A 72089-nucleotide genomic window follows, 5' to 3' on the forward strand; every position below is an offset into this window, starting at 1 on the left:
GATAGAGCAATCCGACCATACGCAGGTGCTTTTAAAAACTTCACTGTTCAAGAGAAATATTTTAACTATATAATGTTATAGGTACTTTGCGTTGTTCGGAAGTCAGTGCTCAATATCCTAGATAGTTAGCAGGTTTGCAATAATGTAGTAAATATCTTAAGTTAAAACCTCAGCATTGCTATTTTTTAAGGTATAGATTACATTGCCCGGAAATAAATATAGACAATATATATTTTACGTGAACAATAGCTTTAAAACTGAGAGCTTACATCATCATCATCATCATTACAATAATAATAATAATAATAATAATAATAATAATAATAATAATAATAATAAGACGAATTTTGATGGTTAGAGATAATAATTTAAACTGAAAACCTTTATGAATAACTCAATTTATTTAAGATATTTAGTATATTAAATACAATGCCTTTTTTCTCTCAAGTATCTCAATAATATAGCGAGATTTATTATTTTATTTTCATATTTTTTTTCTAATTCAATATGTGTATTTGCGTGTATATATGCCTTGGCTTCTGTGGATTTCTGTATACATGTGTATACCCATACGTAAAGGCGTGCATGTTTATATATGTATGTGCTTATGTGTCTATATTCCCCCTCTCTCTCTCTCTCTCTCTCTCTATATATATATATATATATATATATATATATATATATATGTGTGTGTGTGTGTGTGTGTGTAGGTGTGTGTGTGTGTGCAGTTGTTATTCATGGACACAAACATTTTGCGAAGTCAATCATCAATTCAGCACTCTGTATTTGGTCTATCAGACAAGATTATCTAAGTTACGTCCTATCACTGCTCGAAATTCACTGTCACTTTGACATTTTACATGTACCTATTTACAATACCAACCCGCAGGACAAAGTTAGACACCAGAGTCGTTTTTTAACGTGCAGAAAAGGTACAAAAAATATCTCGGTCGTGAAAAACTGTTCCTCCACTTACAGAAAACAAGAAATGGCAAGTGACTAGCTTTAAATTGGTCTAAAAATAAAACGCCTTTTCCTCAACTTATTTTTAATCATTTTTTTTACTATTAGCTTAGTATAATTCGTTTTAAATTTCTCGGTCGATGGAAGCGTACGAGACGTACTTTTCCTTTCATTGTACGGCCAGCAGTAACTTTTTTTACTTACAATCTTTTTCAATGAAAAATAAAACATCATTTTACGCGCTATTAAGAAGGAATAGTCGCCTCTGGAATGCTCTTGACTTTACCGATTGACTTTCAACCACTTGGATTATTACAACAGCTATTGACCGATTCACTTGCAATTCTATATCTAACTAATATTTTCTTTTTTTTTAGGGATTGCACTACATTTTTTTATCGTCAAGCTTGGAATTCATTTGGAAATTACTTTTGAGATATACACTTTTGCAATATTATCAGCTTTTATAAAAATATGACTTCTCTAATATTTTGAGGTTTGTAATTTGTGCAAACCAGCAAACGTTTAATTTGCCTCGACATATTATTTTGTTAACTATGTGTTCCACTGGGGATAAGGGACATTATTTGAAACTCCATAGAATACGGAATTGTAAGTTTTTAATGTGTATTCTTTGTCGAATAATATGTTAACTCTAGTATGCATTTTCTTATAAATAATATATATATATATATATATATATATATATACAGTAACCTGGGTATAAGAGACTTCTACTTATGTCCCTATATGTCTCTTATATCCAGATTACACTTATATCTGTGTTACAGAGGAGTTTTACACAAGCTCTAATTTGGGACCGGGATTCTTCTCTCCTTCTTTAATATATTGAAAATATTTAAGTCATTCACGAAGGCTTTCAGTTTCAAATTATTGCTCCCATGACACACTGAGTTTTTTTTCTCACCTTCCTCTAGGTTATGTGTGTATCAATCGATACTCCACCAACACAGAGTTTCTTATTTTCCCGTGTTATCTTAATGATATAATTAAACTTAGATTTATTTTATTGTATTTCCGGTTAAGACTGGAATGTTTTCTTTAATTCTACATCAATCATATACAAAATATGTTATTTTAGTATTGCATACACCTACTTTATCTTGAATATTGAACATTAACTCCTGAGAAACAAGAATATGTTTTTCTTTTATATAATTGTATAAAAATTACAGCGAAAACCTTCCTCTCCGGCAACGAGATTATTAAAAAACAACTTTTCTTTTTATAGGAGTGTTCTGTATAAAACTATCCCGGGTGGTCGGCGTTACCCGGTCTTTGGAGTTGTGTGTTGAGCAAAAAAGAAAAATGATTGTAAGAATGCAGGCTCGAACCCGTACCGCGACGGATGAAAAGAACGTGAAATAAAAACGCCCATCGCCAAACCGGAAGTGACGTAGGTTTTAATTAAGGCTAGACAATAAAAAAGAGGGAATGACTTTCGAAAATATAGGCGAAAAAAGCGAACCCTCCCTGTAGAAAAGTGCCAAGTTGAGGGTGAAGAAATGTATATTTTAGCCAACTTTTCCATATTAGTCTAAGGATCGAACTTCAAAACGATCTCGATCCCGTGAAAATCGAAAGTTTTCAGCAGAAATACAAACATACATACATACACACATTTAAACAGACAAATGAGATTTATATTATAGATAATGATAGTACACGAGTAATACTAAGTAAATCTAATGTCTTTATATAGCTTATTGAACATTTTGGCTTAACTCATACTACTTAGCAAATATAATACATTATTTTTACTATCATAGCTTCTGGACAGCACTGAGTTAATAAAAATCTAGAGAGGCTCTTTATTCCAGCCGAGGCTGCGTTTAAACACACTTTATATATCTGGAATGTTGAGTAGATTTGAATTACCATATACCACTTACTAAATGTAATATTATAATCTTACAGTTATTGCTCTCGTTTACTTGAATTTAATTGGTCTTCATATGGGATAATCAAGATCAAAGAGCACACACGTATTTTTTTTGTATTCCATTCTTTCCAACGCACACTCATCTAGTTCATCTTTTCTAAATTGAATCAGTTCCTGTTTTCTCAATCCTACGTTCTGTGACTTCATGTTTTTATCTTGCTTTACTGATCAATACCACATTATTTTTTATCTGTGCCTAAATCAAAAGCTTATTTCTTAAAAGTGCACGCCTGTGGAACTCTCTTCCGTTTGCCTGTTTCCCATATGACTACAACTTGGATGTCTATATAAACAAATCCTGATGAACCGCCCCCTTCAGTAAGATACTTTATCAAGTCTCCAATACTAACGATTACTACGATAATATCCCATTGATTACTGTACACTGAAAAACCCTTATCCCCGAGTGGCTTCTGGACCTTGATAAGTGGTGACCTCCATGTAAAAAAAAATTCATTTAAATTTCCATCAGTATGGCACCAGTGAGGGCTTTTCTTCATGCTTAAATTTTATCGCTTGATTTTGCCAGCAGCGACATCAATTTTATGTCGCTTGTAGCTGCGAATTCAAGAACATGTTAAGGTTTAGTTGAGAATAGTTTTTTTTTAAAAATATAACTCAATACAGTGTGACCTGACTATGAGACACTTCTTCTCCTGTCCCTACAGCTTTTTTTATATCCGGGTTACACTTAAATCAGGGGTTCTTATATCCGGGTTACACTGTACTTTAGCACAACTTCAAACTCTACCTTATATAAGATGTCATTATATCCTGGTATCTTATATCTGGGTTACATTGTATTTAATGAACGTTGTTTAAACGAAATTAATGCATACACTGGTTGGATTATTAGTCACTTGGAAAAATTAGAAAAAAAAACATTTTTTAAATCGTAAGTTTAAAGATAATATTATGTATGTTTGCACCTGCAAATTAAAGAACAATAAAACTTCAAATGTTCTTTCTTTCTCTTGTGTTTATCCTCACAGAGATATTCCTTATTTTCATTCCGCCTCAAACGAAAGTTAACCTACGAATAATTTCTCGAAATCTCAGTATTGCGAAAATGAAATTTAATTGAGTTGCATTGCATCCGTTTACTTTATCCTGAGTTATCTTTAAGGGTTAACACGTGCAAAGAATTTGTCCATTATGCATATCAAGCAGAATTAGTCTGTATACGGGATATTTAAAATCGAAGGAGCTCAATTGAAATTAAGACAACCTTTATTTAGTTTATCTTCTTTTCTCGTCTTTTTTCTTCTTTTTATCTCAAACGCAAACCCACCAATGTTATCACTTTTCAATTAAATAAGGCCATGTTTTTTTTTCTCTCGCTTACAATCTATGTCTTTATATTTGTTTCTTATTTGAATATCACGTTGTTTATATTTTATTTTTTAAACTTTTATTTTAATCTTTATGAGTATGACACAAGATCAACCAAACTGAGTGCTCTTTTCTATGCTTTCATTTTTCCTGCTCGATTTTGTCAGCGACTACATCCATTTTATGCAGCAGTCATTTAATATTTCAGGAATACGTAAAGTCCAGTAGAGATTTTTTTTCTAAAAATGTAACTTCAATCAATATTGAATGACGGCCATTTAAAAGGAACGGAAGCACGTGCCGGCTTCATTATGAGTAAGACTTCATGAGATATAAAAAAAAATGCACAAGTAAAAGATTGAACAAACTAGAACGGGGATAAGTAAATCGTATTTCTTTGTCAGTCCGTTGACATGAACTATATTGAATATGTCAGCCACTCTCTGGATCGTGAAATGAAAAGTTAGTTTAATATACTTTCTTGCAGAAATGAAAAGCATAAGATAGCATATCTGAACTTTATTCCATTGTGGCGCATACTTTCAAATCTAATATGGTAACTTAGTAAAAGTTAATAACTATAAAATGTGTCGCGAAGCAGATCTAGTTATTTTGGCCTTCAGGCCGGGATCAAAGTGTAGTACCTGTTCCGGCAGATACTGCAAGCAAAGACCATATGTGGGGGAAACCTCACATATAAGACCTTGGTCAATGTAGGGGCAACCCTTCATACCAATTGTCACTATCCAGCTCACCTACTCCCCGGGGAGTTGGTCCCCATTTCCCCTTCACTCCTCACTTTAAAAATCGGTCTTGTGCCGAATTTGCTCAGTTGGGGGAGCAAATACATACCTCAAAGTGTAGTACTTGTTCTGAAGATGCTGCACTTAAGATAATTTGTACCAGCCAATGGAGGGGAAACCCTCTATACTGGGACAATTATTATTTTTGGTAACCAGAGTGCCCCCTTTTTGTCCTACTTTTAGGGGAGCTGGTTTTTACCCCACATTAAAAACGGCCTTGTGCCCAATTTGCTTTGGTGGGGAAGCAAATAAATATAATAATAGTTTAGCGTACGTATCTCCGGCTCGTTTTAATAATCATGTATGCAAATATATTTTCATGAGTAACGAAAGGGGACGCCTAATCTTAATACTAACTGGTAATAATAAATATAAGATACAATAATCACGTATGCAAATTTTATTTTATGAGCAAAGAGGGGAGACTTAATATTAATAACTGATTATAAAACAATTAAATGGGACTTTATTTCAGGTTTATTGGACACACAACTAAATAATATTATGTATTTCCTAGTCATTATTATTACGTCATGCTAAGATCCTTTATCAGCATTAGACAAAGAAAAAGTTAAAAGACTCATATTCAGACCATCAATTGATTTATCACATTTATGTGTGAAGTAGCATTTGAAGATGCACCTGTTTATGATACCTTCTGCCTCTCATTTGAGTTCGTTATGCAAATTAAGAGATAGAATTTTTGTAACTGAACTCGCAGTTTTAATAAATGCTTTTTATAATCCTTATTCTTTGTTATTTGTGATTTGTTTGTTTTGTATGCGTTAATTTATACAATTATAAAACTCAGTGGACCACCTGTATATCCTTGCTTATTTGCTTGAATCTTGTATTCGACGATTGGGTTATTCCATCTTTTAAAAAATGGATGACTGATGAATTTATATATATATTTATTTATTTATATGTATGTATGTATGTATGTATGTATTTATCTATCTATCTATATATATATATATACATATATATATATATATATATATATATATACATTGGGTGGTGCAAAAATAATATTGTTTTTACGTATATACAGTTAAACATAAAAAAATGACAATATTTTTACACTAACCTAATATATATATGCGTGGCTCAGAAGTTAAGGAATGAGGGTGGGGATTTCTATGTTTTGGTTTCGATTCTTGCTGATTGCACCCAAGTCATACATGTACTTTAGTTTTGATCTCACTACTATATATTAGGTTCAATATAATAATCACCAGAGAATTATCTTTATAATAATAAATTCATAACTTGCATGAATTAAAATATTATATCTAAGCGTGTCTTACGACTGGGCAACGACAGCCTCCCTGCTAGTTATGTATATTGTGCTTCTGTGATAATATCTTATTTGAGTCAATAATTACATTTAAATTTGTACTCATGTTTGGGTCGAGTTCTTGACTTCCCCATATTTAAAAGTCTTCTACCTCGGGGAGAGAGGTAATTAATATAAAGCCGCCGCTGTTGCCGTCTTGAAATATCAGTGCATATCAGCGGGCCACATTTTCGATGCCATCGAGGTTAACGGGTGAAAAGGACAGATCAATGTGGCTGTCATACGCTTCCCTAAAGGCGGTAACTTTCGAAATAATCTGTTTAAGTTTTATAACAATATATGTATTCATGCTTCTTTCTGTCTGTCTTTCCATCCTTCTGTCTCTTTCGTTCGTTTGGTTCGTCACGAAGAATGATTTGTAATAGAGTTAAGATCTGGACATCGTTTGAAACACTCGCAACCGATCTTGGTTTGCTACAATCTTGGCCTTTTGGTCAGGATCAAAGTGTAGTATCTTTTCTTCAGATGCTGCAAGCTATGACTAGCAAAGACTAGATGTGGGGGCAACCCCACATGCCTGACCATTAACCAGCTCCCATTTCCCACCTCTCGGGAGCTGGTCCCCTTTTTCCCTTCCCCTTCCCTTCACTCCTCACATTAAAAATCGGCCTTGTGCCTAATTTGCTCGGTGGGAGAGCAAATAAATACCATCTGTTCTTCAGATGCTGCACTTCTATTTCTTGTTCTCTTTCAGTGGAGGAGAAATCCTTCACGACTGAGACAATTTTTATTTTTGTACCTTTTCTCCACGTTAAAAAACGACCCTGGTGTCTAACTCTGTCCCGTGGGGAGGCATAGTAAATAGGTACAATCATAAGAGGCATTCATCGATTTTCGAGTTTTTAAAAAGATTTTTCTTAAATGTTAAAATAATATATTTTTTAATAAAAACAAGCTGTAAAATTATTTCATACAGCGCTTTTCCTAGCTTAGAGAATTAATGACGATGAAAACCCTGCCATTAATTGTGTATAAAGCTCGAAAGGAAGACCTGTTACGCAGACCTTGCAGAGAACATAGTAACACGTGGATCTAAAGAGGGTATCTCTATTGTTTTAAATGTTTAACAACTGGGGAGCTGGATTCTGTGTTCAAGACGAAAAAAAGCAAGTTACACTCTCAGGAAAACAAATTTATCATATGTTAAGAAACAATTAAATAACATTGGAATATTTTCTAACGTATACTGCTATATATTTTCTTATCAGTTGCCAACTAAGATTTGTAACACAGTTTCAGTGGGTAAGGAAGTACGTCCATACTTAACGCCACCAATGGCTTCTACTGCAACTTAGCTAACGTACATTTGCTTTTTTTTGTCTGATGATTTCGATTGGCTAACAAACGTGAACGTCTGCACAGGAAACTGGCGTATAGCTCTTCTTGATATCTGTAGCAAGGGTATCCCTCCAAAACGCTAGCAGAAGAGCTGGCAACACTAACAGCTTAATAAATAGGCATATTTCAAAATTCAGATTATTCTCTCTACTTTTATATGCTGTGAGACTTAGATTCCAGGTGAGAATGCATCAGCCATAAACACGATTGTGGATTAAATGACTAAATTTTGCTGTTATAATTTGTGATTTAAATTCGATGATAAAGGTGTATTTTGATTGTGGCTTACGAAACATTAGGCTTCCTATTTGAGGTGAAATATATGAAATATACGTAAACAATCGAACAGGCCAGTAAAGCAACGTTTATTTATCTTTGAAGATTCGTATGATCCTATTACAACGCCACAGGTGACACGCTGCGTTAAAACGATCGATGCTAGATGTGACGTAAAAACGGCAAATGCTATTTTTAATTACGTTTAAGCTGATTTATGACAGGAGGGTGCTGTAAAGCCCCGTTTTAAACCCTGACGGTTGATGGTTCCTTTTAAGAGGAAGAAACTACCGAGAACCATAAACATTCAGATGGGGTACAAAATGCATGAACATTCTCTTTGCACGCACTCTTCACACACACACACACACACACACACACACACACACACACACACACACACACACATGTATCGGTTATCTTTTTATTCGTGCACCTTCCAAGATACAGTTAAGTATATTACGAGAACACTCTTCTTCGATTTTGACCACGTTACAATGTCAGGACGCCTGTTTTTCTTTTAATCTTTCATTTTTAACCCTCTTCTTCTATATCACTCTCATCCCCCCTCCCTCTCTCTCTCTCTCTCTCTCTCTCTCTCTCTCTCTCTCTCTCTCTCGCTAATATTTTCTCCTCTGAAGAGATGATGGACATCGAAATCCTATAGGATAAGAAGTTATAATATTTCAAATGTATTCTTTGTTTTACATAGAATAATAAAAATCTTTGGATTTGAAATTTAACCATTTCACGTCATAAATTTTTAAATTTATTGAATGAGTAAAATTTTATATACATATATATATACATATATATATATATATATATGTATATATATTCCTCTTATTTCATGTATCAATTCTATGAAACATTCACGAAATGTATGCTCTTGATTCATTCCGACCAGAAATTCAAATACTGAGAAACTAGTGTACTTATAACGAATGGACTTGTTTTAATATAAAGCCTTCGAATCCGTTGTTTAACATTTACGGATGGACGAAACATTTATGCAGTATGTTTATCGGTAGGAATACGTGGCAACGCCAAAGGTAGGTGTTGAAAAACAACAAATAAACGTAGAAAGACAACCACACATGGTGTTATTTGTTACATGATTTCGTCACGATATATATAGACTAATTCCATGTAAAATTGACAATTTGGGGGCTGAGGGGGCACAAACCATGTCCGACTCGGATTTTTTCAAATTTGCTACACTTACCGATCTCCATGAAAAGAAATTGAATGGCACCTGTTGCACATCTCAAGGTCAAGGGGTTTCTGAGATATGACCTTGACCCTTTTACAAAAATGTGATTTTTTTATGGAGAGGTGACCAACTTAAAAAGAAGATTTCTCTGTTATCTTTTGGCCTACAAAGTTCATTCATATATCATTCTAAAATACTTAGATAGATCTACAATTGTATCTGGAAATATTTTTTCAAGGCAAAATTAAATAAAATTGATCTTGAACCTTGACCTTTTACGTGAATTATCTCAAAAAAGGTAATTTTAATTTTTTGTAATTTTGACAACAGATTTTAGATATGACCTTGGACAGCATATATTCAAAATTTCATGATGGGTTTCCACTAGAACCATTCCTACAAGCGTTTTAAAGAAGTGGGCTAAATTCAAAATGGTGGAATGTAGTACCTGCTGCTTCATATAAAAACATTTTGATATTTCACAATATGGTCATGTCTGATATGTTTGTAAAGCTATTTTAATGCTGATTAATACATACATAAAAACAATGGTCACAAAATCCATATAAGAAATTTATGTTGATGAAACTGAATTTTCTTCATTTGTTTTGTTTTTTTTAATGCAACACAGATTTTGTCATGGAAAAAAGTGATATAATTAGTGTTAGGGCAGTTAATCGGAATCTGGAAATCGTAATTTTTTGAGGTATCGGGATCAGAAAAATTTTATCCTAATATGCCATTCCAAAACAATGTTACTCTTTTTTATTGCTTATACTAAAAGATAAAATGAAGAATATTTATTTTTTAGCTACAAGTAAAAGTAAAACCTAAAAAAAATGTAATGTGGATTTATTTTAGCTGTTTGAAAAAATGCCCAAGCAAGCTGATCCGAGTTTTATAATTCTATAGATTTATCAAGATCATCCATAAGACGAACATACAATGACGTTTCTTTGATCTATTTCTTAATCACCCGATGTAATGGAATATTTATGTTAAAGTTTAAAACATGTAATCTTTAGTGTTTCTTGCTTTCTTTTATATACCGTGTAATGGACATTTCATGTTACGCACAAATAAGCTCGTTCGAAATGGACAGGTAATTAATTGAATAGCATTCTTTGAATTGTAAAACAGTTTCGTCAACGAGCAAAATAAATTTTTATGCTGTTGGGTTTCAATCCAGGTGCACATGACAGCGTGGAAGATTGTCGAAATATAACAAACACACACACACACACACTTATATATATATATATATATATATATATATATATATATATATATATATAAGTGCACGTGTCCGTGTGTCTGTGTGTGTGTGTGTGTATGTGTGTGTATATTTCCCTGCGCAATAACTCTGTAAATTTTTACTCTAAAAACTAAAATTTGATATAGAGGGTACTGAGATGTGGGAAAATCTATGTGATCGGTTTTCAGCAAGAAATTTGGCTGTTCAGGGGCCAAAGTTCAACGATTTGATCTTTGAGACCTCTACCAAACTCCTTCGACAATTTGGGGTCTAAACGCCACTTGAAATTTTAGATATTTTGGGGTATAAACACTTGAAATTTTAGATATTGGTTCCTTGGATATGGATCTAACTTAATAACGTGATTTGAGCCCAAAACAAAAAATGTTAAGGGGTCATAATAGGGGTAAAAGTTTAAAAAATTAACCTTTTTTTTTTTGCTCAGCATACACCTCCAAACACCCGGGCAACGCCGGACACCATGCTAGTATATATATATATATATATATATATATATATATGATTTTCAGAATGTGAGCGATTATATATAATAAATTCCACAGCGAAACAACGCCACAGCCCACAAGATCCATGACATTCAACGAACTTGAAGTCCAAGACTCGAGTTTTGGACTTCCGTTTCGTTGACTGTCATAGCTCTTGTGGGCTGCGACGTTGTTTCGCTGTGGAATTTATTATATATATATATATATATATATATAACATTCTATTCACGTGTCGAGGAATAAAACGGTCGATTTGACTACCGAGCCGTAACTAATATTCCTGTTTGTCTAAGAGTGTACTGTTAGTCGGTCGGTTGAAATCGCGAAAGGTTAAGTAAGAATAATTAAGGTGGATCTTTTGACTTATGCGCGACAGTTTCTTGATCTCATGCCAATATTAGAACAGTCTACGGCAAAAAAAAAAATAATCTGCCTAGTTGTAAGGCGGTGAGTTGGGTATTGTTTACTGAACGCGTCTATCAGACCGTTGTAATGAGCAGCATTCAAGTGGGATTTATTAGCTACTTTCGTAAATAATGATAATTTATTTATAACAGGAGAATGCCGACGGATATAAAGATGAAATCTGGAAAAAAACTAAAAACACGTGGATAAAATTAATACGAATTATACACGGTTCAATTTATTAACTAATAGCACTTATGCTCCCTCGGCCTAGATAATCCCGACTTACCTTATAAGCAGCAAAGCTCCACACATTTATTGCTGACATCCTTAGATGCGGGTAAACTTACTACTCTAGGAGTTTATTCTATCGGACTGCTAGAGTTTGGGATTTTCTACCTATATATATATATATATATATATATATATATATATATATATATATATATATATATATATATATATATATGTAACGACGAATAGAAGAGAACGAATATTGGCTGAAGAGAGCTTGATAAAGATCCCTTAAACGGGCTTTATTATCGGGCTTGAAACTGACGGTACCAATGATCTGTCTCAACTAACAAGTTTCTGTACACAAAATATAAATACGCTCTTACAATTTGGATTTTCCTTTTAATTGAGCACTCTGCTGGAATTCTTTTTCAAAAAAACTAATCATATATATATATATATATATATATATATATATATATATATATATATATATATATATATATATATATAGTCCGATTAAGTCAGTTTATTATGCCGGATCATGGAATATCTAATGATAAAATTACTTTCTCTATTTTTCCTAATCACTATCTTTTTGCTATACAATATCAGTGTCATATCAAGCTGAATTGTGTCAATTTCTAAATTATATGTATCGACACTGTCCCCGGCCATATTATGAGCTTTATTTAAAAAAAGAAGGACATATTGTAGGAGTGTATGAATCTATATGAAACATGATAAACTCAATGGTGTTTGTAATCTTTTTCAAACAAGAATACAACTTCAACAGATAGATTTCATAATTTACTTGTAAGTTTTAAATGTTATCCCGGTTAAATTCGAAAGTATACATTTTTTAAACTAGAAGGTTTATGTTGCATAATTTTCTTTATAAAATAAAGTATGGTTTGGTTTGTTGCAGCATTCGTATGTAATGTTGAATAGGTGTAAATCGGCACCCAAAAAATTAGTATATTATCATTATTTTTTTATTACAATCATTTAAGATGAGTAATTTGTGTATTTATTTATTTGCGGAGCGTTATCCTTATCTTCATAGTTGTTGTTGTTGTTGTTGTTGTTGTTTTTCACCACATTTCGGCAAATTATTCTCCCTGCTCAGGTAGCTAGAGGGTCTGAGTCTCTACAGTTTCAGGTGACCGTTGTCTGCCTATACCGGTTTCGATCCTACCAAAAGCAGGCCAGAGTATTAGTTGGTCAAAACCTAATGAGACAACAACAACTATGGATTGCAGTATTCATCGAGGATACAGTTAAGAGACTCAGTATTTCTATGCCGTCGCGGTTAATCACCTGACGAAGGCCAGAGAAATAGTTGGCCGAAACGTCGTGAAAGAACAACAACTACGAAGATGATAATAACAGGATATATGAGGATAATTCTATATCTAATATGCATTTACTTTTTATACATCTATCTGACACACATGGATTAATCTAATTATCAGGTTGTAATGTAAGTCCAGTTTATGGTACTTTATAATATATCTGTGACATTTAGGGTTGTAAATTTCTATATTTTTATTAGGGCTATGACAACAGCATATTCTTTTTTTGTTTTGATTCTCAGATATATATTTATTGATATCGTATATGTTTTTTTATGTAGCGTGATGTGATCCTCGGTTGATTAATTCTATCTGTGTCGGATATATACTCGAGAGTCAAAAAAATGAAAAGAATATGCTGTTGTCATAATCGTAGTTATTATATACATAAACTAGTAAATAGATGTGAAGAAAATGTGATGATTTAGAAATGAATACTAATTGTGGTAGGATACAAGTCGTGCTGAATATATAATGTAAAAACTAAATTTACATTAAATATTAAAAAATTAATAAAAAATAGGATATCAATTACTATTATATATGAATATATTAGATGATAAAAAAATGTACCAAGTTAAATGATAAGGTGTTTAATAAGTAAGTATGCTATACTCTAAATATGATAAACGTAAAACGTATATAATCAACAGAATGAATTTTGGCAATACAATATATTAGTAAAATTCTGTTATACATAAAAAAACAACAGCTAAATGGAGGCCATCTAGAACATATGCTGTAGAACGGAGAAAAAAGGCCAAAGACCCTAGTGTTTTGATGTGATGTTTGGAATATAATAAACTAGTTATGACCAAAGTTTCATTTCATTCGGGCAAAACACTAAGAAACGGGGCCTAATTAGAGTTGGGGCCCGTTTTTTTGGATCACCCTGTATTAACCAATTCAGTAAAAATATTATTAAACTAGTAGCAAATTTAACTGTAGTAATAGTAAACATATTACACCGCTCTGTTACACTCCCATAACATAACTCCCAGAACAAATAAAATTGATACGATCAGCAGATAATCTCTTAATACACACTGAAACTAAAACGATCTTTTTTTAGTGGGCGTGACAATAATTTTATTTAGATGAGAGATGATCGTTAGTCAGTCGATTATTTGCAAGAAATGTTATGCAAGGATAGAGTGGCCCTAGAATACGTTTTTTTTATTTCAGGTTACGATATGGAATACAATGTTTTCGGCTCCTCATTACGGTATTTGCCCCACCTTAAGGTGTCATTAATGATGTTATTTGATTATATACATGTGTATTATATACTGTACTGTATTTTGTTACTAATTTTTAAAACCGTATCCCGAGGTTGTACTGTATTAATTCGATAGATCTTTTGAATATCTGGTGATAGTTCTATGGCCGTATACCAAGATTAGGGCGGTCTCAGAAAAAAAAAATCTTCACAGGAATTTTATAGGGGTTCTTAGTAACGGATGACAATAATTATTTATTGGCAGTGGAAATTGGGAACGGTTTAACGCAGCGCTGTCGAAATTCAGAAGGAATTTGTCACCTACTTTTGCTGCAGGAGTCCATTTAATTTAAAGCAAAATATTATTAATAGAGGAGGAGAGAAATAAATCAAATCAACTTCTGTGCTTTATGAGTATTATGCATTCCACACATGTTTGTTCTATGAATTTAGCCATCAGACATGTAATCCAAAATATGATATATTGTTAAAGAAATATCAATTATTTTAACTACGGACGTTACTGTCTCAAGCTAACCCAATGATTGTTGTACGAAGTGATAATTATCATCGCTCTAAAGGTTCGAACCCAGTCACAAATTCATGTTTGACTTTTCAGCCCGGTATTCTAACCTCGCGAGTAAAATATTTATCAAAGTACAATAAATAGAATAAATCCCTGTATATAATGCGGATAAATACAGAAAATTAGTTAGATAGTTCAATAGAAGATGACGAGACACACATACACACACAAGCACACGGCTATATATATATATATATATATATATATATATATATATATATATGTGTGTGTGTATATATATATATATATATATATATATATATATAATTTTATTCGTTCTAAATGATCATTTACATGTCGCTGCACAATCATTGGCATGTTTTGTTTCGCCAGTTGCAAGTAAATAGAATCTTCATTAGGCGATATTACTTATACAAACGTATTGGCAGACTGTACCTTTGTGTAAGCAATATCGCCTACAGAACTCTATAGTTATTTGGAACTGGCTGGCGGAAACACGTGCATGAATGTGTAGCAAAAAAACTAATTAAACGTATATCCTGCCCTTCTTCAATATTGAAAAATATTGTATGAAAATTGTTAAAAATTCATTGGTTGCTTCAAATCTGAAAACTATTAACCTCACATATATATATATTGTAATAAAATAGTTTGCAAAATTCGAAAGATTCAGTTTGCTTTGTTGGTAATTTATTGTTACAAAAGGTATATATAACAATATTGTTTCGTTCGCGACTAACAAGCGGGCAAAATTATGTCATTGCTGCATTTCTAGTCGCGTACTCTTTCAGATGCTAACAATACAAAACTTAAAAAATTTTTTTGGACGATTTACATATTTAATGCAATCAACAAATTCTCCTAATTTTACTCGTTTATATGTTTACTAGCCTGGGTACCCGGCGTTGCCCAGGTGTTTGGAGGTGTATGTTGAGCAAAAAAGAAAAAGTGGTAGTAGGTAGGCAGGCTCGAACGCGTACGGCGAAGGAGGAAAAGTACGTGAAAAAAAGTGACGTATTTGCCTTTGCGTTCATCGCCATACAGGAAGTGGCAAAGGTTCAAATTAAAACTAGTCAATCGAAAAGAGGGGGATAACTTTCGAAAATATCGACAAAAAAGCAACCCCTCCTTATAGAAAAGTGCCCCGTTGCGGGTGAAGAAATAAATAGTTTTAGCCATTATTTCGATCTTTGTCGTCAGAAGGATCCCGCTTCAAAACGATACATAACTTGTGAAAATCCGTCGCCTCTATCGAAAGTTTTAGGCATACATAAATACATACATACATACATACATACATTTAAACAGACAGGTGAAATTTATATTCTAGATGTTGAGGTTACAACCATCATACGTATACAGAATGTCCCCTAGGTCTATATGCACTTTAACAAGTATTATACTTTTATTTGTATTTGAGAGAGAAATCATTTGAAGATGGATTAGAAAGAACTAAATCTATGATATGATGTAGTTGCGATTTTGTAACGTTTTCCATGCGTCCTGCATGATTAGAAATAAAAGGAATACTATTTTGCAGTTTACGAAAAAAATGCCAAATTTTTACAGTTATTTCTGAAACTATAGAAGTTATTTCATCTAATAAACTAAGGTTTGTTGGATACTCAATTGCTGTCCCGGGACAAAAAATCAGTTCGGCTAACAAAAGAAAATACTTTTTTTCTCAGTTGAAGCAATGGACCAAACTGAGTCTGAAAAAAGAAAACATGATTAATATAAAAGAACATGTTGCAAATTTTGTGTATATAAATATTGTGTCTATAAATTGTGTGTACATGAAACATTATAAAGTTTTGTATGGATTATTTCTCTCGCATATACAAATGAAGTTATCTGCATAACTGACTTCTCTATTTGCCCGCTTGCCTCAACTTTATATTTTAAACTTAATTATATTCTATTTCTCGTGATAATCATTGTTAGCCGAACTGCACATACAAAGGTGACTTTGTGATTGTGTTCGAAATCTTAAAGCGGCAGTAATTTCTACGAACGATTGCACATTCCTAAAACCCTAATATCGTTAAGTTAAAACAATAAATATCTTATGAAAAATGAATATATATATATATATATATGTATATATACATATATATAAATTTCTTCAGTTGTTATAGCATTAATAATAGCGAAATGTGAAATGTGATTGCCCCAGACTTTCTCACAGTTAAATACAACATAGTCATTTTCAAATCCAATATAAGCAAATTCTTGTTGTTCATTAATAATGAAATTACGTCTAATTTTAACAATCGTTAACGTGTATAAAAGCGTTATCCAACATCTCACTGACAGACTGATTTACTTTCCTCCTCGAGCGGTCCTCTGGTCTTAATAATCGATGACTCTTTAGTAAAGGAATATCTAAACTATTTAATACAATAATTATCAAGAGGTTTATGTATTTTGTGCTTACCATTGCTTAGAACTCATACAGTTTCATCTTATAATGTTATACATTATTTTAGCGTCAATTATTCTCTTTGCATTAACACACTTCTCGTTTTGGCTAAACATGGTGACTTTTACACCTGAAGGAGTTCAGAAGTTACATCAGTCGAAACGTCGATAACACTTAAGATGAGAACAATTGTGCGATTAATCCATATACAAGCAATCATACCACATGTCAAAAATTCAGAACAATAAGCCTCTCATTCAGAACCTCGTTGTATACATTAAACAAACGTCCATTCATATAGATACATAAATATTAACAGTTTGGTCATTTCGAAAAAAATTATATATTTTTTAACTATGATCATGAATGACGAAATCAATTTGTTTGGATGATAGTGTGTTCGTTCGTGTGCATGTTTTTGTGTGTGTATTTGTTTGTGTGTGTTAGGTGTGTGTATTTGTTTGTTTGTGTTCCTGTTTGTGTGTGTGTTTCTTTGTGTGTTTTTGCTTATATGTGTTTGTTTATATATGTTTGTTTTTGTGTTTGTTTATGTGCGTTTGTGTTTGTTGTTATGTGCTTGTGTGCCTGTTTTTGTATGGTTGTGTGTGTGGGGGGGTGACCATCGGCTTGTTTGACAATTGGTGAAAGTGCGGTTAGGTCTACTATCTGAGGATTAAGTTCACGGTATCGGGAGAGAAATGTGACAGGCTTAGTCATTTTCTTTGCCAGTTTCGGTAGAGCAAACTGAGCCTTTTCCATCTATTACATCGACCAAAACATAACACCGAAGATGAGAACAATTATCTGAGTAACCCAATTATTACCTATTACAAACAATCATACCTCATCTCAAAAATTTAGAAGTGTAAGACTGCATTAGTATAAAACAAACACTTTACATCCATTCTAAATTATATTTTCCGCGTAAGAAATCAATATCTTTCAGCAACATACTTATTCAAGCTTAATAGTATTGCTTAGAGCGTCAGTCTTTTTCATGACGACTTTAAGTCGCAAGTACGTGATAATAGAACTGTCTGTAGTTTTTTGCTGACAGAGCAATTATTTATAGTTTATGTGTTTACTGGCCGATTGTATCTAGTTTATCTGTACAATTATACTGATAGACTTACATACAGCTATATTCTTCACTTAAATTAAAGCTATATCTTTATACCTTTGTGACTGGGGAATTTTATAAAAGATAAGCCAATCATTATGAACTCGTAGAACCCGTGGAAATCTCACAAAATAAGAAATATATTTAATCAACATATATATTTTCATAAGGCTAATATTTTTTTTTCTGGATAGCAACAAAAATAGTTCGAGGACAGAGAAAAACTTATAACACGCGACAAATATAAGTTCATTTACACTGCTATGAAAACAGTGCCAATTGTGTTTTAAATATAGAACTGAGCTAAATGAGATAAATTACTAAGTGTCACTAATAAATACTCAGAAAGTAATATTGTGTTACATAGTTCAATACAAATAATAAAATCACATTGTACAAGACAATCTTTAATTTAATCCATTATTCCACCATTCTAGCAGACATCGTTCTGTTTTGCCTTATCTTTTACGAAACGCTTCGCTACGTTTTTTCTTCGATAAAGAACTGCTGCACGTCGAAATTACAGCCATTGCAAAATGATCATATGTGATGATGATATTAAAGGGATGTCACTCTCATATTCTTGTCCAAAGATTCCAGATAGGCCCTTTTTGTAAGCCAAATTTACAGAATTTGCCTTTTATGAAGCAGATTGGCCTTCAAAATTGTATTATTATTTTATTGGTATTTTTATTCTTATTCCATTTGATTTTTACTTTTATTTATTTTTATTTTATGTTCTATTCTTACATACAGAGACCTAAACAGAGCTGAAAGGGAAAAAACAAGCCAAATATCAAGGTCTCCTGCATGATATGAAAAGAAACTGGAATCTTAGGGAGATTTGTATAATTCCAGTTATTATAAGTGCCACAGGGCTTATGAAGAAGAACCTGAAGTCCTAATTAATATTCCTGGTGAACCAAGTACAAAAGAGATCCAGGAAATTGCACTTAAGGGAAAAACAAGAGCTCTCGGTTGGTTTCAATAAAAATCAGGGAAATGTTGGCGGCTGGTTTGGCTACCCAATACCACGCGTTACAATCATCAAAGGAAGAAAATTAATATATATATATATATATATATATATATATATATATATATATATATATATATAGAGAGAGAGAGAGAGAGAGAGAGAGAGAGAGAGAAAATAAAAAAGGAACAAACCGTATTATGTGTTCACCAACGTTTCGTCTTTATTTCGAGACTTCCTCTGGGTGAATGAGATTAAGAAACCAAAAAATATACCAGTACAAAATATTTGAAAAAGTTTCACATGCACAGTGTGACGCAGTTCTATTTAATTATTAAATTAATTTAAATCTATATTTTGTACTGGTATATTTTTTGGTTTCTTAATCTCATTCACACAGAGGAAGTCTCGAAATACACATAATACGGTTTTTTTTATTTTCTCTATTTTGTCGGAATACTATTTCCATTATTTTCATCATATATATATATATATATATATATATATATATATATATATATATATATACATACGAGAAAACAATTTATTTTATATATATATATATATATATATATATATATATATATATATATATATATATATATATATATATATATATATATATATATATATATATATATATATACGGGAAAATCACATTGACTCACCGGTTCTCGCCAGGTCACCAAAGTTAAGCAACGATGAGTGTGTCCAGAACCAGATGGGTGACCATTTTGAAAGGCAAGGCGTTATATGTGCTGCGTTGAGGTGTAGAAGTTTCCAGGTTGGTATCTGGTGACGCGTTTAATTCACTGGGAGAAATGCTCCCCCTGTCTTTGTTAAGACATGCACATAGAAAAAGAAAACGCTTATTTAACCCTGAGGTCTACTGTATGCTCTTGTGGCATCAATAATTGCACCACCAAAGATTAGCTGCTGAACAAAAATGTGTGGTTGATTCTGCACAAAAGCTTCACTACTATAAGCAAATCATCGGTTTGGATTTTCGAGCAACTCAAATATATGGAAATATAATTTTTCTAGTAAAATTTAATAAATAATTTGAAAAACCTACAAATTAAAGTGGTTTAATCTGAATAATTACAAGACTCTGTGAACCACCCGGGCGTCCTAGCCTGTTTCCTGTTTATATATAAATAAATATATATATATATATATATATATATATATATAGATATATATATAGATAGATAGATAGATAGATATAGCATAATCACGTTAACAAACAGTGACATATATGTGATATATATATGTGTGTGTGTGATATATATATATATATCTATCTATATATATAAATATATATATATAGATATATATATATATATATATATATATATATATATATATATATATACACGAGCAAACAGTTAATAAAACATGTTAAAAAACACTTTGAAAAAGAGTTAAAAGCATATTTAATCTGAAAAGGAAACACTTGATAACTGCATAGTCTTTAATCCGCGGAGTTTCGAAGAAATACTTTCCTTCTCATAAGAGGGTAGGAATTAGCAAAATGCAGGATCGGATTTTGCATGCAAAGTATTTGATGAAACAACAAGTAAGTCAAAGATCTTACTTGATAAAAAAAAATGAAGCAGAGGGAATATGGTGAAGAAAAGGGTGATTAAACGTGAATGGATGGTCTGGTGGAAGATAAATAATCCAGTGACGGAAAAATCCAAATATATAACTTCAAGAAAGTTAATTAAATTTCCATTTGCACAACGAAAATCCAAGGAAATCCCGTAATTGGAAAATAATCCAAAGGCAGTTTTATTTTTTATATATATATATATATATATATATATATATATATATATATATATATATATATATATATATATATATACTCCTATAAATTTGTTCGTTTTGTGTATTGATATCAATATTAAAACCCCGGTTTTCTATTTATTTAAAAAGAAAATAGAACTTTCTTATATGTGTGCATATATCTGCAATGATCTAGCTAATTTGCATATTCCTTTCAACATTCCTTTTTATTAAGTCCCTATAAGTTTTTTTGCAGTTTTCTGAAGGATTATCATCTTTAGTAAACTATTATTATATTCATGCAGATATTCTATATGGTTTATACTTGCGTAATATTTGCATAAAAAGCGTACAGTAAATCCAAAGCTTTTTTTATATATATGCATGCAATCGTATATATATATATATATATATATATATATATATATATATATATTAAAAGTATTTTCCTACTACAAACTCCTCTGTCAGTTTTTGGTCTACATGCATGAAACTATATATATATAGGATATTCAAACCCATGCAGAACTTTATATTTTAGTCGGGAAAATCGGTCACTCTGCTTATATATATATATATATATATATATATATATATATATATATATATATATATATATATATATATATATATATATGTAGATGGGAATCTGTATTTTTTTTTCAATTATATTTCGCCTTTTATTTATACCAATCTTTTATATTTATAACGCTCAATGTAATTACAGGGTCTATAACAAATAAATTACAAAAGTGTGTATTCCAACTTTCAATATGTTGACCATCTTACAATTTATTACTTTAACTACTTTGACATACACAATTCTTGACAGCTCCTGTTTCGTAGCGCAAAATCATTCATTTATTATATCAAACTAGGAATCTATTCCGCCCTTAATTCATCCGAAGAAATAGTACCTATCAATTCATTAAAAGAAAAAAATGCATATGGGCATAATTACAAAATTTGGAAACTGGGATAAATGTTGTAATTACCTTTTATTTTCTCTTCTATTACGCTTCAAACTTTTTCGAATATTCATTTTTTATATTGACACTGTAGCAGTGTTTTCCCTGCTAGACGTATTATTATATCAACATACCCCCACTATGATGAAGCCTAATACTTTTGCATCAGAGTTCCCTATCTCGAAACTTTTGATCTATCAATGTCTGATTCCTCAATTAGACCTGCTATGTTAAAAGAATGGTTTTCAACATTTTTATATGATGGCAAACTATTAAGCTCTTTAATTTTCGCGGCGTGCTATTGAGCTCTTTAAATTTCTGTGGCACAGTTATCACAAAAAAAAATAAATATATTCTACTCCTGAAGCATAAAGATAATAAAAAATAATGTTCATATAAAGTAAAATTGTTTCATTCATCTAAATAAATCTTATCAGGTATTCAGTATTTTACCGTAATCCAATATTTTCCTGGTGGAAATCTTAAGTCTCAATACATAAATATTACATACCGAATACATGCATACAAGAATATGTTAATACTGTAAGGACGATAAATAGATGGTATAAGGCATCACCACGCCTACTAATGTTTATAAATATTGATCAGTTCAAAGTATCTAGCAATTTTAAGCAAACGATGTATTATACATCTTATTTCTTCTAGAATTTATATTTAAACATCAGTAATAATGGGTGATAATTTAAAACAAATAACTCCGGTCGATATGAAAACTGTTTCTTATCTCTATATCTATATAAGAGCCAGGTACGTCCAAGGATGGAATATTGTTGCTACATCTGGGCAGGAGCTGCCGGAAAGGACATATCCAGCCTTGATAGTGTTCAAAATAGACTTTGTAGCCTAGTAGGTGATGTCCTTGTCTCTTCCCTACAACCTCTTTCTCACAAAAGAGATGCTTGTCTCTGCTTTATCGTTATTTTCATGGCAAGTGCTCGACTGGCCGCCAATCTATGCCTCCCCACTCTCAAACTTTCACGAGAAACACTCGTCTAGCTGAAAACACTATCAATGATTCGCATTACTCTTTATCTATGCCTTAACCTAAACGTAGATTCTATGAACAAAGTTTTTTTTTCTTAGAACTGCACGCCTGTGAAACTGTCTTTCGTTTTCCTGCTTTCCAGCTGACCACAATATGGTTGCCCTCAAGTCCAACCTAAACAAGTTCTTGATGAGTCGTTCCACTTCAGTTAACAAATTTACCGAATTTCCATTACTAACGATTACTATATTGTCCAGTTTTACTACTGTACACTCTTTAACCCTTATCCTCGAGTGGCCTCTTGGCCTTTATTAGTGGTGATTCCTATGTAAAAAAATAAATTAAAAATAACAACTTATGACATATAATACAAGTAAAACTTATCCGCGGCACCCAGTAATCATCCCACAGCACGTTTATGTGCCGCGGCACGCTGGTTGGGAAGCAGCTAGGGTACAGAATGATCTTGAGATTTATTGGCGTGGTTGTTGCTTTTGTTTTTAATTAAATAGCAGGGCTATTCGGCGTTTCCCGGGGAGTTCATAAAGAAACTAAATAGTAGTTAATTACTGTGTGGAACATTTATACATTAAAATGTCTACCTTTTAGCCCGTTCTTTCTAGCTGTCTCTTCATCTTTCGCTCCTTTTCTTTTTTTCCACATTCCCTCCTTCTCCCCAACCCTCTTCTACATCAATCCAACTCATTTCTTTCTCTTGTATTAACCCTTTTTTTAACTTGGTTGAACCAATTCATTCAGTCGTAAATGAATAGATATAACGTCATAAATAAAGTAAGAATTGATTCAAACACACCTTGTACGTATTAGTTCAGTACCTGGGTAGATGCCAGATATCTCCAGATTGCAACTGTACATTGCTTACATTCAGTATGCCGCAATCTGTCTCAGAGATGGGGGATTTTGTTTATTTCCATCAACACACTTTTGTCAAGCACTATGGATAATAATCAAGGTAAGTTTATGAAATGCGAAGAATCTCAGGAGTAATTTAACTATTGAACTTCATAATTTTTCTAGTTTGAAGACAATCATAGTGTTATTACTAGGGTTGCGACAAAAGCATATTATTTTCATTGTTTTGTCTCTCGAGTGTGTATCCATTGATATCTTATATTCTTTTATATACAGTGATGTGATTCTCGTTTGATTAACTGTGTCCAACTGTCACATATATACTTGAGAGTCAAAAGAATGAAAAGAATATTCTGTTGTAACACCCCTAGTCATTACCCTTTAAACTTAAAATTAACATTATTTTTTTTTAATTAACTACATCATGATTCTGGTCATAAACGGTTGAAAAGATTTAAAACTGTAATGCGTTTACCAATGCTATTTCTTTTAAATGCAATACTGTAGTCATACATACAGTACAACGGGGAGCAGAACAAACCACTGTGTCATTTTCTTGTTTCCCGAGTTTGAAAAGGTAAAGAATAAGATCGAGGTTTACGCCGATATAAAAAATAAATATGAAAATAATAGTTAAAATCACCGAAATAATGCACGTTAAGCACTCAGTCAAGACAAAGCATAAAGCCACTTGATTTAAGGAGCTAACAAGAAAGATTAGTATCAAATAGACAGGAGACGCTTATTAACCTTAGTCTTCAAAAACACACTATAAGTAGGGGGAAAACACTCAGTGGGAAAAGAGTTCCACAGACATGCAGTTCTTGAAAAGAAGCTACCTGAATGTCAATGAAGTGCGAAAACAGTGAATTAATAAAAGGCCATTAAAACAACGAGCCAAACGAGTTGGAACAAATAAATCAGCAAATATTAGGTTGGTGCAAAAACAATATCGTTGTTGGTTCCCGATGCCGGCGTCGTCTGAAAATTAATTAGCTTCTCATGCAGATCAAAAGAAAACAAACACAGAGGTTTCTAGCCTACTAAAAGTTAATTCACAAAATTACAGGTGCTTTACATATATATAATAGTTCAGTTCGATTACAGAAGAAAACAGTCCGAAATATTATTCTTCGTTCTCCACGATGGTGACCGTGACAGAAGGGGTGTGGCGGCTCTCTTTGGGTTTTGTTCTTGTCTCGAGACTCGGCTTCAATCTGCTCCTTTCTGACCCAAGCATTTGCTTTCATTGGAAGGTGTTGGGTTAGGGTAGGCCGTTCCCCAGACCAATCACTGCTGGATACGTCGATCCGGGGAATTCCCGGTTCTTTGCGTGTGTGCAAACCTGCAAAACTTCATAGCCCTTCGAATCTGGAAGCACAACTCAAATTCATTCACACGCCCCGAAAGGTTGATACTTCAATCTCTCGTACTCAAAAAGCCAGACATCCTTGAGCCGGAGTTCGTCAGGCCAAGAACGAAATATGATTTCGTTCTAAATTTTCAAATGATATCTCTTGTCATTTTTTCTCAAACAATAAAATTATATGTCTGTTCTACAAAAACACAATAATTCATCCTTTCAGTTAGGTTACATGCCGCTGTCCGGGCACCTAATAATGCTTAACAGACAATATCAGCATAATTACCCGGCCTTACTCAGTGTTTACAAAATCTCAATCTCCCCAAATGGGAGTTGTATCACTTCCTGAGGCGGACACGCCACAGATTCTCTACGAGAATTGGCGACGTTCGGCACAGTAGTGGGATGTCAGAGATGCTCCAGAACACTTCAAGAAGTCAAAATTGCACCAAAAAACGTGACAACTTGGTGGTCTGTGGCCTGTCTCATCTTATCATCACAGCTTATTGAATCCGGGCGAAACGATAACGACGGAGAAGTGCTGCCGACAAATTGACGAAATGCACCAGAAGTCCAACGTATGCACCCGAGATTGATCAATATGAATGGACCAATTCTTTTCCATGACAACGCTCGCCTGCATCTTGCTCAACTTACAATGCAGAAGATGAACAAATGGGGCTGTGAGGCTCTGCTTTATCTGCCATATTTACCGATCTCGCCCGCCGATTATCACTTTTTCAAGCATCCTGGCAACTTCTTGCTCGAAAAATGCTTCAAAAGCCGAGATGATACTTAGTCCGCCTTCAATGACTTCATCGCTTCGAGATGCCCGGATTTCTATGCTTATGGGATGAATAAACTTGTTTCTCGTCGGCAAAAATATGTCGATTGTAATGGTTATTGTTTCGGTTAATAAAGTGTATTATGAAAGGAGATATGATCTTATGAGCTTCAATGTAAAAAAACGATATTATTTTGCATCAACCTAATAATAGATCATCCAATTTTAAAGAATATATGCCATAATAGTGTTTATTAAATAAGACTGAGAATAGCGACATCACGTCTGTAGGTGATATATATTTTCTACTCATGTTAACACCTAACAAGGTATATCGCCACTTGGACGTAAGAGGCTACTATTTGGGGCCATGCCTAGGAAAGATTAACAAGATGTTGGCTTACGTTACATTTAAGCTTCTGCATATCAGTACACTGAGGAAAGCAGGTAGTTTGGTTATTCGAGGAACGAAACTATTATAGTAGTAAATTTCTGGCATCAAGGGACTTCAAAAGTAAAGGGGTGAGATTTTCTTGCTAAGCGGGTTTGTCGGGGATACGTACGTCGAGGGGACACAAGTGCAACGAGTTCATCAGAGCACATTCCACTAGAATATCTGTAAAGCAGGTACAGAGACGAAACTCTGCGGTGATGGGACAGGGCTGGAGCTTAGTTGACAAAGTTGTACTTATTAAATTGTAAACTCATTTTTGGACCCTTATTCAAGTGGAAGAGGGTAAGGGTAGCTGCACCAACCAAAATTGCAGAGAATAAAAGATTTGGAATCAACCAAATTACATTTACATGTCTGCAACTTATCAAGAACCTGCTTAAATGAGACAAAGATTCAACAGTCCAATTATGAGAACAGTGTTCTATACTTTTACAAGAAGCAGAAAAAGCAACACACCGTTTAAAAGTTTGAGATCGCGATATATATGTTTGGCTATTTACTGTAGAGAAACATTGTTTTATTCATAAGATTAAACTGTAAATTTATTCAGAAATCGTTATTTCTGAACTCAATTCCCATGTCTACTGACTGATGTCAGCCATTGAGAATCTTACTTCATATGACTTCATATTAAAGTATTAAATATTCATAGAATATCACTTGCTTTCTGTCAAACTAATTCAATTGTATTATCTCTATGTAGGTGTGTATGTTGTTGGCATTAACGTAACGTGCATATTATTTTCGAATTAGTCATATCAAGAATATGAAAACGTAGATGAATCTTACTTGAAACCCATAATTACATTTTTTTTAAAATAATAGCAGAATCCATTAAGTTTCTACTCAAACAAATCGATCATTTTATTATTATATTATGTATTATATATATATATATATATATATGCGTGTGTGTGTGTGTGTGTGTGTGTGTGTGTGTGTATTATTTAAGCTATCAGGGGCGCCCGGTTTAGATGGGTTGTATGCTTAAATATGATATTTTAATTCTTGCAGATTTCGTATATATTATTATAGAGTTAATGTTCTGTCGATTTTTATATATCATACGTATATTGGTATGTCGTAAAAAGAGTGTCTTCACATTTCATCATAAATAAGCGTTTATTAATCAGTGTTAATATACATGGTGTCCACAAAGTCTCGCTACATTATGTAGCCAGACTTTGTGGACACCCTGTATTTTGGAAACCAAAGAAAAGCAATTTTAAATCAGCCCAAAACAGAAATTAGCATTATACTTTTCATGGTGTCTCAACGGAGGAAAATTCAATAAACAGTTTCGTTTTCTGATCCATCTTTTTGAGCGTATTCACGCGCTTCTTTTTTTTTTCTTATTGTTCCCCCTCCCCTTTTGATTTGTTTTGCTTCGTCCACTCCATCTTCCCTATTGGTTGGCTAATTTCCAGTTCCTGTTTATCATCCACTCACACGTCTCTGTTTCTATCATGCGCAATTCGTTGTCTAACCGTTCATTTAGATCCCCGCCCTTTCTCCCGGTACATATTTTTGGAAATGAAAACCACAATCTGCGCATTGCCAGGTCATCATTTATCCATACATAACTGCGAAACATGCATAGGAAATCAATTCTTTCTTCATCGATTAAACAATAATACTATCACTCTAACTTACACATCTTTCTCCCCGCCCCCCACACACACACTGTCTATCTTGCATTGTCGCTAATTTGTGACTTTCTTTCCTTCGTCTATCGTTTTGTCTCTGTTGCTGCCACTCCCCTTTTCTCTCTCCTGGTTATTGTAAGTATCTCTGTTTTCTTTGTGTCTCTCTAATTCACACTAATTTCGCTCTTGCTCCCATTTTACCTATATGTTTCTGTGTGTAGTTTCTTTCCTGTCTCTCCTATGTTTTTCTGTGTGTATTTCTTCATCTCAGTAATTCTGCGTTTGTATCTCTCTTTCCTTCTTTTAACTTCTCTCTCTCTCTCTCTCTCGTTTCTCGCTTGTATTCTATGTATTTCTATATTATATATATATATATATATATTATATATATATATATATATATTTCTATATTATATATATCTATATATCTATAAAAGTGAACGTGTCTGTGTGTGTATGTGTACATTTCTCTCTCAGTCAATTTTCAGTAACTTTGATATACAGGGTACTGAGATTTGGGAAAATCGTTGTAAACCGTTTTCTGACAGAAATTTAGCTGTTAAGGGTTCAAAGTTCAGCGATTTGATCTTCGAGAGCTCTACCAAACTCCTTCGCCAATTTTGAGTATAAACAATTGAAATTTTAGATATAGGTTCCTTGGACATGGATCTAACTTAATAACTTGATTTGAGCCCAACACAATAAATGTTAATGGGTCATAATAGAGGTCAAATTTAAAAAACATTTGACCTCTGCTGGTTCTACCAAATTACTCAGACAATTTCTGATCTAAATATTTTAAATTTTACATAAAGGGTATTCAGAGATAGAGCAAGGTTTTTAATCGGTGTGGGTCGAAAATTTTTAGTTACCAATATATAAATGTATGTATGTATGTTTGCATGTCTGCCAAAAACTTTCAGGAGAGCACAGTTCAGTATCGTTTTGAAGTTTGATTTTTCAGACGATAAATATCGAAGACTTGGCTAAAAACATTAATATCTTCACCTTCAAATAGGCACTTTTGTACGGGGGGATCGCTTTTTTCGCCGATATTTTGGAAAGTCATCTTCTCCTTTCGATTGTCTAGCCTTAATTAAAATGTACGTCATTTCCGGTTTGGCGTTGGTCGTAACAGCAAAGACGTCAGGTTTTTCCTCGTTCTTTTCCTCCTTTGCGGTACGGGTTCGAGCCTGCCTTCCTACTACCACTTTTTTTCATATACACATCCAAACACCCGGGCAACGCCTGGCTGAAATCCTAGTATATATATATATATATATATATATATATATATATATATATATATATATGTATATATGTTGTGTAATATAAATATGACAGTTCAGAATCTATCAGATTGGCGACTCTCTTTGTACCTTGTCTAGGAGTGAGAGACTAGTAACAATACTCCATACATGGGCGAATGGTGGTCTTATAGAGGTACAGGATGATTTCGAGTATTAGTAGCTTTCTAGCACGGTAGAGATAACCTACCTTCTTCGCAGAGGTCTTGGCATTGCTTTCAATGCAATTGTTCCTGCGAACGTTAGGCTGAGGAGTTTAAAGGATGTACTTTCAGATAAAGTGTCATTGGCCATTGCTATTGGTGGTAGAGACGGTTTCTTGTAATTATTGAAGGAAACTAGTTTAGCCTTGGTAGCATTGAATGTGGTCATCCATTTTTGTCCCCATTCCACTACAGATTTGACGTCATCATCTATTGACTCTGCCATTTCTTTAGATATGTGTTCATTTGTTTTCCTGTCATGTCTGTTATAGAGCGTGGTGTCATCAGCATATATACCCATCTCACCGATAATTTTGTCAGGGAGGTCATTTATGAATATTACGAATAACAGAGGTCCAAATAGACTCCTGGGGTACTCCTGCATTTATATCATATTTTTTAGATGTACGACCGTTGAGGACAAACTAGATGTTTCTCTTATCTAAGAAGGATTTAATTATGTAAAGTATTCTTCTAGTAATACCGTATGATCTGATTTTCCTGAGAATGCCTTCATGCAATACCCTGTCATATATACTTCTGTCTGTTTGAACTGGACTTATGTCGGTATAATCTGCGATATGAATGCTGCCTTTGCGCAATGGCAGCTGCACAAGTAGAAGTAAACCATTGGGGAGAGTGGGGCTTGCTAAAAAATTATCGCCTGTGAACATGTGCTTCAATTGCCGTTTTGAACCATTCAGCCGTCTCGTATGCGCACTGCTCAGCAGGAAGTGAAAAGATATTTCGCCATTGGGCGTCTCTGATGAGACCCCTGATGGCTTTCCAGTCAGCTTTTTTATAATATCTCGTTGTTTTGAGCAATGGCTCTTCAGTTTTGGCTCTAGAGTTTAGGGCGATTTCAACCATTATCACGACATGATCAGCGTTCCCAAGTGGACTGTGAGCATTCGTTGCACAATCATCGGGAACTGTAGTCAGAAACAGATCTAGAAGTGATGCGTGTTGCTCTTGCTGGTCTGGGAAACGGGTTGGAAATGTAACCATCTGTGATAGGGAATGAGATATAGAGAATCTATGTGTTGAGCTACCATCTGCGTCTGTGCAAATAGAAAATCCAAGCCAGTTGCTGTGGTGGAGATTGAAGTCACTAAATGCATGCACTTGTGCGCTAGTGTCAAAGGAAAGTGCTGAATCTATTTATTAGGGTACAGTCATGGGTCGAGGGAGAGCGGTAGAGAAAATAAAAGTGAGTAATTTATGTTGCATGTTAAGTCTAAAGCACATAAAGGCTTGATCGTCCGATTCTAGTTTTGTTTTCTAGTCAAGGGGGGGTGTTTCGAATGTAGACTCCAAGACGTTCATATGTCTGTCAGAGTCCTTACGGCTAAGTGGGATATATCCGGTCATGTTAAAGTAGTTAGAGGGGATGGAGGAGTGTAGGTCAGTCTCACTTAATGCTAAGATATCCGGAGTGTTTGTTAGGAGAAATGCTTCAACATTATTTAAATTAGTTCTAAGCCCACGAAAATTCGTAAATGCAAGCCTCAAGGGAGTAAGCAAGTTGGTTTTGTTGAGTTCTGACCTGGTTTAAGCGTAATTTTTTTTATTGTAATGTCATTTTTTAATAGTTTCAGTTTAGGTAAGGAATGCTGAACAAGTGGTTATGCACAATACTAAACATGGAACACAAGCAGATCATCAGTTGTCCTGCCATCTACTAGGATTGTGGCATCTGGATAGCCCACCGGGGATGAGTGTAGGGTCTCTTTCCGTTCGCGACATGGCACTAAAAACAACCCGATATTATACAACTATTGATGGAGCAGCCAAAGAGTTAGGGCACTTGTACTACCAGTCGGGAACGTCAGTCAGGAACTGTCTATCCGGTACCCTCAACCCATCAGACGATGGTCAACCCAATCTACTTGTACTGACATTATGTCATTCAAGCACTCCCAAGTGCCCAGTTTAAGGGATGGGATATGTCGGGAGTGGTGAAAACGGCGTTCAATTGCCCTCGTCAGGAAACAAGATCGACCACTGAGGAGTTTGTTAACCTTCTCTGTTTCTGTTTTTAATTTCTTCTGCTCTTGTTTCCTTAACGATGGGAGCTTTGTTTTTTCCTCGCTCATCAGCTGTATTATTTTATTTATTTCATTTGCTTCATTCTCTGTTAGTTCTGTTTCATTTTTCTCGGTTTCCACGTTTGTATACTTCGTTCTTTGTTGGTCTTCGGCCTTTGTTTTTTTTTACCTGTGAGGCTTAAACTTGTGGGGTTGCTCTACGTGCGGTTCCGTTTGGGAATGCTTCTTGGTGAGTTTCATCATTTATTTTTCACTGGATTTCTGTTAGTTCTAGTTTAGAGCGCCAACCTTTCTTGAGTATCAGTCTTGCTTGGTCCGCAATTCTTTGTTCTGCCGTATGGTAGTCACTGGATAGGTCCCATATTTCTTTCATTCGTTTCCGATAGCATCCCTATCTATATTTAGGATGACTTCTATAATGGCATTCCATTACGAGTCTATTCTCTTTTGCTGTACATTTCTTTCTTCGGGTTTTTTTTCCTTTTGATGGTGATCATGGCTGTGCTGTGTTTGTTCGGTATCATTTTGTTCCCTGAAATTAGAGGTTATACTAACCTGTTTAGCGTCCATGTTATTTGAGTTTCTGAAACTAGAAAAATTGGCCAACATTCTCAGGATGACGACAGGATCCCCCATGCTGGCTACCGAAGGAGTACCTGCCGGTCATGACACCCAGATCTTTCTTCTGGTCCCCATGGTTTGGATTATTTGTAGTTGACATTTTTCATATTTTGGTGCTTGTGGCAACACCGAGACCAGAATTGTTTTACCTGATGCAGGGATAGTGTAAAGCTCACATGTATCCAAGAGGTATCGTGCACTATCACACATACATATGGGACATGAAAAAAAAAAATAATAAATAAATAAATAAGTATTCTACTTAGTAGAAGTCGAAAGTCATGCTCTGAAAGAGGGCGTTTGAAGATAGGTCTACCTTACACCATACTGCTTAGCCGCTGTAAATGCTGTATGGGAAAAGAAGAGGGCGGCAATTTTCCCCGCCGCTGTGGTAGTATTTAATTCTCTATTTTAAAGACGGGGCAAATTTCTACGTCAATATCGGTAAAAAGACTGATTTCTGTTATAAATTCGAACTAACATTTAACTGGATAATTCGCATGTCGCCCGTCTGGTTATTTTTGCATTCATTTTTAGAGAATTTTCATTAAATTTGAATTGACAAACAGAATTATACGTTTATATCGAAACAAAGACTGCTTTCTGAGATAAATTCGAAGTAACATTTAACTCTTGTTTGTTTTTTGTTTTTTGTTTTTGTTTTTTAAAGACGTAAACTCACATTTCGTTGGTTTCGTTAAAAGAGTTTTCTGTCACGAGTGTGCTAATCCCTAACCCTCTCCGGCCACCTGTCTTGAGTTAAATGCCAGGTCATTGGCCAGTAGAGGGTAAGGGTAATGAGGGAGGTAGCAGTCCTTTCTTGTACAAACATACGCGCATGTATATATGTATACACATACGTAAACATTGTGCCTGTCTTTTCAAAATTATTATTATTACTATTATTATTATTATTTAATTGTTATTATTTCGAATATTATGTTATAATATTATGTGAATATAATAGTATAATTAATAATAATATATAATAATTATGTAATTATAATTATTATATAATTATGATAATATTTGTATATTATATAATAATTTTATAACCATATTAATATCTACTCTTATTCTAATCTTTAATCTCTTTTTGCTTCGATTAAGAATCAAGAAAAAAAGAAAAAACAAAATAAAATAAATATAATTAAAAAATAATATAAAATGCACTCAAAAGACGGCTAGTCCATCACCTAGCAGTTTAAGAAAGAAATTCTCTTTTTCGTTCTTTTTCGCAGTAAAATTAATGAGACGTTTGTTCTTCTCCCCTTACACAATAACATCGACGAAATAAATGCTAAAATAGATGAATTTGTGACCCTTAACTTAAAAGATAGGTACAATCACATTAAGATCATACGACTTTAACTTGCAAACCTAAGGCTTTTCATTATTTCACTTTAGTTTTATTTTTCATAATAAGCACCTAACTAACAAACTTTTCACCCAAGAAGATTTTAGACAATTACTACTATAGATTAATACATTGTCATGTCAATGTAGCGAACCTTGCACGTGTCTCTATGAATGAATATCATTATTAGATTGAGGCAAAAAATGTATTTTTATCATATATATATATACATATATATATGCATACACATATATATGTCAAAAAACGACAATATTTTTGCACAAACCTAATATATATATATATATATATATATATATATATATATATATATATACATGTATGTATATATACATATATATATTATATATATTATTATATGTATAATAACTCTATTTAATATTGTAAAAATCGGTGGGAAAAATTCTCTGGACTATATTATATATATGTGTGTGTGTGTGTGTGTGTGTGTGTGTGTGTGTGTGTGTGCGTGCGTGTGTGTGTGTCTTTGTGTGTGTGTCTTTGTGTGCGTGTATAATCAAGACCGTCTTAAAAGACAAGATGGCCGGTGAGCAAAAATAATTTAATCTGCTGACGTCATCACGGATAGTCCATACCGGTGACACCGGTAGGCATTCGTAACGTCTTGAAGTCAGTGTAATATTTCTTTTTTTATTAAAATGCCTTCACGGTGCATCGTTCCAACTTGCTGAGGAAATTATCGTAAAGGACCAAAAAGTGACAGTATTTTCATTTCCGAAAGATAAAGAATTATAATGCAGTAAAAAAAAAAAAAAGATTTTACACCATCTCCATTCAGCAAAGTAAGTTTTAACGTGCTCCCCCCTGTATTTAACACGATGTAACTATAATTTAATTCAATATTATCATCCTAAATGTTCTACCATTCAAAAGAAGAAGCTTCAAATAAATTGCTAATATTAAAAAAAAATTTTTTACAGCATACAAAACTAATGAAAATGCGAGACAACATCGACTCTTTAAAACACGATTTTTTTAAGCTGTTGACACACGTTTAAAAATCTAACAAAAATTAATTTTCCTGAAATTTTTCAATATTTAAAAATAAATTATGCCGGCTGATAAAATTTTTAAACTTTTTTTTGAAGCTAGAAAGATAAAATTTAAAAATACTTATGTTATATATATATATATATATATATATATATATATATATATATATATATATATGAAACTAAACTAAAAAAAAAAAACGCGCGTTCACTCGTGGTCTTAAACAGTCTTGGCCTTCGGGACCAGATCAAAGTGTAGTATCTGTTCTCCAGATGCTGCATTCTATGTCTTGTTCTCTTTCGGTGGAGGAGAAATCCTTCACGACTGAGACAATTTTTATTTTTTGTACCTTTTCTCCACGTTAAAAAACGACCCTGGTGTCTAACTCTGTCCCGTGGGGAGGCATAGTAAATAAGTACAATTCATTTCATTAACGTAATTGGGTTTGTATTACTGTACACATAGATTCGAAAAAGTTGTCAAAAACAAATATATAACAAATAAATGTTATCAAAGGCAAGATAAGTTACTTTTCTACCAAATATTTTTCGTGTTTTTATTCAATGTAACATGTTTATTCAGCTCGAAAAACATAGTGTTTACCGATGTATTCGAAAATTCAAGATGGCGTCTGATTCTCTCTTTAACACGGTAAGTTTGGGATAAGGTGTTATAAATAAAAAACTATACAACATACTATTAAAAACCCGCCGAATATATGTCAACCTATGTCACGGTAACATATATTGAGCGAGTTTTTAACAGTATTTTATCCGGTTTTGTATTTATAACACCTTTTCCCATTAAAGAGAGAATCAGACGCCATCTGGAATTTTCGAATACATCGGTAAACATTATGTTTTTCGAGCTGAATAAACATGTTACATCGAATAAAAACACAAAAAATATATCCAGTTTGGTAGAAAAGTAACTTATCTTGCCTTTGATAACATTTATTTGTTATATATTTGTTTTTTGACAACTTTTTCGAATCTATGTGTACAGTAATACAAACCCACGTATTTTAACAAACTGAAAATATGGATATAAAAAAATGATTTTGCATGTTATTTTTGTTATGTGGTGAAATAATCTTAAATAAGAAACATGATTTTTTCTTTAGGTTAATTTTTTTACTGTGCAATATTTCATGAATTTATTAAAAATATTGTTTTTGATTTTGAAAAAAATATTGTGGTTCATTTTGATTTAAAAATATTCATTTTGATTAAAAAATATTCATTTTGATTTTAAAAAAATTATTCATTTTGCTTTAAAAAAAGTTTAATTTTAATATTTGTTTATTGTCTTAACTCATATCAAATGTTTTGCTTGTGTTCTGCTTCAAATATTCATAATCTTACATGCATAATTTTCATTTAATTATATTAAATAAACTTCAAGTTTATTTCAAATCAAATCGTGTTCCTTCACTTTTTTAAAATGTAATTTATAAGTAATTAAAGAACGCATTCTAATCTTTAAAATCTATAATACAACGAAATATTCAATTGCTTATAATATACTTAAACAAATAACTTGTGTTTTTTTTATTATTATTTTATTATTAATATTAGATGAGTTTCAGTATAAATCGTGTTCTTTCTTTATTTCTTTATTTTAATCCAATTTTGAAGTTTTGTAACGCTGTCTGTAAAAATTACTGTTCATTATTGACAGTCTAAGAGTTCCACATATCTTGCTTGTTGGGACCTCGGCGATGACGTCATTTTTTCAGCTGGCCGGCCATCTTTATAACGAAGGCCACGGTATAATCCTGCAATGAAGCTAAGTTCTCAACATCTGCTCCCATGAAAAAATCACCTGATATGCACAGATGATGAAAATTTGCTCAATTATCTAAGAATGTACGAGATAGATAGATAGATAGATAGATAGAGAGGTAGAGAGTATGTGTATGGGGGAGTAAGTTGCTGGGTGTGTCTGTGAGAGAAAGAAAGGGAATAGTAAGAGGGTGAAAAAGAACCACTGTCAGATATGCATGCAACAACTCTGTTGACAGCTGCAAGTTACAGTCCACCGATCGAACGACCTGGCGCCAACATACTCTGAAATGTTTAACAGATGCATACGTATATATTGGGAATTACAGCCGCAATGATGAAAAAGGAGCCAGAGTCACAATGCACAACAGCAGGGAAGTATTTATCCATGCATTTCATGCAATAGGGATTGTAAGTTAAGAATGGGCAGGTCCTTGCATAAACACGGGTTGCATTTGTGACTACACTGCTAAAAAAGGGTGTTGAGACATAACTAAATGGTATTCGTAATCTTTAATTATTGCAAGGATCAGGCAGACATTTCAAAACTACTGATCAGCTTTTGATTAAGATGTACACATATACGCTCTGACAGGAGCTATGAAGCAGAAGATATGGTATATCAATTAATGTAATCTAGAGGTGCTAGCAGTTATAAAGGCTCAAAGATCTCTCGAGGAGGAAAATCAACCAGTGCCAGGTGACCGGTAGGTCAGCACTATAACTATGTGTAACGGTTTAATTATTTAAGAGGGCGGCTGGACAAACTAAAAAATAAATGTGGGTCGATAAAAATTTCAACATTTGTTAAAGCTGAAAAGATCAAATAATTAAAAAATAGGTGTTATATATATATATATATATATATATATATATATATATATATATATATATATATGTATACGTATATATACATATATACATTTATATATACATATATATATATAGATATATGATCTTGTTATTTTTCACTTACCTTAAAGTTGTAAATAAAATTGGACGTAAAATCAATATTATTCTGTTAAAAAAATAAAATAAACAATTTTTCTTCATTTTTTTTCTCGGTAATATAATTATTTGAATTACAAAAAAAAAAATAGGATTCTTAAACATTATTTTTTTTTTAAGTTTAAATGGTACCAAATTCAAATATTACACGATGTGTAGTTTAAAAATATTTTTTTATATAACAGGTTTCCAATAAAAATATATTCATAGAAGATATGACTCTTGGGATAATAAACATTACAAAAGCAAAATCGACTTAAAAAATTCGTTTGGATTTGATTATTTAAAATGACAGAGGTGATAATCAAACTTTGCGCTTTTTTTTCAAAAAAGGTACGGGGGTCTGTGGGGGCATCATGTTTATATACATGTATCGACAGAACAGATTAAAATTAATTTTATTGTCTGTGTAGTTCGTTATTAAAAATCTATTTGTTTTATGAAAAGTAAGTTTTATATTGTTTTTATCCATTTTTTTCTGTACATCTTATTAATTCACAAATTTCTGCATAAATGATATTTCATAGAAATTGGCCACTACTATAGTAAACACACGAAATGATGACGTCACTCCTTTATGTTTATAATGATGACGTTTTACACAACGGGGTTCAGGTGTCTAAAGCTCAGTCAAGCACCTGTCAAAAAAACAACACTACAGTGTAACGTGATAATTCAAATGTATCCACTCAACATTAATAGTCCCGACTAACATGACTGGCAAAATCCCACCTCTTCACAACGGATGTTCTTAAATGCCAGAAAAAAGTTTACTTAAATAGCTAATTTTTTTTATATTACTGGCCTTTCCGATTACCTCCTAATCCCTATTTTTCCGATAGCACTAATATTGTAATGTTACACAGACGTTTACGCACGTGTTCATATAGACATCAAACACGTTGTTGCAGAGTACGTCACAAAGGAGACAAACGCAAAGAAAGGAGACCAACACAAAAACACTTGATTCATTTTTTTCCGTCGAAACAACATTTATTTCCAGGTCCCGAATAAAATGGGCTCGTGCTTCTTCTCTCTGACCTCTGTACTCTCGAACGCTATCTTGATCTCTAACCTGATCCTTATCGTCCTAAATGTGATCGTCGGTCTGTACACACGTTGTTTTTATAGTCTTTTTTCTCTTTTCTTACATTGACATCACTTCGCGCACAGCTCGATATATGCATACATTCGCCATATGCGCGTCCGCGCCATGTTACAATGTGTGCAAATTTAAATTTAATGTAAACAAATATTTTGCTGCACATCTCTTTACTGTGTGTGCCCCTATAAAACTCCCCCCTAATCACAATAGCCGCTTTATAACGAGATTTGTATTTTTCTATTTATATAAGTAGAAATATGCTTGTTTTAGGTGAATCAAAAATAAAAAAAGAATATATATCTATATAATTATAAAACGCAGATCAGATAGATTGCTTCCGCGTTTAAACCGTCAATCCTGTTTCTGACTTGCGGTTTCAAAAATTCGTCTGCTTAGCTATTTCATGGCCACCCTGTTTTAAGTGCGATATAAAAAAAAAACACTGTTCAAGGATACAGAAGATCAACAATATTTTTTGTTTTCTCTTATTTTTACGTGTTTTCCTTACAAATAAATGTAATTTAATCCTATTGAGCTAAAAAAAACAAACTGATTTTTATATAAATATACAATATATAACTATAACCATATTTATAACCAGATTTACGGCTTTTAGCAGCGCTCTTGTGGATTCTAACGATTTTTTTCATGCCTTACTTTTAAAAAAATATTTTCTCTTCAAGGGGTGGGGGGTAGAAACTTGGTTTTAGTGTTAGGGTTAGGGTTAGTAGGGCCTCCTTAGTCAATCTAAATCCTCACTTTAGTAGTCTGGAGGCTTCCAGAGTTTTTCTTTTTTCATTCACCACTTAAAAAAATGTTTTCTCAAGACAATAAAAGATAATATAATCTCAAAATCACTTTCTATTTTGTAAATTTTTCATCTTACACATTAAGGGTCAACGGATAGATTATACTATTAAAAAAAAAAGGGCGGGGTGTCTGAAATGCAAAAGTACTTTTTAAAATATTGTAAATAAATAAATAAATAATAGCAACGGTTGGGCAGACCGAACTTTTCTCAAACTGAAAAGTCGCATAATAATAATAATAATAATAATAATAATAATAATAACGGTGGTGGTGGTGGTGATGGTGGTGGTGGTGATGATGATGATGATGATGATGATGATGATGATGATGATGATGATGATGATGATGATGATGATTTACTAGAATGTTGTATGTCAAGCAGAACCCCATTTCAAATCTTTAAATACTGATTTTTTTCAATGTCTTTATAATTTGATATCTTCGTGTATAATAACTCACAGAAATAGTTGCAAAAAAAAAACGAAAAGGAAACAGTTGTAAGAAGTACCGATCGTTCCAGTACAGCTACATATTTTTTTTAATATTTTCTTTACCTAAGTTGGTCGTGATTAAAATTAGATCTTGATTAAAAAAAAAAACTATGTTTTTTGTATCCAGAAAATTTATTTACGATTATTTTATCTGTATTTTTATTTGCAATTGGAATTGTTTTCAAATAAAAAAAATAACAAACCTACTATGTTTTTCTTATCTAAAGAACACCTACTTCATCAATTTACATATTTAAAAAATATTTGGGTTTTTTACGACCTTCCCCAGCGTGGTTTACCTCCTGAAAAGAAATCAAAATCTACTTTTGCTTGTTTGCTAATACGTTTCAACGGCCTTTAAATATAATATATAAAAAGATAATTTTTTAAAAATAATTAAAATTTAACATATTAGCGTGTGGGATCGCTTTCTTATATAAATTTAGCATTAAATAAGGCCCCACTTCTTGCGACGTAGCGAGACATGTAATCGTTATCATTTTTTAAAGTTTGGTTGTGGGGGTTGGGCAGAAAGGGTAAATCATAAGGAGGTGAAGTTATAAGTTTCAAACATTTTGTAAAGTATGTAGAAACACTTTAAACATGCGTGGAAGGACTTTTTATTTTTATTTTTAAGATTTGAAACGACCTCACCTTTAAATATTACTTAACCAGTCAATTATTATTTCCTGATATTCTTAAGGCTGTCAACACACATACCCACAAACACAATCTAGGATGGACCTGTACAATGTACACTCCCTACTTGTGTGTTTTTTTAATGTTATTTCTTTAATATTTTTTCAACGAGTTACACCCCTCTTATATAAAGGATTTTTCATTTAATCTAAGGTCAATGATGTTAAGATATTTATTATCCAATGTATCCCGTATTGTTTTCGCTGGCCGCTACTATTTTTTTTCGTGCGTGCGTGCATTCAATTTTCCTGCTCGCGCGAAATTTAATATTGTTTTCACTGATCGTCACGTTTGTTTGTGCGCGCACATACATTCAATATTTGTGTGTTTATACATTAACTATGTACACTCAATTGAACTTTTATATATACATTCTGAATACTCACTATTCCATAGCAAGCATATACTAACCCAAACGGGTCACGGGTAGTCTAGAATATATATATATATATATATATATATATATATATATATATATATATATATATATATATATATATATATACACTTGTGCCCGATATTATTCATACCCCTCGGATCTTTGAGATTTCTATAAGAATATTGCTCAAACCAGAAGGTAGACAATATTAAAGGGATTTCAAACAATAAATCAAGCATAAGCATTTAATTTAAACTCAACAAAGAAATAAATTATGCAAGTTTGAAACATTATACAAAGAAAAACAATAATGGCACTAGTTCAAAATTATTCATACCACTCTTACTAATAGTCAATAGCATGCCTTTTATTCTTAATAACTGCCTGTAACCGTTTTGGATATTCATCAACAAGGTTTTTACAAGCATCAACACTGATTTTTGAGCATTCTTCAATGCAGAAGTTCTCCAAATCCCTCAAATTTCTAGGTTTCCGCTTTTTAATCTCAGTTTTCAATATGTGCCAGAGGTTTTCGATAGGGTTCAGGTCGGGACTCTGGCTAGGCCATTCCAAAACATTAATTTGATTATCCTCAAACCATTTCTTGACTATTTTGGCAGTATGTTTTGGATCATTATCCTGTTGAAGGACCCAGTTTGGTCCTAAATGGAGCTTCTCCGCATCCTGTCTAATGTTTTTCTGGAGTATCTCCAAATATTGCTCCTTCTTCATGGTTCCATCTATCTTGACCAAACTACCTGGACCACTAGCCGAAAAGGAGCCCCAAAACATTAGGCTACCACCACCATGTTTCACCGTGGGTATGGTGTTCTTTGTGTTGTAAGCTTCTCCTTTCTTCCTCCAAACGTAAGAAGCATCCATATGGCCAAACAATTCAATTTTTGTTTCGTCAGTCCACAAAATACTTGAGAAAACGGACTCTGGAGAATTCACATGGGTCCTAGCAAACTTTAGACGTGCTGCAAGGTGTGTTCCGGTGTGCAATGGAGTCCTTCTTGGTCTTCTTCCTTTCAGACCATTTTCATGCAGAGTCCTTTGCAATGTTTGCCTTGATATTTTTATGCCAGAAGACTCCAGATTTTCTAAAATGTCCTTAGTAGTGGTGGTTGGATTTGCATTAACACTTCTTACAATATTCCTAGTGGCTCTAGCAGACAGTTTCCTTTTTCTTCCTCTACCAATCAAGTTGTTTGTTGTGTGGTGGCTCTGGACTTTTTTGATGATGCTCTGTACTGTTGTTGTAGGGGCCTCAAATTTCTTGGAAATTGACTTGTAACCTAAACCATCCTTATGTGAATTCACAATTTTAGTCCTAAGATCATTACTAAGCTCTTTTTTCTTCCCCATTCTAATAATTTTTATTCTTTTATTGGTTTTCAGTTGATATCATTTTAATTTCTGAAAAATGCAAAAAAACGAAATGAAATTAATCAAAGGTTGTATAAAAGCATTCAAAATAAGAATCGAACAGGAAACAAACAGTTAGAAACTCGATTAATACTGAAAAAATAAGGGGTATGATTATTTTTGAACATTGCAGATTTTATAAATAGCTGTATATTTCTTTTATTACAAGCATCCCGAGATTTTAAAATGACGAAAATGATCAGAAGAGGTTTATTAAGAATATGTATCAATATGGACGTAAACAATAAATTCTTACAACGTTACACCTAATAAACTCAATTTTCAAGGGGGGGTATGAATAATATCGGGCACAAGTGTATATAATTATGTATATATAATATATAATTATATATATGCATATATATATAATTATTATACTAAATAATTATATATATATGTAATTATTATAGTAAATAATTATATATGTAATTATTATAGTAAATAATTATATATATATGTATATATATATATATATATATATATATATATAGAGAGAGAGAGAGAGAGAGAGACTTGTATGTAATATACTGAGTTCGTGAAATTCAGTAAATTTTCACATACCAATAAGTTTTAAGCCAAGAAGAGATGACTTAAAAAGTAAGCTACAAAATTATCACATTTCATAATTTAGCGTTAATATACTGTATAAGCAAAATCAAGACATTCAAAAAAGGTGTTGATGGCAACAAAAAGTGTATTTCATTTTACGTTACAATTGTTTCCATGCCCGGTCGACAATTTCAAGCATTATATCATTTGAAAATTTTCAAAAACCAGCATTTCTTCAGACTTTATGAATAAAAACACTCTTGACAATAGAACATTATTTGAAGAGAAAGAAAAAGAAAGAAAAATTCCCTTAACGGAAAAAACATATGGGAAACATTTACCCTTGGGGTAACCTCCACGTAAATCCCATTTAAATGCTCATATATCACCTAATTTTATCCTTATTAAAGAACAAAGTCATAAGAAGTTTCCACCAAAAAACCCTTAGCCATTTAAAAATAAAATGTATACCCCATCCGTTGAGTTCCTAAATTAGATTTCACTATTTCTTTATTTCACATAATTAATTTTTTATAAAGAATTTTAAAAATTTTTATTTCTATATTTATAGTATGGTTATAACAACCTTGCATTCACGTTACGGTTACTTTTAGTTTCGTATTAGTGGCAAGTAATGTTTACAAATTATCGTTATTTTAGTACTTTGATTAAGATAATTTTAGGTTTAATGTTTACTTGAGTATGAGAATAAAGAAAAAGACATTTATGTTGATGACACTACCATTTATGGTAGCGCATCTAAGACAGTAAACGACCAAAGTCTCTCCGATTCTCTCTCCTCTGATCTTGATCACGTTGTACAATGGGGAAAGGAGTGGCTGGTTACTTTTAATGCATCTAAAACCAAGCTTATCTCTTTACATTATCAGCGTTCTGATCCACGTCTGGCATCAATTGAAATGCATGGCTCTCGTCTTCAGAAGGTCTCAAGTTTTGACAAGCTTCTGGGCTTGACCATTACTCCTGATCTTAAATGGAACACGTACATCAAATCTGTTGCCAAAGCCGCTTGAAAAATGGTGGAATCTTTCTATCGATCCAGTAGATATCTCACTGCTGATGCAATTCTCTATCTATATAAGAGCCAGGTACGCTCAAGGATGGAATACTGTTGTTACATCTGGGCAGGAACTGCTAGAAAGGACTTGTCCTGACTTGATAGAGTTCAAAATAGACTTCGTAACCTCGTAGGAGATTTTACTTTTCTCTTCCCTGCAACCTCTATCTCACAGAAGAGAGGTTGCGAGTTTGTCTCTGATGTATTGTTATTTTCATGGAAAGTGTTCGACTGAGCTTCAGTCTATGGTCCCCCCTAACCAAAGTTTCACAAGAAACACTCGTCTAACTGAAAACACTATCAATAATTCCCCCATTCTTTATCTGAGCCTAAACCTAAACGTAGATTCCATGAACAAAGTTTCTTTCTTAGAACTGCACGCATGTGGAATTGTTTTCCGTTTTCCTGCTTTCCGGCTGACTACAATATGTTTGTCTTCAAGTCTAACGTAAATAAGTTCTTGATGAGGCGTTCCATATAAGTTAACAAATTTATCGTATTTTAATTACTTTCGATTACTATATTGTCCAATTTCTACTGTAAACTGCTTAACCCTTATCCTTGAGTGTCCTCTTAGTCTTGATAATGTGGTGATGCCTGTGTAAAAAAAAGACTGCATTATATATATAAATCCTTATACAACATTTCGAGTAAAGGATTCTAATCTATTTATCATTATCTAATGTTTTAAAATTCATGATCATTCTAATTAAATATGTTTTCATATCGTTACTAAAAAAACAATTACGAAGGGACATAATCCAATTATGTTGTTAATTGCTAATGGTTAATTCTGTTGGAAAAGATGTCAATTTTATTTCCCATGACAGCAAAAGTATAGCCCTGAGAAATCAAAAAGGTGCAATCTATGCTTATTGGAAGCCTTTTAAATAGTGAATTCTAAAGAGGAAATTCTGAATAAAAGACTAGATGCCATACAGGGATGTCTTCACAGGAATAGGTTTCTGCTATCATTCCTTAAATGTAACTGAGGTATAACTTTTTACAAGAATAAGGATCCTCGGATGCTAGGATTACATTTTAACGTAGAGTTAAATAGCTGGGAATGATATAGTCTAAATGAAGGATCCAAATCTAACACGCAAACATAGTTTCTATTATTATAAACTGGGAAAGAAATATAAATAATGTATAAAACTCATCTAAGAATGGAATTTTTTTCCATAACGGTGAGCATTTTTGTATTCAGTTGTAGCAGTATTGATGGTGAAATAAGTGATACCCTCTTTAAATCAATAAAACAACTTAACAATAAACTAGCAATTATTATTAAAAATATAAATTAGCAATTTAGGGACTGGAAATTATTTTAATTGATTTTGGCATCTGACATCTTGAGTTTGTAGAATCCATGCTGGTTTATTTATTTACTTACTTTACCCTGTATTTTAAATGTTTTTCTTACTTTACCCTTTATTTTAAATGTGTTTACCGATAAATGCAGGTGTAGTCATCTTCTCATCGAAGTGAAACACATTTGTAGCTACTGGGTGGTTTTGCTGTCAGAATAATAATTAGAGGATATATACTATTTTGTTTAGATACCCAAGAATACAACACACGAATTCTAGCTTTGGAGACATGAGCAACCTAAGTTGTTATTGGATTAATAACAGATGTGGGTTAAACCCAGGGGTGAAAAATCAGTTTTTATGATTAAAAACATAATTTAAATGTTTAATTTATTAAATAAGCTATCGTAGCACGTTCTGGATCGGTTTGATTAAATTAATTATTAAATCATAGACGCTTTCTAGTAACATTAGACCGAGAACATCAAACGGCCTGGATTATCTCCCTTTAGCTCTCATACTCAGGGTCTGCCAGCAGCCTACTGATTGCACCAGGGGATCACCACAGACTTCCGCGCATCCAGGTACACTTTGGTGTTGACTTTCAAACCAACTTCAACACCTTTGCCCCTTAATGTGGTATGATGTGGCCCTGATTTCAAACTTTTTTTTTATTATAACATTTTCACCCCAAACAAGGCACATTGTATGAGGAACTATAAGGGACATAGGCATCAGGGTTACTATGTAGGGAATTGGGCAGCAAGAAGTCGGTTCACGTTGCACTTGAACTTCTGCAAGTCAGTACATATGGGGAAGCAGGGACCCGGAAGGGAATTCCAAAGTCTAGCTCTCCTGGGGAAGAAACGACTGGAATAGAAAGCTTTCTTACATCTAGGGATCTCTACTGTGAATGGGTGTGATTCAGCTGCTTGTCGGTTTTGTCGGGGGCATTTACGTCGAGGGCACACAAGTGCTTGCAGTTCGTCAGAGCATTCACCTTTAAAGTACTTGTAGAACAGGCAGAGGGATGCAACATTTCGTCGATGGGACAGAGGCGGAAGTTTTGATGACAGTTCAGGACCTATCAGATTGGTGACTCTCTTTTGAATCTTGTCTAGGACACTAAAGACCATGATCGTTGCCAGACCCTTTGTTTTCATCACCCAGGGCGCGTTCCTGTTATTCGTAACAACCCAGCTATGGTTCCGGTTGTTGTGCACCTGGTCCTGGCAGAAGTTCTTTTCGTCTGAAAGCATTTAGAGCATGTTTGGCTTCTTGGGATGCTTCAGTTTGTTGAGCAATATGTCGAACTTGATAAGCTTCAGGTTCTTTGTCTTCTCGGTTAACATCCGGTTTGTATGGCTACACTTCGTCCTCCTGTACACATAGATTCACAGTTGAATCAACCGAATAGGCCACTAGGGAGTTTTATTAATGATTGCCTTGACCTTTTCGATGAACTCCTTGGTCAATGTCGTCATGGCGGTGTCCAGCACCTCCATAGTGCCGTCCCATGTATTGGGATGTGCCTTCAAGTGTTGAACCGTCAGGATTTACATTTTGGGGGTGCTGGCAATGGTCATATTGTCATAACTTTTATAGGTTGAGAGCATGAGTTGTAAAGCCGTGCAACTTAGATCTTGCCGGTGAAAATTGTGTCACTTTCAGATATGATAGAATGTTCCTGTCGCTTTTGAGATTTTTACATACCTGACCTATGATCTAAAGCAGAAAAAGAAACACGGTTTTCCTCAAATGGAATGGAATTATGTTGTCTTTACTAGAGGAGAAATTTTATCGTTCCACCCTGTATGTGAGAACGTAAAAATAGGAAATTCACTATTGTAAATTGATTTCCTCCGATTCACAAAACTAAAATATCATCAAACAAAGCATATCTTGTATATCATGTTTATAAAATCATTTTGTGTTATTTTCAATAAAAATGTATCATTTTTATTCATTGTCAGTATTTGCCATTTTACAGCTGTTTGTCAGATACGCAACGTGAACATATAGTCTTTAAGAAAACAATAATAGTTTTATCTTTGTATTTTATATTTTAACTTCATATTTCAAATGTTATTTTTTACTGTTTTTATACAAGGCAATCTATTAAGCATGACTATATTTTAAGTTATTTTCAAACAGCAATATATTTCTTGTATTTATTTGCTTCCCCCACCAAAGCAAATTAGGCACAAGGCCGTTTTTAATGTGGGGTAAAAACCAGCTCCCCTAAAAGTAGGCAAAAAGGGGGCACTCTGATTACCAAAAATAATAATTGTCCTAGTATAGAGGGTTTCCCCTCCATTGACTGGTACAAATTATCTTAAGTGCAGCATCTGCAGAACAGATACACTTTGATCCCGGCCCGAACAGCAATATATTTCTACATGCAGTTTATATATATATATATATATATATATATATATATATATATATATATATATATATATATATATATATATATATCACGTCACTGTGTGTGTGCTTTCATTTCTTATAGCTTCCGAAACGGCTGAACCTATCTTTTGCAAATTTCACACAAATTCATGTGTCTGGCAGTGTTCTTAGATGTGTTTTGTACATAAATGCATCCGATAATTATCAAAAATCGAAAACAATCGATCCACAAAAAAGTATTTCTGTTCTCATAGATAAAAAGAATTTTCATAAATGTTACGTTCTTATAGATAAAAAGAATTTTCATAAAGGAATATTTTACGTTAAACCGATGTAACTTCGCCGTGTGTAATGTAAAATATATCCCTGTAAAATTATTTTTTTATCTATAAGAGAAGACAGACAATTTTTTAAGATCGTCAAGCCCAAATGCTAGCTGACATGATATGGTAAACAAATACAGACGGAATTTGATGAACGACATTATCATTATTATATTTAATTATTTTTTTGTTTTGCGAATTAGTCAACCGCGCAAATTATTTCTCGTAATATATAATATAGTCTTAGAAGTTTTTTAACCTTTAAAATAACATGCGAGCTACGAAATAAAGGTTTACTTATTTGCATATTATTTGAAAAATGAACTTGCATTAATTAATTATTCATTTTAATGATTTTTCTTAGATGAGTGGTTTTGTTTAACTATTCCTCTCAGCTCTACTGATGAATATTTTCTATAGCGTGCAATCTTGCGTAGAATTTATGATAAAAAAAAGTTTTAGCATACACAAATGCATCTATATATTCATATCTATTTATATATACAAAAGTGATTTTGTTCGTGTGTGCGTAAAGTCTCTATCAAACTCGTCTTTTAAGTCAACTGACTTGATATATAAAGGACTTCGTAACCCAAGCCTCTTGCATGCGTGGCAAGCACTCTACCAACTGAGCCAACGCCCCTCCCACAAGAAATTCTGTTAACTAATACAGATCAATCAACGCGCGGCGAAATCCGACTGTGAAATGAACCTACGTCGTCTCGAAAAGGGATGCGGTCATCCAACCAGCCAATAACCCCAAGCCGATGTCTCACATATAGAACCATATATATATATATATATATATATATATATATATATATATATATAGAGAGAGAGAGAGAGAGAGAGAGAGAGATAGATAGATAGATAAATAGATAGATAGATAGATATTTAATGTTTTGGAGGGAATTAGACATAGAGTCTAAAGAGCAGAGTTTATTTTAATTAACTAGTAAATGTATTAATAATATTAAAAGAAAACAGTGCTCATTGTACTATAGATATATAATAATCTAAATAGGTATAGATATCCTGGAGCTATTTTACTATTGAGTAAAACGATTCATAATTTTGAACGTATATATATATATATATATATATATATATATATATATATATATATATATATATATATATATATATATATATATATGGGGTGGATATGAATGCCTGTTTGTGAAGATTCGATCTATGATAGAATACAACTATACAATACACAGTTCATTGTTTACATTGATTAATTTTGAGCCGCCCGTTCTGGGACGTCACGAAGCACGTACAATGATTATATATTGGTAGTTATCGTAGAGCTCTGATGATCCATCGTCTCAGTCATTCATTAGTTAATGAAATCCGTGTCGTTACCATCCTTTAACTATTCAGTCTATGTTTTTTTTTATCTTTATAGAAAGACTTACTCGCAATTTGTTGGATAATGGAAATCAGTTGACTATCTATCTATCTATCTATCTCTCTCTCTCTCTCTATATATATATATATATATATACATATATATTTATATATATGTATATATATATATGTTTATATATATATATATATATATATATATATATATATATATTGTAGAATAATTCGTGGTATATACGACATTGCTCTTGATGACCATTTTATCAAAAAATTTCAAATGTCAGCCCCAAAGTTCATGTAGCTGTTTTATTCTTTTTGTTTCAATAATTTTCATATGGATCAATTTTCACGTTTTTATAAAATAAAGTAAATAAACAAAATAAAAACAATTCTGCTTCAGTTACATAGATGTGGAAAACACATGTACACAATATTCTAAATATTCTTAAAGATCGGCGTGGAATTAAATATTTAAATCGTTGGAGATAATATTTATTATATTTTATATTTTTATGTCAAACATTTACACTTGCTAAACTTATCAAGAATTTGATACCGGCAGTCTCTGACCACATGTGAATTATAGTTTGTAAAAAACTTTAGCCGAAACTAGCCCTCCTGCTGTATCTTCTTGAATATACTGTAGACTAATCCTCTATATCTCAAAACAGTCAAATTAGTCTCCTTTATGGTACGTGTAAGTTTAATTTTGTAATAAATCAAAAATTTGTGAAGCACATAAGTACAAACAATTCACCCATTGATAAGCAATCTGGATACCGTTCACACAGAACCAATAAATTCATTGATGACTGTGTCTTTTTATCTGGAGTAATAGCTTTTAGATATATAAAAACCTTTTAGTTTGAGTTTGGCACGGGAATTTGCTCTACAATCTTTCTATCTATTGAATATCGGGAAATGTCTTCTCAAGCATGAAGGTCTTTTCGTTTGATAGGTTTATAAATACGGCAGACGTGTAAAACATTTTATCAACATTTACGAGCCATAATATCTAGTATGGATCCAAATCTTTTCCTAAACTTCGGAAATCATTTCTCAAACCACATTCAAAGATCAATCGTTGACATTTATATAGATTATACAGCTGTTTATGGCAACACTTCGAAGAGCACTTATGATCAAGATCTTTCTAATTATCTCTCTGTTGACTTACTATTATTAATAAATATAGAACACTAAAACTAATACTAAGGGTCGAGTGATATTCCTAATGATAGATCTACCACTATATTTCCAAGGAAAAACTATAAAATTATTGTTTAGAATAAAATCCTTAAACTAGTCCTAAAGATCGAATCAAGAATCTATCTCTAATAATAGAACTATCAAGCTATTTCCAAGGAAAGAACCATCAAATTATACGAAAGCTCAGACAAACGCTAAGGATCGAACTATTTTCAAAGAAAAGACCATGTAATTATTTCTAAGGATAGAACACTAAAACAAAAAGTACTAATCGTGGATCCAGGAAACTATTTCTAATAATAGAATTTTAAAATTAATTCTAAGACCACACAATTATTTCTAAATATAGAACCCTCTAACTAATAAGGATCGAGCCAGCAAACTATTTTGAATGGTAAAACTTTCAAACTACTTCCAAAGACAAAAACCATAAAACTATTATTACAGGTAGAAAGTTCGAACTAATGATCGAATCAGCACATGATAAAACTATATAACTATTTCCAAAGATACAACTATAAAATTATTACTAATGATAGAATAATCAAAATTAATATTAATGGCCGAACTAGCAAACTATTTCTAATGGTAAACATATCAAATTATTATTATTGATAAAAGGTAGGCTCTCTCTACCGTACTAGAAAGCTACTAACGTCTGAAAGTATCCTGTACCTATGTAAGGTCACCATTCGCCCATTCACTAGCAAACAATCTAGCTAATTTGCATATTTTTTTAAACATTCATTTTAATTCATTCCCTATTAGTTGCTTCGGTTTTTTGATGGGATAATCATCTTTAATTAACTATTACGTGTAATTATATTCATGAAGATGTTCTACATGATTTATACTTGCATAATATTTGCGAAAAAAGTTTATAGCAAACGCAGAAATGTTTCCATATATATTTATGTATGCATATATATTTTTGTTAAACAAATCTATCTATCTATTATTTTTATGTCTATAAAAGTGAAAGTGTGTGTGTGTGTATATATTTTCATACGCAATAACTCTGTCAATTTTAAGTCTACAGACTCGAAATTTGATATATAGGGTACTGAGATTTGCGAAAATCGATGTGACCGGATTTCGGCCAGAAATTTAGCGAGTAAGAGGTCAACGTTTAACGATTTCACCTTTGAGAACTCTATCAAACTCCCCCGACAAGTTTTGGTCTACACACTTGAAATTTTAGATATAGATTCCTTTGACATGGATCTAACTTAATAAGTTTATTTGAACCCAAAACTATAAATATTAAGGGGTAATAATAGGGGTCAAATTAAAAAAAATTGACCGTTTTTTTGTTTTGCTCAGCATACACCTCCAAACACCCGGGCAATACCGGGCACCCATGCTAGTATATATATATGTATGTATGTATATATATATATATATATATATATATATATATAACTATTTCATTTATTCACATAAATTTACTATACGAAAGTATAGATTTATGCGTAAACTTTAAGTATTTACTTCAAAAGTGCTCAATACGTAGGTAGAGCTAGTTAGTAATTTATAAAATATATATGGCGGTTAAGCTACACTGAATATTCTGCGTTTCATCCAACTATAGGATTCGTCTGACGAATCCTATAGTTGAATGAAACGCAGAATATTCAGTGTAGCTTAACCGCCATATATATTTTATAAATTACTATATATATATATATATATATATATATATATATATATATATATATATATGCGTCTGTGCGTGTGTATGAAAACAACGTTAGGATGTTCGTTTTAGTTTTTGTTTTATCTTTTACCGTCCGTCTCCAATATTAAATCGATCGTTTATTTAATAGCATTATATCACAAAAACGATTGTCAACGAAAAGAAACATGATAATATCAGTGTGTATATATTTATTATGAATTGAATATATTCTCACCAACTTGTCGTCTTTATTTAAAGATTCCCAAGATGATTGATTAACAGATTTGAAGAAATAACGTACGATTTCCTCAAATCAATCATTTTGAGAAAGTTTTTAAATAAAGACAAATTTGATGAATCTATAAATAAGTTGCTACTTGCTTCGTCATTTTTTACCAGTTTGGAATTATATATATATATAAAAAATTCCACGGCCAAACAACGTCGCAGCCCACAAGAGCCATGACAATCAACGAACCGAAAGTCCAAGACTCGAGTGTCGCACTCATTTGGGCTCATCAGTTAGGCACATCCAAACTCAGGATTCGAAACCCGAGCCTCTTGCATGCGAGGCAAGCACTCTACCAACTGAGCAAACGCCCCGCACACAAGAATTTCTCTTAACCAACACACATCAAGCAAACCGCGCCGAAAAACTGTGAAATGAACCTACTTCGTCTCGACAAGGGACGCGGTTATCCAACTCGACTCTTGGACTTCCTGTTCGTTGACTGTCATGGCTCTTTTGGACGGCGACGTTGTTTGGCTGTGGAATTTATTATATACAATCTCTCACATTCTGAAAACACTTTTGCTCGCTTGGTTAGCATTGCTGGATGACATCGTCCTTTCCAGTTACAAACTCCTACTTGTGAGACATCGGCTTGGGGTTATTAGCTTGTTGAATGACCACGTCCCTTGTCGAGACGAAGTAGGTTCATTTCACAGTCGGATTTTCGGCGCGGTTTTCTTGATCTGTGTTGGGCGTGCTATAAGTAATGCCTCTGACCCACTTCCCATCGCAGTAAAGCAACGAAACTTGGTACAATTGTTAGTCTTTCTTTACATAGAAACAACTTCAAGTTATGCATTTCTCCCATCCTTTGATGCAGCTCTGGAGACCGTTTAATGTAGAACACCCCAGGATGGTCCTCCAACCACGACGTGACTTCAGATATCAAGGCTGCATCATCTGAGAAACGCTTTCCTTTCAAAAACAACTTCATGGCTGGGAAAAGGTGACAGTCAGAGGGTGTAAGGTCAGGAGAGAAGAGAGGATGGGGAAAGATTTCATAACCACACACCCGTGCTTCTGATCTGGCGACATGCGAGTTGTGGACCGGAGCGTTGTCCTGCAGGAGGAGGGTACCTTTGCTGATCTTGCTCCGCCTATTGGTTTTGATAGCTTCCCTTAACTTCCTCAAAAATGAAGCATAATAGAGTCCTGTAATTATGGTACCCTTTGCCAGAAAATCTGTCATCACTACTCCGTCCTGGCCCCAGAAGACTGTGAGCATGGTCTTGCCAGCGAAGGGCTGCACCCTTGCCTTCCAGTCCAAGTGCTTCCACTGCATTGACTGGGCTTTTGTTTCTGGATCATAGTGCTGGACCCAAGTGTCAACCTGTGTAATCAGTCTTTTGAAAAACTTTGACTCATCTTCTTGGCACATCTCCAAATTCATCCTTGAACACTCGACGCGTTCTCACTTCTAGAATGATGTGAGCAACCTGGGAATCCATCTGGCAGTCACCTTATGCATATGCAAATGGCCATGAATGATAGTTTCCACAGACCCTGTACTAATCTTGACATTTTGGGCTATTTGGCGAATAGTGATGCGCCGATCTTCCAAAATGGCAGCCTCAACTTGACGGACAGGTGCCTCATCAATGGCAGAAGGCGGGCGACCAGGTGTGGGAGCTGTTTCCACAGACTTCCAGCCATGTTTGAATTCACAATGCCAGCGTTTTACAAGGTCATATGATGGGCCATTATCACCATACGTTTCTTTCGTTTCATCAAAAGTCCCCTGTGGTGTGCATCTTTTCAAATACAAACCCCGGATCACTGCTCGACATTCAACAGGCTCCATTTCACACCTGACTCAGTTAAAAAACCTGTAAAACAGAAACCACAATAAGTTCAGAGCTGTAATTTGCCGCATAATCCGTAAAGATATAAATGATTGCACATGCAAACTTTCAGCTAGATCAGACAACTGAAAGTGGGTCAGGGGCATTACTTATTGCACGCTCCTCGTATATATATATATATATATATATATATATATATATATATAGAGAGAGAGAGAGAGAGAGAGAGAGAGAGAGATTTTATTTGTTTTTCTTTTTGTGGTATTTTGAATGAAATATACGAAAGTGCATTTTACCTAAATGCAAGTCGGGAATAATTTTCCCTTGGCGAGCGGCATATGTATAATTTTTAAATATTATTATCCAATGACATGTGTTTCGACATCTACGACTCATCAGAGTGGCTGAATCTCTCTCTCTCTCTTCTCTCTCTCTCTCTCTCTCTCTCTCTATATATATATATATATATATATATATATATATATATACTAGACTACCCGTGCCCCGTTGGGTCAGTATGTTATATTAGCTATTGAATTCATGTATGAGCGTGACACTTGTGACGTAAAGAAAATAGTTTTTTTTATTTTTTTTTTTTTTTACATAACAGAAACATTTCTATGAAAGTATATTATAATGAAAAAAGATTATAGATAGATTTCTATGAGTCGTTCTGTTTATTATAATTGATTATTTTGGGGAAAAATTCCAGTTACTGAATTATAAGTGGTTCGTCATACTTATAGGAAAATGTGCACTGAACAGATACCATAATACTGATTATAATTAAATTCAAATTCTGATATACCTTTTTATTTTACATCATTCATTTCTGTATTACGTTTAAGTTATTTTAAACCCCCTCTTCCCATGTTAAATAATAATTTCGAATTAATAACGTTAATATTTTAGTGCGCAGGTCGTGAGCGCATGCGCAACTGGAGAATGGGTTACATACATCGTTACAAGGTCATTTGAATTTTATAATTATATATATATTTATATGTATGCGTGTATATATATATAGATACATAGACACAAATATATATAAACCCGACAACTACTAAGTCTCATCCCTTTACAGTAGAGATCCTTAGGTGCAAGAAAGCCTTTTACTCCAATAGTTTCTTCCCCAGAACTGCAGGTCTTTGGAACTCCCTTCCGGGATTCTGCTTTCCCAACTCTACTGATATGCAGACGTTTCAAGTGTAATGTGAACAAACATCTTTCTACTCATCTCCTTTCATAATGCCCCTGCTAATTAAGTCCCTGATAGTAGCCCCCTGCTTCAAAGTGGAGTGGAAATTGAATTAAATATATATATATATATATATATATATATATATATATATATATATATATATATATATATCAGACAGAAGGAGAGAGAGAGAGAGAGAGAGAGAGGGGAACGAAGGTTTTTTTTTGATAGCTCTCTAATGCTAGACTATAATTCCTAGTTTAGAAACAAATAAACTTCAATTATTTTTAGAAACTAACAATAACCGTTTAAAAACTTTTTATTTACATTCCTTTTTGACTATTTCGAAAAGCATATCTTTTTTAGGGATTACGAAACATCACTAATATTCATAAAGAAGCTTCACCAATGGCTGTATTTCGTAATCAGGCTAAAAAATTGAAATACATTCAATATTTTTTGTTTATTTATACTGTTAGTTTTTCGCTCATAATTTCAACAGAAAAAATTAATTTCTTTTGATTTGTTTTATGTAAAGGTTTATGTTGCATTATGTTTATCTTGTCTATTTGTTCTTTTGTTTAAAGTGTCCATATTCGATCCATAAAAATATATTTCAAATTCAACATATAGAATAATTTATTACTAAATGTCATTATTATACTTATTATTATTATACAGTGAATACTTTTTCGTATTAATTCCTTCAATTTTTTTCTTCTTTATTCCGGGTCCTTTTAAATCTTTTTTCTTTTTTCTCTTACGGGAATTATAGATTCCTTAATCTTATACAAATCACTACTAGCTCAATGATAAACAACGTCGGGTTACTGTTCTTATCTTGAGTGCTATTTTCGCAACGGATCAATCAATGTAACATCCGACCTTCTTCCGGTGTATCTTGTCAACTCGGGTATCTTCGTGTCGAACTTGGGGAATCTGCACGGAATTTTGAGCGGAATTCTTTTTTTAATTCACGAAAGTAATGCAATGTCGTTCCGTCAGCCATGGCTGCGTAGACGTTACAAGTAATTAGTAATTTCGTTTTGAGTGTCGCCCGCACTGAGGATTGGATCTTTAACCTGCAGAAAATGTAACTTTACGAGTAAATTATATAAAACGCTTTATTCGCTACTCCACGGATTCTTGCAGATTTTATTTTTAACCCTGCAGGAACAAAAGGGTAACGAGTTTGAACATTACTGACCTCGAAAACGTGCCGAACATCTTGTAAAGTTCAACTGCTGAATAATAGAAAAGCATAAATCGTGGCATCCACTTGATTTAATCATCAACGGTCGCGTAGCATAATCTGAATTCTCGCCTATCGAATACTAATTATTCAATCTCGGGTTGCTTATAAACAAGCCGGCTGAAGAACAAGAGACTTTGTTTTGAAAAGAAGATGAGTTGTACACACGTACTATCATGAGGTGTGACTCCTTATTGCGAACACAGTGAAGAGGTGATCCGGCGTCGGTGAAACCGAGTGCTGTCAATTCATTTATTTAGTGCAGCGGTTTTCGATTTATAATCTTAATTGCTACCATATTTATAGTTAATATTATTATAACATGTTATATTCATTTGAGACGAGCTAACCCTTCAGATTCATAAAATTACAACAAAAGTAAATATTTATATTTCGTATTTCGTAATTTTCTTCCCTGATATATTTTCTTCTTTATTATTATTATTATTATTATTATTATTATTATTATTATTATTGGCTCACCTGGAGCTTTAATACGAGTCAGCAAACGATATGATTGGAGACCTGTGGTGTTCTCTGGAAGCTGAGTGACAACAAGTATCCCCAGACGTCCAGCTCTCTCCTCCTTCTTCGATAGCATTTGAACATAAATTTGCATCATCGCAACAGCCTTTTACCATTGATTTCTCGCTAGCAGTGGCCATTGGTTATACTGGAATTTGAGTGGCACTAAGCCTCCCCAAGATCCCAGTTCTCTTCGCACTTGTCCAGCGGAGGTCTGGCCAGTGCTCCCTCCTCGGTCTTTCCATCTTCCTTGACCCTTCTCGGCTCTTTGTTATCACTTTTTTTGTGGGGGGGGTGAAACAATGGAGAAATGCATGATGGGGGGGGGGGTGTAGAACATGGAGATCTGCAGTTTCGGTGTTCTTTATTCCCTGTAACGCTTCTTCGTTATATTGTCTTGTGTTATTTTCCGCATTCAAGGGTTTTCCTTAATATTTCAGCCGTTTCCATTATCGTATGGCGTTGTATATTTGCAGCTATTCCTCTGATTCCAATTTCTGCCATTCTTTTTTCCAGGTTTTTTGGGATTGTTCCTAGTGCTCCTACTATTATCTGCACTATTTTGATTTTCTTCCTCATCCAAATCCCGTTTAACTCTCTGGCTAGTTCTGTGTATTTGCTTCGTTTCACTTTTTCTTTCATACTCACCCTGTGGTCAGCTGGGACAGCAAATCTACGATTTGACAGGATTTCTCTTTCTTATTAATTATTACGACATCTCTTCTTCTTGCTTGGACGGGTTTGTCCGTCTGTATGTCCATGTCCCATAGGATTTTGTGGTTTTCGTTTTCGAGTGCTGTTGCGGGTTTATGCTTGAACCATTTATCTGTACGCTCAAAATGCAGCCGTTTGCACAATTTCCAGTGCGCTGCCCTCCCCACTTGGTCATACTTGTTTTTGTATTTTTTTTTGGGCCAGTTTGCTGCATTCATTTACTATATGGTTTATCGTTTCGTCTCTTTGTCCACATAGTCTGCATTTGCTGTTTTCTTGTGTTTTATCGATCCTTGCTTTGATATGGTTGGTTCTTATCGAGTTATCTTGTGTTGCGGTTATTAGGGATTCAGTTTCTCGGTTTATATGTCCTTTTCGCATCCATGTCCAGGTGTTTTCGTTATTCTCATCTTTTGTCATTCTTGCGAATCTTCCGTGGAGTTGTTCCTCTTCCAATTTCTCTTTTTTTTATTATTATTATTATTATTATTATTATTATTATTATTATTATTATTATTATTATTATTATTATTATTATTATTTACAAGGAGTTTTTATACAGGTCACCAAAGCTTTTTCTTTAAGAACGACTTGTGGTCTTGCTGGAGTCTGAGTGGCAACAAGTCTCCGCATATTTCCATTATTCTCAACCTCATTTGATATCATTTGCAAATTAATTTGTTATCAGAACAGCCGCTTACTATTGATTTCTCGTTGGTAGCGACCATTGGTCTTCACTGAAAGTTGGATAACAATAAGCCTTCCCAAGGTTTTAGTCCTTTTCACATATATCTAATGGAGGTCGGATTAGTGCTTTCTCTGCTTGGCTTTTCCATCCTCCTTGACCCTCCTCGAGTATTTGCTGTGGTATCAGTTGATGCCAGTACTTATTTTTTTTTGGGGGGGAGAGGTTTTACTTACAGTTACACAATTTCAATTTTCTTGATTCCGTGTAGCGTTTCTTTGTGTTTTACTTCTGTAGCAGTTTGCATATCTCCGGCTAGCACATGTGGTTCCTATGTATTATTCTCCGCATTCAAGAGTTCTCCTTAATATTACAGCCGTTTTCATCATTGTTATTCGCTGTATCTTCTCAGCCTTCTTCTGATCTCAATTTTTCCCATACTTTTTTCAAAGTATGAGGGGGTCCTCATGCTTCTACTTTTATTAGTGTTATCATGTATTATTATTATTATTATTATTATTATTATTATTATTATTATTTATTGTTATTATTTATTGTTATTATTATTATTCATTGTTTTTATTATTATTATTATTATTATTATTATCACTATTAGTATTACTATTTCTTATTGTTATTCATTGTTATTATTATTCATTGTTATTAATATTAGCATTATTATTACTATTATTATTATTATTATTATTATTATTATTATTATTATTATTATTATTATTATTATTATTATTATTATTCATTGTATCGCTGTTATATATTACTAGCAGGAATATTCGGCGTTGCCCTGGAATACAAAAAGAAACAAAAAAGTAAATAGAACAAATGAAGTTGTGTTTGGACACATCTATTATGCTTAGGATATTAAGCATTTTTGGATTACTATATATCAATTATATCGTGTGAAATGCCGAACAAATTAGATTTACATTTGTTTGCACCTATTCCAATGCCAAAAATAGTTTATTGGCATGTGAATCCATCACTCAGTAGTTGCGCGTCGACTTAAAGCAAAATGCAGAAAAATATCAACTATCGTTTTTGTTTTTAATGGCGAGTAATTAAACATCTTTAGATATGTTTCGGGTGGTGGTGATAGTGGTGGTGGTTGGTAAACTCAAACTATTGAAACATTCGGGTTTGGCTAAATGAAAGTAATTGTAACGAATCCATAGATTTAAAAGTAAACAAGACTTTTAAAACCACGAAATGGCGCCATTTTTGTTTTCTGTTTGAAATGTAACCGGAAGTTGCAGATATTTCCATTTCAGTTGCACATTTTTCACCCAGAAAACTGTATTCAAATTGTGAGAAAAGTATCACCATTTGTTTTGTTTTGTTTCTTTATATTTTTTTTACTTATTCAATTGATTTGGGGGGGCAAAGCAATAAACTTCTGGAGGGTGGGGGTGAAATTACCGACTACGTGCAAAAAAATAATGATCATGATGTAGGAGGGTTACTAAGCATTTCTAGATATTTATTCTTTGGAAGGGGAACTCAACTGGTTTGAAATACTCATAATAATTAAAACATTAAAAATAAATAATAATGGTGCTATCATAAAGCCAAAGTATAAATTAAAGATATATAGAGTTGCACCAAGAATAATAAATAAAAGTGTTATTTAAACTAACAGTAAAATATAAAACGTTAAAAAAAACCTGTTTGGCATTTCTATGGTTTACGTACGGTGCAGAAAGGAATTGTTATTTTTAATCCGATTTTGAATATAGGGATGCGAGCTTCCTTAACAATTCAGTACTTTCACATAACAACTTAATAAACAAAAGATACGGTATGAATCGAATTGATATTGAAAATCTTAAGAAATAGCACGGTTCGTAAACTACAGAAAGACTAAACAGATAGAACCATGAAAATGGAATCGTTTTAAAAAAAGAATAATCCGCATTTTAAGGGGTAGGTCTAGAGCCAAATAAATTATTTATGTGTTTTAATTCTTTTTTGACAGGAACCAACGCACATTGTATAATTTTTGGAAGATACACCCCCAAAATATTATCAATTAATTAAAACGCACCCTCATAATTATGAATGTGTAACACTATTATTTCAGGACGATCCGTAAATTGTTGAATTAATGAAATGCCTTTCGGGCTTTATTCTTATTTGTTTAGTTCTAACTTTTTCGGTTTTTAATAAGTATCATTTCAGTTGCCTTGTTTATTTGTTTATGCAACTGTATATATCTTTAAATTGTACTTTTTTCTTTATTATGATATCATTATTATTTATTTCTACTGTTTTTATATTGTAAACGTTTTGATCAGCTTTTTATTTTTATATTCATATGATTGTTTTCTATTTTATATATAAACTCATGTCATATTGATATAGTAACATTTCTTTGTTTTACTCTTGAAATTCATATAGTTTTATTTCATTTTTACTTTTATTAAAAGATTCTATTACTATTCAGTATATCATTATTATTATTATTATTATTATTATTATGATTATTATTATTATTATTATTTATTATTATTGTTATTATTATAATTAATATTATTACAAATATTATTATTAATTATTATTAATTATTATTATTATTAATAATAATAATAATAATAATAATTATTATCATTATTATTATTATTATTATTATTATTATTATTATGCCATTCTACTATTACGCTTCTCGCCCTTCTACTATTTTGACTTATAATTTTAAATATTCCACTGTATACATTATGTTATTCTATTCTATTACTTTCCCTTGTTATATATTATATATTTTATATGTCAACATTATTTGTTTTGAAATTAAAATTAATATAAAATATACGTAGGTATTAATATATAATATGAATCACACCTACCTATTTAAATGTATGTATGTATGTATGTATGTATGTATGTATATATGTATGTATGCCTAAAACATACGACAGGCAAAATATTTTCACGCGATTGATATCGATTTGAAGCTCAACGCTTCGGACGACAAATATCGAAAAATTGGCTAATTCCTTCACCATCAACTGGGCACCTTTCTAAGTCATTTTTTTTCGCTAATATTTTCTAAAGTAACCCCCTCTATTCGATTGACTAGCCTTAATTTAAACCTTCTGTTTAAATGTATGTGTGTATTTATTTAGGTATGCATGTATGTGTCAGGTCATGTCATATGCTACTGGTACCATGTAACTTAGTACTTCCTGCCTCATGGTCGGACGACTAAACTGGTTCCCCCACCAGACTTGTTTGGTGAGGAGGGTGGCTAGTCTCTCTGAAGGATTAAAAATAAGACCTTCCAAGGGGCGAAGTAACCCTTTTTCGGGGTCAACGGCCACCTAGCACCGTGTGTGTTTGTGTGTATGTATGTGTGTGTTGAGGTGGAGAGGGCTCTCGTAAGCCGTGATGAATGCAACCTTTTTAGGAGAAGCAAATCTCTGATTTAAAAAAACATAAAGCGGGAGACCAGTACACGCATTAAGCTGGTCTGAAGTTTAACTTGTTGCTGGCTATCTTGCTCTTGCTTGTTGCTGGATCTCAACATGTTGAACCGAGAGAGAGACTTAGCTGTCGTACAAAGTTAAAACTCTGTAACATCATCTTTGTATAGATACTCCCTCAGGCATTTGTCTATAAAAATGGTCCTGTGGCGATGGAAAAGTTGTGACGCGTGGAGGCTTGAAATTCTGGAAGCATGTAATAATTGATCTCAATGACCGTCTTTAGTGTCATGCCTGCTTGAACGTGTGAATTCACCGGTAGGACTAAAAAAATTTTTTTTAGTCATTTTTAGGCTCATGGACTTTAAGTGACTGAGGGAGTGGCACTTGTCTGACAAAACATTGCAATCATCATGTATGTATGTAAGTATGTATATACGTCTTTCAAAAACCTTTAATAGAGGCGACGGATATTAACGAGATCGGTATTATTTTAAGCTGGACACTTCGAACGACGAATATCGAATAATTGGCCAACACATTAATTCCTTCACCCTCAACTGGGTACTTTTCTTACAAGAAGGGGTCTTTTTTTTTCGCCAATATTTTCGAAAGTCATCTCCTCTTTTCGATTGACTAGCCTTAATTTAAACCTACGCCACTCCCGGTTAAGCGATGGATGCAACGGCAAAGATATCACATTTTTTAAAAGTTCTTTTCCTCCTTCTCAGTACGGGTTCGAGCCTGCCTGTCTACTACGACTTTTTTTTTTTTTTTGCTCAACACACACCTCCAAACACCCGGGCAACGCCGGGCACCTAGGCTAGTTTTAAATTAATTCACAAGTTTTATGTTCTTTGAAAGAAATCCATATCTTAAATTTTATTTTTATTCTTAAATAATAGATCAATTAAAATTAAATTTAATTCAATTTTTAATTCAATTTTCACCCCAAACAAGGCACAGTGCCACTTTGAAGCAGGGGGCTACTATTAGGGACTTAATTAGCGGGGTATTATGAAGGGAGATGAGTAGAAAGATGTTTGTTAACATTACACTTGAACTTCTGCATATCATTGCAGTTGGATAAGCAGAATCCCGGAAGGGAGTTCCAAAGACCCGCAGTTCTGGGGAAGAAACTATTGGAGTAAAAGGCTTTCTTGCACCTAGGGATATCTACTGTAAAGGGATGAGACTTAGTAGCTTGTCGGGTTTGTCGAGGGTAGTTACGTCGGGGAGGTACAAGTGTTTGCAGTTCGTCAGAGCATTCACCATTAAAGTATTTGTAGAACAGGCAGAGGGATGAAACATCTCGTCGATGGGACAGAGGCTGAAGCCTAGATGACAGTTCAGGACCTATCAGGTTGGCGACTCTCTTTTGAACCCTGTCCAGGAGCGAGAGACAAGCAGCAGAGGCATCAGCCCAGATGTGACAACAGTACTCCATACATGGGCGAATGGTTGCCTTATAGAGGTATATGATACTGTCAGGCGTAAGTAGTTTTCTAGCACGGTAGAGGGAGCCAACCTTCCTTGCAGCAGCCTTGGCAATGATCTCAATGTATCTATTCCAGTTCATATTCCCTGTAAACGTTAGGCCGAGGAGTTTAAAAGAAGTACTTTCAGGCAATGTGTTCTTGGCCATTGCTATTGGTGGTAGAGAAGGTTTCTTGTAGTTATTGAAGGAAACAAGCTTAGTCTTAGCAGCATTGAATGTGACCAACCATTTTTGTCCCCATTCCATTACAGATTGGAGGTCATCCTCTAGTGTTCATTTGTTTTCCCCTCATATCTGTTATAGAGAGTTGTGTCATCGGCAAATATACCCATCTCCGAAACAATTTCATCAGGGAGGTCATTTATGAATATCAGGAATTATAAAGGTCCAAGGATAGACCCCTGAGGTACTCCCGCATTTATGCCATATTGTTTGGGTGTACGACCATCGAGGACAACTTTGATTTTTCTATTACTTAAGAAGGATTTAATTACATTATGAATTCTTCCAGTGATTCCATATGATCTAATTTTCCTTAGAAGACCATCGTGCAATACCCTGTCAAAAGCCTTAGATATATCAAGGGCCACTGCTCTACCCTCCCCTGTTTTATCCAATGAACGGTATATACGTTCAGAAACTACAGTTAAGATATCTGCTGTTGAACGGGCTTGCCTGAATCCATATTGTTTGTCAGTCAGGAGTTTAGCAGCTGTTAGGTGCTGGACTAGGGCTTGATTAACTAAGGACTCAAATATTTTGGCGAAAAGCGAGAGGAGGCTAATGGGGCGATAATTTAGTGGGTCAGTTCTTTCACCAGAATTTTTGAAGACTGGTACCACAGAGGCGGTTTTCCAGCAGTCGGGAAAACAAGATTCGTTAAGGCATTTATTGTAAAGTTTGGACAGAACTGGAGCAACCTCGGCAGAACATTTTTTATAGCACAGCCGGGATAAGATCTGGTCCACATGCTTTTGAGGTGTTTAGGTTTTTTATAATAGCATGTACCTGAGAAGGGATGATTTTCAAATTGTCTAGTGTGGCGTCTGTTCGCAGAGGAAAATCAGGCAGTGAGTGGTGTACCGAGTTCAGTGTGGAGTTTGAGGCAAACCGACTGGCAAGCAGATTAGTCTTGTCAGTTGCCGTGCAAGCAACCTCATGATTGTTTGATAGTGGGGGAATAGTTGACTGTCCATTATTTACTACGCTGTTGTAGATTTTCCCAAAATCCCGGGTTCCTAATTTCTGTGCTTCGATGCGTTTTCTGGTGGTTTCAGAGTAATCTGTCTTAGCTGTCTCTATCACTCTCTTACAATTATTTCTTGCTTCTATAAACTTCTGTTTATTTGAGCTGGACTTATGTCGGTTGAATCTGCGGAATGCATGCTGCCTTTGACAAATGGCAGCTGCACAAGCAGAAGTAAACCATTGAGGAGAGTGGGGCTTGCTATAGAATTTCTGTGCGGGAACATGTGCTTCAATAGCAGTTTTGAACCATTCAGTGGTCTCATTTGCACACTGTTCCGCTGGAAGAGTAAAGATATTTTGCCATGGGGCATCTCTGATGAGCTCCCTGATGGCTTCCCAATCAGCCTTTTTGTAATACCTCGTTGTTTTGAGTAGTGGGTCTTCAGTTTTAGGGCGAGAATTTAGGCTGATTTCTACCATTATCACAGCGTGATCAGCATTCCCGAGTGGGCTGTGGGCATTTGTTGTACAGTCATTGGGAACCGTTGTCAGAAAGAGATCTAGAAGTGAGGCATGTTGGTCTTGCTTGTCTGGGAAACGTGTTGGAAATATAACCAACTGAGATAGGTAATGGGATATAGAGAAGAAGAATGGCAAACTAAATATTTAACGTTAGATGACCAGGCATAACAAAACTTACCAACCGCCATTTTACTAAAGCTTACATGTAAGATGTTTCAGTAGTCTTGAGCTGATTTGAGTAAACGTATTGTTCTCTAACCAAAAGGAGACAAACCGAGATCAAACACAAAAGATCAACTTTTGCGTTGGTGTATATGTAACTCGCTGTTTCTCTTTTTACCTTCTTTTCCTGTTTTCCTTTTTTCTTTTCTTTGTTACTTCATGGGCAATCACGTGACTATTTTGGAAATGCGATGTTCGTGTCATTCATTTTTCATCTTCAATGAGGATTTGAACTTTTCAAAGAATGGAATTGCGTCGCCTGACAACGCCTTTAGTTATTTATAATCAATTGAATGAAAACTTGTCAAGATTATCTAGCAGCATTTTAAAAATGTAAATTTTAATTTTAATAAAATGATATCTTCCTTTCTTTATTATTGAGCACTATTATACAAACTTCATTGAATTCATTGGTATCTTTTGGTATTTTTAACCTGGAAGTATATTATTACTACCTATCTACTACGATATGTATTTAATATTTATAATTAACGGTTCTCATATGATGGTAAATTCTATACTATGGTCTATTTAGTAATTAATCGTCACCCAACCAACGCGCAACTTCTTTGAGTCGTCTGATCTTCCAGCGTTCTTCTGTGTCTATCATTGATAAGCGTAGTTAGAGTACATGGATAATTTCAGTTATAAAAATGACTTTCTTCTGAAATGTGGTTTAATCCTCAGTGTGGACGACTAAAAATACAATTTCAAATTATTAAGAACTTCTGTTCAGTAATGGCTGACGGAACGAGGGCATGCTACTCACTTGAATTAAATAAAAGGGGTTCGTCTGAAATTCCGTGCAGACACCAGAGTCGACAGCAAGACTCTCGAGTTCGACAAAATATACCTGAAAAAGGTCGAAGAAAACCTTATGAAAATGACACTCAACATGAGAACAGTCGTCTGAAGAATGCAAATAATTTGTTGCATTTATATAATACTAGCCTGGGTGTCCGGCATTGCCCGGGTGTTTAGAAGTGTGTGTTGAGCAAAAAACGTGTTATTAGGCAAGCAGGCCACTCGAGGATAAGGATTAAAGTGTGTACCCGTACCGCGAAGGAGGAAAAGAACATGAAAAAAAAGTGACATGTTTGCTGTTGCACCCATCGCCAAACCGGAAGTGGCGATGGTTTAAATTAAGGCTAGACAATCGAAAGGAGGGGATAAATTTCGAAAATATTGGCGAAAAACCGACCCCTCCCTGTAGAAAACTGTCTAGTTGAGAGGGATTAATGTTTTTGGCAAATTATTCGATATTTGTCGCCTGAAGTGTCGAGCTTCAAAATTTTATCGATCTCGTAAAAATCCGTCGCCTCTGTCGAAAGTTTTAGACATACATACATGCATATATACATATATACATACATGCATAAACAGGCAAATGAGATTTGTATTATAGATATCTGCTGCTAAACATTTACATATGCAGTTTATATTTTGTAATTATTCTGATGGCTGTATCATTTACAGTATCGTTTCATTTATTAAGTTTAGATTATTGCATATTCTATAATCTGCCTGTTTGAATGCGTTTATTTTATTGTGATTTTTTTTAACATTTTTATCATTATAATATACATATTAAAATATATGCATATATTAATGTATATAAATTATGTTTTATGATTGTGTTTGTTAAGATAGGGCTGGTTTGCGTGCGTGTTTAAATTACGTGTAGTTTCTATAGATGTTGTGCATTATAATGTCGTTCGAAATACGTAGGCGGATTTAATTTTACCGACTATAACAATGGAGATGAAAATAAACGGTTACCACTATTTCGCACGTAAGGCATTGAGAAAAATAACTTGTATCATTAGTAGAGAAGGAGAACATCCTTTTCATTATTTTGACTCTCTAGTATATATCCAACGCAATTAGACACGGTTAATCAACTGAGAACCACATGACTTCATCTAAAAACATATAAGATATTAACTAATATATACCCGAGAGTTAAAATGATAAAAAGGATGTTCTCTTGTCATAGTCCTAATTATTAGTTAGCACTTTCATTAGTGGCATTAATTTGCATCTGAGATTAACTAATTTAAAAAAGGCAAATTGAGGAAAGGACACAGTTGAACTTTTGATACTTGAGATAAAATAACGGAGCTGAAGTTAGTCGATATTCATTGCAATGTTGTTGAAGAGAAGTTTCGTTTATTTCCTTATGTGATAAGATATAGCCAACGTGATATTGTACTTCGCATGTGCATCCTCTCCCGCACATCACATTTAAATATTGTTATTCTTAACCATGCCGCATCAATTCATCACTCCTGATTTTCAGTCAACTGTAAAGAAGCACAAACAGATTTTAGACTCGGAAGTACGTAGATGCTCTTTTCAGACAGCTTAAAAAGTTGGTTGCGAATACCGGCACCCGTAATTAATTCTAAATAAAACCGTATGCTGGAAACTTTTTTTTAATCATATTTGTATTTTGTAAAGTTTTTATTCGGGTGGTTGTTTGGTTGTTTTGTTTTATGGCGTATCAACGGTTTTTTTTTTGTTGTTGTTTTGTTATTTAATGCCGAATCCAGTTATTTTGAAAATAACAGTTTGGATGGTATTGCCTGTCGAGTTGCCCAAAACTTAACATTTCACATACCTGTATTTTATGTTTCAAGTTCTTTATATCTTTAAATATTTATTTGTAGAGTTTGGTTTGGTTGTTTTACGGCATATCAACTCTTTTCGGGTTATTTAATGCCGGAATCAGTTATTTTGGAGATAGTAGTCATGTTGCCTTCAGTTATTTTGTAGAAGGTTTTCATGCTTCAAGCTCTTGGTATCTTTAATTGCTAGTTTGTAGTGTTTGGTTTGGTTGTTTTATAGTGGGTTTTATCATTTGTATTCCTTCCCTTCAGAACATGAATGAGTTTTGCAATGGGAGAGGGAAAAGGGTTACAGTGTTAATGTTTGGTACATTTTAAGTTAGGAAACCAGTCAGGAACTGAGGGGGGAGATAAAACGAGAAAGGGAAAATGGGAAGAAGGAAAAGGAGGAAAAGGTGGGTTGTTGTTTTTGTTTTTGGTTTTGCAGAACATAATTAAGTTTTGCAAAAGAAAGTAAGAAAACAAAAAACAGCAATGTCTCAGGAAGGCAATATCTTCAGACAGCCTGATTTTGTAGCACCAGAAGGTTTTATTCAAGTCTAGAAAACATTTAGATAGTGATGCAACCGTTAACAAATAAACACCTGAGTCTCCATCTCACTTTTATTTTCTCTCTGATTTTTTTTTACCATGAGATTCAAGAATGCAACGAGACTAGACATATGGTATTTTTGCTTCCCAGTGTCGCCGCTTAAATATAACTAAATAAAACTGGCGAGACCTGTGAAAATTCCACAGTGGCATATTTCAAATGTAATATATGGCTGCTGGGCATTCTGTGGATTTTCAGCGTGAATAGAGACCTGGCGATATTATTGTAGCCTGTTTTTTTTTTTTAAACTGTAAAAGTCTTTGTCTAATCTGGTTAATGTAATGCCAGCATATATTTTGTTATTACAGTTCACTTCGAATATCTTTATAGAAATCTGTGATATATGTCAATTTTATGGACGCCGGCGCGAACGGAAACCCCGTGATATCATTGGACAGAATAGATACTACCGTTGGATCCTAGCCAGAATACAAAGAAGGTATATTTTAGTTTAACGTACGATCCAAAATTATTTTATTTTATGTTTGATTTTATCTTTTATTCTTTATTTTTTTTACATTACGTCTTCAGTGATGGAGAGATCCTATTTACTAAAAAGGAGCATAGAAGATGATAACATACTACACGCATTAAATGATTGTATCTATCTACAAATTTAATGCTCATAGTATGTCATCACTTCTATCCTCAATTTTGATAAATAGGATCTCTCGATCAGATGATTTATAATCTGGAAACCGTGGACAAATATACGTACCTTAAAATGTATTACGGCGTTACTATTTATATATATATATATATATATATATATATATATATATATAGTAATTTATAAAATATATATAAATTACTAACTAGCTCTACCTACATATTGAGCACTTTTGAAGTAAATACTTAAAGTTTACGCATAAATCTATACTTTCGTATATTAAATTTGTGTGAGTAAATGAAGTAGTTATATATATATATATATATATATATATATATATATATATATATATATATATATATGCTTGCATAATTAAAAACAATCATTATATTTATTTTAATTTATATTTTTAATTAAAATTATTAACTGAAATCGTCTTAGTATCATTACTCATTTTTTCGACCCGCCTGCAGACGGTTCGTTTTCAACGTTTTCAAAAGCTTAATTTTAATCTCTCTAGTTCTTAACTAATGAGCAGATTTATTTAGGCGTCAAATTTTCTAAGTAAACTATTTAAGCAGTCGTAATTAGTCAAGCAACGTTATCTTGGTTGATAGTCACTTCCTTAGCTCGGTAGTTATTTGCATATTTTAAATTGATTACTATGGTTGATCGACTCGGGTTTCGTTCTGTTGTCAATAACTAATAGGGTTAAATCGTGCTCGTCAAAAGTTCATGAAATAACCGAGAATAGCAAGTTTGTAATCTCAAACTTACTCCCTAAATCATATGCCATCAATAAACTTAATAGGGCTGGGGAAATACCAGGGTTAATTGAAGTTTATAGGTGTCTGCTGTAACCCGGAAAGCTAAGTAAAATAGGCTCGAAAACGGACATAGATCAGAAAAAGTATTTGTATCTCCAACAAAACCAGAATACACAGAAAACAAGCGTTGCATAATTTAATGCAAATATGACGTAGTGCAAGTGACTTTTTAAAGTGGTACCTATCTATATATTTACACCGTTAGGAGAGTTCGTATATTGTGTATGGGTGAGCCCCATAGTAGTTTCATTTGTACCATCCTAATTATTGATTACTAGGGGTGAAATTCGAAGTTGTTCGGGTTTAAATGATCATCAACGAATGTTTCACACTCACATATTTTTGTCATCGAAATCGGTTAATTCGCCCATTTTTCAATCAAATTGATTGCCTGCTCCAATTTGAGACTCATTGCAATGCATTGGGAGGAAACATTACATGGCTCCCCCCCCCAGAGACATCCATAATAAATTGTATATTATAGTCGACTATAAAATTATGTTTATATATAACGAATCAAAATTAAAAATACTAAAGTCAAGTATTATGGCCCAATTGTACTGTAAACAGAAACATTCATTTCGAAGACGCCCTGTCATATCAAAGAACTTACTGTTAATTGTATGTGCCTGGCCTTTCTAATTGTGTGCTGATAATGGCTTGAATTTAAGTTTAAATGCAATAGTCAATTATCATGGTTCGATTGTGCTTTAAACAGAAACATTCATTTCGTACGTGCATTTGTCATATCAGAGAATATACTGATTTTACATGCAGGGGGGGGTCTTCTTGTACTGAAATAAAACTTCAAACACACACACAGAAAATTCCTTTTATATAATAGAAGATATATATATACATATATATACATATATATATATATATATAGTTAGATAGATAGATAGATATCTAGTTAGATAGATAGATAGATTGATAGATATATAGATAGATAGATAGATAGATAGATAGATATTCATAATATAACAAGCACTAAGTATTAACCCATCAACTTCCAGAAGAGTTTCATTTGGAACTGGATTTTACTTAGTTCATTATCCGTTATGCCATAGAAAGGAGGAAAGAAAAACGTGGGGACGTAGCACACACACACACACGCGCGTGCGCGCGCACACACACACACACACTTCAACAATTAAAGAGGGCGTAAAACTTGTTACATGTGTTTTACTCAGGACTATCACAGACTTTATTCCTTTTATTCCTCGATACAATGTTTTGTTTTTATCATTCGTGATGCTTAATGCTTTTTGCCCTGCACGAATTAAAAAAAATGAAGCTTTTTATTGTGCATACGGAAAGAAGTTATTAAGGGGATAAAAGGAGAAATGTGTTTTGCTCTTAGTTGGAAGATAACAACAGAAAACGTAATTGTAGTTGTTTTCTTCTTCATCTTAAAACATTGTTGTTAAATAAAATAGAGAAAAGGAAAGAAAACTGAAGAACTTGAGAAACGTGCTAAGTTATTTTTGTTAGAGTGCGGCATGAATTCCTTTTTTTTTAAATGGTTGCATGTAATTTTTTGTTTGAAACTATTATGTACAGAGCAACGAAAGAAAAAGAAAGAAAACAGAAAAAAATGACAAAAGAAAAATGGAGGCTTGGTTTTCTTCTTTCTGTTAAAAAAAAGGGAAACAACTCTATTATTATATAGGAAAGAGATAATGGGGAATTTCTATTTTCTTGAAACCAAACATTTTCGATGT

This window comes from Euprymna scolopes, chromosome 24 (genome assembly GCF_053919585.1).
Source record: "Euprymna scolopes isolate OS-2025 chromosome 24, ASM5391958v1, whole genome shotgun sequence".
NCBI classification, from domain to species: Eukaryota; Metazoa; Mollusca; class Cephalopoda; order Sepiida; family Sepiolidae; genus Euprymna; species Euprymna scolopes.